Source organism: Leucopleurus acutus (assembly GCF_964270905.1).
Source record: "Leucopleurus acutus genome assembly, contig: HAP1_SCAFFOLD_833, whole genome shotgun sequence".
NCBI lineage: Eukaryota > Metazoa > Chordata > Mammalia > Artiodactyla > Delphinidae > Leucopleurus > Leucopleurus acutus.
Genome location: NW_028138597.1, coordinates 1 through 50,553, shown reverse-complemented (window position 1 = coordinate 50,553; position 50,553 = coordinate 1). Strand labels below are relative to the sequence as shown.

The 50,553-nt window shown below is 38.0% G+C and overlaps 1 long non-coding RNA gene across 1 annotated transcript; it reads left to right on the top strand.

The window, feature by feature from the left end:
* The first annotated feature begins 2,003 nt into the window (after positions 1-2,003).
* Positions 2,004-48,348, top strand: LOC309979014. Its single transcript, XR_014327185.1, has 4 exons — positions 2,004-2,067; positions 6,835-6,916; positions 8,878-8,968; positions 48,085-48,348. It is a non-coding gene; the product is annotated as an uncharacterized lncRNA (long non-coding RNA).
* The last annotated feature ends 2,205 nt before the right edge of the window (positions 48,349-50,553 follow it).

Genomic DNA, 50,553 nt, shown 5'->3' with positions numbered 1-50,553 from the left:
AAAATTTATGGTGAGGTAAGCTTCTAGGCTGGGGGAAGGAAGACTTAGTGACTGAAATGGGGGATGCTAAGCACTGGGGGGCAGGAAGGAACAAGGAGCTAGTAATGGATGTAACAAATGCTGCAGCTGCCAGCAAAGCCTGGATTGAAGTTCCTTCCTGAAAATGAGGACCCGGGCAAGAATGACCACTCAGATGTAAACAGTGTCTCTGACGGGGAATTCTCATCTGCCTGCCGGTGGGCCAGAGCTGAGCAAGTCCTTTCTCTCCTCTGCATGCACACTGAGTTGGTTAGTAAGTGACATGTCAGAGGACAGGAATCCTATTCAGTGGATCTTTCAAATCCAGGAGTTTGAGGCTAATGAAATTAGTGTGTGGCCAGGGCTCTGCCAACTAGAATTAAGTCACTGCAGCCACCCTGCAATGCATTTTCAGCCTGAAGGGAGCATCAGGGAGGAATTTCGGGAGATTTGTTTCGGAGCCTGTACAAAATAATACTCTCCTAATGCTAAGAAAGATTAAATGTAAATTAATATTGACTATGAGTAACATATTTAAAAAATAATCGCCGAGTGGGGGATGGCTTAAAGTGGAGAGATTATATAATATGGTGTCCAAAGAATAAATCTCCTCTGACCGCTGTTTCATGGGCTATAAGTAAGATATATTACAATGGAAAGTAATGGGAACGTTTTTATTCAAGGCTTCTCTGCTATTGACGAGAGCAAACACTCTGAGAGTATAAATTACTCTTGCTATGTGCTGACTCTGAATGAACAATATTTCATGTGCAGTGACATGGTCTAAGCTATAGACTTGGAATTGAATGGCATCTGTTTCAATTGTTTCGTTCTCTCAAGAGCAACTAGATAGAAAAAAGTGGTCAATTTGACCCTTGTGGGAGCGTGTTGCAAATCTAAACCTGTGTCCCTCATACCATAAATGAAATACATTTGTAAATTTGTAAGTGTTTTCCTTCTGTTCATTGATGCTTGAGTATAATCTCAAACTTTGGGAGCAACATTTTATACATAAGTACTTGGTTTTCTTCCTTTCTTCTTTCTCTTTCTCCTCTCTCTCTCTCTCTCTCTCTCTGTTTCTATCTCTCTCTCTCTCTTTCTCCATCTTATGTAATTGGATAGAACTGGGCACCTAGGATGATGTGGTGTTACTATAGTGGGATTTTTTTTTTTTTTAAAAAAACTCTAACTTACCCTTTTAAAAATTTCATAAATACAGGTGTCAGTGCCATTTGGTATAGTCTCTATAACAATTTCTGTCTCCACATTTACTGTGTTTCAGCAAATTTACCTAACAGATGGTGAGTGGGCAATTTTTAAAGGGGCATTTTTTAAAAGAGCGGAGAGGGAAGGAATAGAGACAGGCACATTCTATATTTGAAGTTACCTCCACGTGTATTTTATGTATGTATACCCATACAATTAAGAAGTCTTTGGATGTTTTATCTTCAAGAATAATTCAGATAATGGATTACTTGAATTATCATAAACATTTAGGGTTTAACAGATTTGTTACATATAGACGTTGTATCATGGATTTAAAAGACCATAGCCAGCGGGCAGCGGCGGGCGGAGAGACCGAGGGGCGGCTGGGCGGCGGGCGCGGGGGTCCGTGCTTCCTCGCGGTGGAGGGCTGGGGTTCGCCGGATACGCCGGGTTGCTCCGCGTTGCCAGGTTACCGAGCGCGTGCCCCGCGCCCGCTCTTCCGCCCGGGCCGCCCTCGGCGCCGCCTGAGCCGCGGTGCGGGCTGCGCGGGGCGCCGGTTCCGCGTAAGCCTGGGTCGGGCGCTGCGTGCGGGACTCTCGTCGCGCGTGGACAGGGAGCGAGCGTGCGGGGGACGTAGGGCGCCGACCTGAGGCTCCCCGGCGCTCCGGCTCCGCTCAGGGCGCCCGCTCAGGGGCCTCCGGCGCGAGGCCCCCTTTGTGGTCAAGATGGCGGCGCCCAGGCGGGCCGCGCCGAGGTGAGCTGGAGCCGGGCCCGGAGAGGGCGAGTCTGCCACGCCCAGGACTTGGACCCCGGGCTGGTCTCCCGTCTCCCGGGGAGCGGCGGGTGAGTGGGCGCGGCCGCGCGTAGGTCCCTCTCGTGGGGTGGTCAGCTCTCCGTGCGTCCGCAGACTTCTGTCGTCTGATAGATCTGGGGTGGCCCAGGCTGGAGGCGAGGGTGCTTGATTGTGGAAACCTGAGGGGTTTAAGGACTCTCTTGGGATCGTTTCAGACCCCAGCAAGAAGCTGAGAAAGTTTCCTCCTGACTCTCTTCCCGGCTAAGTTTTCTCGCTTCTCTGAAGGTGCCAGGTTTTCTGAATCACCTTGTTACCCGCGGGGATACAGTTGGTGGTTCTGACCGTGGAACGTAGGACCCGGCGCGGGGAAGCCTGAGCTGGTTCTAGTTACTTTGTTTTCAAAGCACTTGTCTTGTCTTTGGAATCTTTGTGTATGTAACCAATGTTGGGAAGAGCCAGCGTTTTCTCCTCCAAAACACTGCGAGGGGTAACTTTATACGTAAGAAACAAGTGGGCGTTCACATCCATCTCTTTTCCAGCCACTGAGTTTTGGTTGTGTTTCCTTTCTTTAAGTTTGTCTCGTTCTGAAGTGATAACAAAAAAAAAAAAAAAAAAAAAAAAAAAAAAAAAACCATAGCCAATTACACAAAGTATACTCTAGTCTCAGTCCTGCCATTAATTAGCTTAAGTCATTTAATTTTTCTAGGCCTCGTTTTTCTCATGTGATGTTTTTTCTTTGAAAAAGTATAGTTTCTAAAAGTCTCTAATCTCTGTGTCATAGTTCAGCTTGGAGAAAACCTGTTCTTATCCAAACTCCATGACATTGTATTTCCAGCTCCAACTTTGGACTTTGAGTGAGTTGGGGGCAACTTTTTAAGGATATTTTCACACAGCTTTTTTAGTTAATATCAGTCTAGCTGACTTGTCATACTCAGACTTTCTCCCATATTCTTTTACCAGTGTGTTCCTTAGTCATATATATAAAGACTGTTGTGGGAAAAATGACCTCCTGGGTCAGCTTACTGCATGGTCATCGACACAGGGCAGGGAGTAAGATTCTGTGGATTTTACAGAAGCAGATACAGGTTTCATTATCCATGGCCTCTCCCCTTTCATCTTACAAAAACAGCAGGCTTTTCTTGGAGAATGGCCAGATAATGCTATCCTGCCTCCTCACTGGCCCCGGGGATGAGTCGCCCAGGGACTGAACTCCAGTAAAGCAGGTGATTGGCTCATGGGTAGGCATCTGACCTTGGCTAAGTCTATCAGACTCCTCCCCAGGACTTTTCTCTCAGAGAAAAATGGAAGAATTGTCTTTTCTCTCTGGAATTTCTAAGCTGGGGAGATATGACTCTGGGACTCACAGTGACCATCCAGCACAAGAAGAGACTTTCTGTAAAATAAAGTCTTGCAGAGGTAAGCAGGGCTGAGCGATGGAGAGAGAGCTGGAACCCTGCTGATACTCTGGAACTTCCAGATCCAACTGTATCTGAATATGGCTGCATCCCTGAATTTCTAGTACTTGTTTGTTGAGGTTGTTGTTATTGTTTGGTTTTTGTTTTTAAATTTCCTTTGACTATTTTGAACTTGTTTTCAGCTATGTGCATTTGAAAGCATCATAGCTAAAAGAGCTAATTTCCTACATTAATGTCAGGTTTGCTGATTGGCATTCCTTAAGTGAAAAATAATATCCGCTATTTTCTTTAAATAAAATCCTTCTAGCTCAGGTTTGAGATATTCAAAACTCTGCCTCCTACCCCCCTCTTTCCAACATTTACTATATCACCTTGAAGCATTTGTGACCACATCTTTCCCATCTAGACGCAGTTGAGAGAGAGAGCAAATACTTCTGATATAAACCGCAACCTATACGCCTCCTACCTGGAAGCTTTAGAACACACTTGATTCTTGTCATTAAAGCAAATCTTTTGTTGTTGTCTCCAGGGCACAGAAGCATTTTCATGGCATAATGGAGTACAAAGTACATTAAGCCTAACTCTACTTCTCACCCTCTTTTACTTTAAATAGGCAGAAAAGAACAATCTCAAACACATTTTCCCAACAAATAAAATACATATACAATTATGTTTAGAAGACATTTATGCAACATATAGTTAGACTGATTAATTAATGGACCTTTCGCCAATTGGCACAGTAAATATATATGTTCAATGTGCTTAATTAAAAAGAAGACAATAGGGCTTCCCTGGTGGCGCAGTGGTTGAGAGTCCGCCTGCCGATGCAGGGGACACGGGTTCGTGCCCCGGTCTGGGAGGATCCCACATGCCGCGGAGCAGCTGGGCCCGTGAGCCACGGCCGCCGAGCCTGTGCGTCCAGAGCCTGTGCTCCACAAGGGGAGAGGCCACAACAGTGAGAGGCCCACGTACCGCAAAAAAAAAAAAAAAAAAAAAAAAAAAGAAAGAAGACAATAACATATCTTTACAGGTTAATTATCTGAGAAGAGTATTGTGCCAGCACACTTGATACTACAGTATTTCATGTTTGACAAGTAATCTTCTTTCAATTATATTTACTGCTAAATAGTTCTTGGATCAAGCTATTAAATTATAAGGTCAAAAATAAAATGATATGAAATTACAATGATAAAGGGACACATATCCCACTTTATGAGAATAGAAGTTCTAATTTCTTTTCAATACTACTAGTAGTGACCACAGTACTAATTTGAGCCCTTACTATGAGCCACTGTGCCCATATACATTTAGTTCTTACAGTAGTTCTGCAAAGGGCATATAATAATCCACACTGTAAAGCTGAAGAAAGTGATTCTCATAGCTGAAAGTCACATAGCTGGTGAGTGGCAAAGTCTAGATTCAAACTTAGAGTCATCTGACAATGCCCAGGTTGTTGACCACTATGTACACTGCTCAATTGTTGCACCAATAAAGAAGTGCTTGAAATAATTATAGATTTGCCTACCCTGAAACTGCAGTGATTTAAAGACATCAAAGTTGCCAGTTGCTTAACCACATCTACTTACAGTAAGAAATTACATTTTATTTCATTTCTAAAACAAGATTAATTCTGCAGGCCCATCGAAACTTGAGCACACAAATCCTACCTCCAAATGAAAGATGCTGCTTTTCCATTATTCAACAGATGGCCTTGTACAGAGGCAATAAATATATAGTAGAATTTTCATTCAAATAAATGAGAAGAGAGGTTTCTTCTTGTCCTGATTCAGTGCCCATCATTATGGATTATGATGGCTCTTCCCAAACTTTACTTCATTCACTCCACTCTTTCTACAAAACTCCAGTAATGGAATCCATCATTCAGATATATGTGCAAAGCGAAAGGACTGTATTAATACAGTTGCTGAAAGTCAAGTTGATAGAGCACAGGAAATAGATCCTAATACATGCAACATTAATGTTTGTGTGGGCCTTGGAGTGAGGGGTAGAAGAATTTTCAGTTTAATGGAATATTTTGCCTCTTGCTATGAAAGTGTGGCTTAATAGTCTTGTAATTGGTCATTTACAGAATCCTCCATCTCTGGGTTTCATGCTTTCTTTACTCTGCAGCTGTTGATTCCTTCTGTTGTTCTGGATGGAGGATAGCAACGAAGCCACTTCAAAGGGCTCAGCCTCCCTTTTTGTGTTATTGTTTAGATGAAGATATTTCCATTTATTAAAGCACACTGTTTAAACATTTTTATCATGTTTTAAACTTGACTGTGTTCTGAAGGTATGAGCACAGGCAGACATAATGGGGGATGTTTTCCAGGAGAAAACATACTCTTATCAAAGGAATTATCAAAATTTTCATGTATGGAGTGAGAATCAAATTCTGGAGTTAGACCTGAATTTAAATTCATACTCACAACTTACTACCAGTCTCATCTTGATCAAACGGTTACCACACTTCTCATCAATTTCCTTATCTTTGAAAGCGGAATAAGAGAAGTATGCCTGGTGGAGTTACACATAAAGCTCATCTGATAGAATATTCATAAGGATTTTGCACAAAATACACATGGAAATATTTTAGCACCGAGTTTAGTGTGCGATTCGTCTTCAATAAAGAGCTATTATTTTGTTATTATTATGCTATCAGTAAATATCACTATTACTTAAATGTCATTATTGCTAAAATTGCTGTAAAATTACCGCAATAACCCATGATGAATTCCCCTCTTCTGGTTCCTTTGTTTAAATGGAAAATATATATATAAATCTAGACAGAGAACACTTTAGTGATCCTATTCAGTGGAGTGAGAATTTCCATGGCACTGATTAAAACAAATCCTGAATTGCATGGACTTAAGATAGCAGAGAGGGGCTTCCCTGGTGGTGCAGTGGTTGAGAGTCCGCCTGCCGATGCAGGGGACACGGGTTCGTGACCCGATCCGGGAAGATCCCACATGCTGCGGAGTGGCTGGGCCTGTGAGCCATGGCTGCTGAGCCTGCGCGTCCGGTGCCTGTGCTCCGCAACGGGAGAGGCCGCAACAGTGAGAGGCCCGCGTACCGCAAAGAAAAAAAAAAAAAAAAAAGATAGCAGAGAGGCTAAGAGGTTTGAAGTTAGACATCCCCAAGTGTGAATTCTACTGTGACCCTCTTCTAGCTCTAGAACCTTGAGGAAGTTGCTTAAACTTTCTGAGCTTCACTACTAGTTTCCTCATCTGTATCTTTTTCAGGACTATTTATCAAGCATCTTCCTGTTCTCTATGCTTGGACGTATCAATGAATAAATTAGACAAGAGCCTTTGCCTGCGTGCTCCTTCTTGCATGCTTTCTCCCTCCTTACATACTCGTGTGGAAACGGATGTTATAAATAAATTCTATGCTTTGTCACAGGTTGATGGGCGCTACGGGATAAGGAAAAGGATGTGAAGCTCACTGAAGAGGCTTGGGTTGGGAGTGCTGGAGGAGTGTACAGGTAGGTTCTGATTTTAAATAGGGTAGTCAGGGTGGATTTTATAAGTTGACATTTGAGCAAAGACTTGAAGTGAGGGAGTTGTCAGAATGTATGAGGGGGAGACCACTCCCTGGGAGCAAGAATAACCAGTCCCAAAACTCTAAGGCAGAAATATGCCGGGCAGCTTGGAGGAATATCAAGGAGGCCACCCTGGCTGACTTAGTCAGTGGGGAGGAAGAGACAGCAGGACGGCTGTAGGTCGGAGATGTGATGGGATGGATTGGGTAAGTCCTGGGAGGCCATCACATGCATTGTGTCTTTTACTCTAAATGTAGGCAGCCAGGGGCAGGATTTCAGCCGAGGTGTGGCATGAACTGTCCCTTGTTTGAAAAGCATAACTCTATCTGTGGTCTTGAGGATGTGGGGAGAGAGTGGAGTCAGGGAGAATCTCGGGAGGTGACTACAGGATCCTCGAGGTCTATGTTGGTGGCCTGCACCAGGCTGCTAGCGGCTGGTAATTCTCAGAAGTGGCACATTGGGAAGGTTGTGACAGCATTTCGTGGTAGATTGAATGCAAGAATGGAAAGGAAGAGGGGGTCAAGGGTGAATTCGAGATTTAGGGCCTGGGGAACTGGAAAGGTGTGGTTACTGTCACCTAAGATGGAAAAAGTTTGGGGTAGAGCATGTTTGGGGGATTAAAGACCAGTTTTGGAGGTATAAGATTTGAGATGTTTTCGTGACGTCCAAGTAGAGATGCTGAGTACACAGTTGGATACACAAGTCTGCAGTTCTGAAGAAAGGTCTAAACTAGAGATACACTTTAATACAATGGAGATATTAAGAATAATTACATGGAAGCGCTATTTTAAAGATAAAATGAAGTAATGCAATTAGCACTCTGTCTTCTCAAAACATTTAATAACTGTTAGCTAAAATAATTACCTGAAATGAAAAAATACCTATAGTTTCTTTTGTTGTTCGCAGTAAAAGTGAATAAAACGTCACAATTATTTTAATAGTATTTGTGACACAGTAGTTTTAGTTAAGACACCATGACTACAAACATTTACAATAAACCTTTCAATCTCCTACTTTTCACTCTGATAGGGTACTTGGAACCATATTTTGTAAGGTTTAAGTTAGTTGTTATAGGGTACCTCTTTAATTAGAAGTAATTCTGAACTGTCTAGTTCCATGCAGTTTTATATACATATATGTATAATTACTATTTTATGATTTATCAAACTCAGTTGAAAATTTGCATCACTGATATACATTAGAATTTAAGCATTTACCCAGGTATTCAAGGAAAAAAATGTACTTGTCTTGTAATTTCCATAGGGGTACTTACTTTCACATCTTCCCTTCACTTTGCAATTGAAAACATGGCAGGGGAAATATTATCTTACTGGTCTTTGAGTTCCCCTTAGCTATCTGCAAGTCCTTAAACAGCCTTTGTGGCTTAACCAAAATTCTCTTCCATCTTCATTCCGCTAACAGATATTGGTCTAAGCATGTACTTATACTAAAAAATGCATGACCATGTTGTCTCTACACATCTATAATTTTATGTTAACACTATCATTATGTAAGCTATACTTTAATTGTAATTATAACAGATTTTATGTCAACACACATCCATTTCTAGTGTTCATCTGGTGTTCAAGGGGAGAGCAGCATGTCGTAAATTTTATCAAAATATAACATCTGAAGAATAGAACAGAGGGTAATTGTGTAATTCTGTATTCACTCTAATTAAGTTCAGTGGAGTTGGCATAATAGAATTAAGATGAAAAAAAAAAGACATTGAGGTACCATGGCTCCCTCTCCTAACACACCCTGTTTGTATCCGAGAGCAGAGACTCGGCACCTTTCTGTACAGAAATGGAGACAGGAAGAGGCCAGAGGATGAATGACAGGCACGAATGAGGTGGAACTTGAAGAGCAACATGGAAATGAAATACTTCTTTTGTATTTGGTAGGTGGGGAAAATGTACCAGTGTGTATGCCTACTGGGACCACGTTTTCCAGAACAGTTAAGCCCAGTGTCAACTGTGCTGTCCCACCTTCCTCGTAAGTAGGAACATACTGTTACTTGAATCTTTGCTTCCTGTTTCTTGATACCTGGTTGAGAAGATTATCACAGGAACTGCATCTTGTTAGCAAATACACTGTTTTGAAATGATTGACACTCACTGAAAAGTGGCAACTCCAAGTTTGCTCTCTCTTGATCTTGGACTATTTAAGTCTGGAGTGCAGGAGTGGGTTATGGGGAAAGACCATTGGAATTCTTATGTCTTCAGCATAATGGTTATAGCATAATGGTTAGGAGTGTAGGTGCTGGTTCAAATCTCTGCTTTCCACTTGCTAACCATATGAGCTTGGGCAATTTACCTGATTACCTGAACCTCAATACTCCTGCCTATAAAATGATGTTAATAATATTTCATCCTCATAGACTTGTTTTCAATGTTGAAATGAAGTCACTTACACCAAGCACTTAATACAATGCCTAGAGCATAGTAAAGTCTATTATTATTACTATTACTACTACTACTACTACTATTATTATTATTACTATCACGATGCCAGGTGCTATTTTTCCTATTCCTTATTCCATTATCTTCTGCCCTGTCCCCCCATTTCTGTCTTGTTTCTGTACAAGGGTAGGTTTGTCACAGAGCATTTTCTTTCCCTAGTGTCTGACTCATAGTCATCAAGGTGACTGGTCCACGACCCGGCATTCATTGCTGCTCGTTGAAGCAACCCATTTTGAGAAGGGGAGTTGGATATTGATGCCAAGTTGGGTCAAGGAGAGAGAATTTTCTCTCTTTTGCACTCAGAGAGCTAAGTGAAATATTCAGGCCTCAGAAGGAGAATCAGGCAAAGGGCAACATGCTTCATTTCATACCTTGGTGATTAAGAACAAGTCAGACAGGCTGGATTTGAACTCATTTCCGTCATGTACTGACAACGGGATCTTAGGTTCATTTGTAACCCCTCTGAGGCTCAGTCAACATCTGAAAGAGACGAATAACATTATCAGGACCTAGCGTATAGCCTCGTTGTAATAAGTGAGTAAATCCTTTTAAAGCGTTCAGCACGTTGTTTGGCATATAAACACTTAATAAAATTTAGCTTCTTTGACTACTACCGCTGCTAATATTATTAAGTAGCTGAGCAAATCTGAGGCCCATTTTTTTCTTAGATTGCACATAATCGTTTGGACAACCAGCTCACATTGATCAACCGTTGCTTATATATAAACCCCCATGAACGCAAAGGTGCTTTAACTCTCTCGCAGTCAGAGCCTGTTCTGGGGGCAGAAGCAACACCGGCACTACCCCCGTCATCTTTGCCTTTATTGTCACTACACTCGCCTGCCGTACTGAGCACTTTCTGTGTGCCAGGCACCAAATTTAGCCCTGCGTATGCACTATATCATGTAGTTCTCACACTCAGGTGGGAGACATTATCATCATCCCCAATTTTCAGATAAAGACGCTGAGGTGTTGGAAAGGTAAGAAACTTGACCCACAGCAAGAGATGGAGCCGGAGTATTCAAACCCTTCTCTCTGACCTCAAGAACCCTTAAATATTAGCATACTACTACATCCTGGTAAGAAAATCTGCTTCCAGCCACTCTGGTGAGAGTAGAAATGATTCTCAATCCCCACATTCGTCTATTGCCCATGCCATCCTAGCCTCAGGACCAGGGGGGAAAGGAAGTGATCTCTTCAAAGAGCAGCCAAAGGGAGCCTTCTCCCTTCTGCCTTTTCATAATCAACTAACCAATATTTTACTTCCGTCTTAAGAGTCCCCACATGTTCCTTTTGGTACTTAGCTTGGCCTTTTAGGATTCTGACATTCTGTACGTGACTCATCCACTGTATTTCATGTTAATTTATTGAGGTCAAGTATAGGGTCTTACTCATCCTGAAGTCCAGTTATCCCCTGTCGCATCTAACTCTGTTCTTTTCTTCTCGTAGGACATCTGCAGGTATTTATTTGAATTTTGTTGAATTGTTCTCATCAATAGTACATTAAAAGTTATACAGAAAGTGCTTTCTTATAAGGAAAACCATCTAAATAGATTTCTAGCTGTTTACTTTTTATAGCACTATTATAGAGATTATAGATCTCCAGGTAATATTTTTTAGATTGAGTTCTTCATATCATCTTATTTTTACATATAATGATAAATCTGAATTTTCTCTATCAAACCTCCGAGACTTCACTGGCTTGTAACTTAGCTTGTTCCTTATGTGTTGTTGACTTTTCCATTTACAATGATATTTGATCCTCATAAGGATGGGGCTGGGTGGGAAGGTACATCTTAGGGCCATAAATTGGTTTTGTAGAGAACTAACATAAAGATCTAAAGTCTCATCATATTTCTGCAGAACTCATGAATCATTTTATTATAATTCCATTCATTCAGGGAGTATAAAACCATTTTCAAATTGTTATTCCTAATTTGTTCATCTTCTCTTCCTTAGTCTCAGTGAGAAGAGAGCAGGCTGAATGGAAGAAAGTCATTACGACCACTGGGGCCACTAGGGTAGGCATCAGTCCCAGAGTTTTGTTTTCATCTCTCCGCTATTAATATTGGCTAATGTCTTGAGTGCTTACTTGGTGCAAATTACTTAGCCGACCATGGCAAATGGATTGTGTCATTTCATCCCCTGATAGTCATACAATTAATGTATGTATTATTATGATATCCCATAATGCATACATGGAACAGAGCCTCAGAAGTAGTTATTTGCTCATGAAAATATGGTAGATGTGGAATTTGGACTCAGGTCTGATAGACTCCTAAATCACTCCTAGTGATTTTTACCACTAAATTAAAGTTGTATACCTCTGGAGAGTAGATAGTTTCTAAAATTTCCTCAGCTCTAACGTTTTATAATTAAATTTTTGTCTGATTGCAAGCTTAACAATTAAGATGGGTAGGAAGGAATGCCAGCCTGTTGAATGGAATTTCCCTGAAATAAGCCTGTTTTGTGACACCAGTTCACTCATTCATTCACTCAGCATGTATTGAATGTTTGCTCTGTGCAAAGGCATTTTAGGCATCACAGTGGAGTGAGCGCCCCTTCCATAGACTCTCCTGCAGCACTCAGAGAAGTCTTGGACTGGTTTGCCTGTTATGGAATGGGGCTTGGTGATAGAAGCCTGGTTTGTCCTCCACTGATAAAACTAAGACATACTCATATGAGTTTATAGGCATCTTGAAGCCGTGGGATAGTAACACACATGAATCTTACCATTTTTGCCTGGGATTAATGATATAAAGGCTTTGGATTTGGGTATGGAAAATGGGTGCAATTATGGGCGTGTTGGTTCTACATATATATGGACATCACATGTCATCAGCCTGCAGCTACCTGCCATTCCTCACTACTCCTTTTCACAAACCAAACAAGTACCTTCTTACCTCTCCTGTGGATAAGCTCTTGACAGTGGCACTAGGGCCTCCCTCAATAAGTACATCATTGGCTAAACCAGTGGTTTCTCAGATATGCTCATTGAACAACCCTTAAGGTGGATTGACATTCCACTGCCTAGAATAGAATATGGTGTTCTTTAGAAATCGGGGGGAAAAAATAGGCCACCAGATGTACTTTCTTTAATTTAAATTGTATATATATATATATATATATATATATATATATATATATATGAATGAACAATTGTTATATATGTGTATGTATACTTGTTCATATATATGAATGATTTAAAATTGAAGATATATATGTATATATGTACATATATTTGTGTATAAATATATATAAATATACACAAATATATGTATATAAATATACACACATATATATATATGTATATTTAAATTTTGGCTTCTGTTAGCAAGTAGTAAATTAAATTATTAGCAGATCCATACTGCAGGGAAATAACCAATCAGATTTCATTCAATAGCTTGCTTTTTTGTAGATTTATGGTTGTGATTTTATATCTGCAGGTCTGTTTGCTGAAGAAAATATTTCTACCACTTTACACAAAATTAAATTCATTTAATACCAATGCAGCATGTCTCAAATGTCTTAATACAGTTTTAATCTTGAATCGCATCAGAAGTATGAAATTAGAAACATACCCCAAAATCATTTGAAGATACAATTACTTTCATTTCCCTTATACTTTTGAGACTTTTGAAAAATAAGTATTTAGTTGTACTTATCTGTTTCTGTCTCTCTAAGGATAGCAAACACTGAAACACAATTCTTTTTAAAAGTCAATATTAAAAATATATTGTCCAAGATGATCAAAACTAAGGAAGTGGCAAAGAAATTCAAAAATTTAAACTTTCAAAGGATGCTTTTTCTGTGAATGTGTAGTACTTGTTCTTCTGAAGGAATTAATCTTTTTTAAAATTTAATTAACTTATTTTTTATTGATGTATATATACTTGGTTTACAGCATTGTGTTAATTACTGCTGTACAGCACAGTGACTCTGTTATACATAGGTATATACATTCTTTTTCATATTCTTTTCCATTATGGTTTATCACAGGATATTGAATATAGTTCCCTGTGCTATATAGTAGGACCTTGTTGTTTAGCCAATCTATATATACCAGTTTGCATCTGCTAATCCCAAACTCCCAGTTCATCCCTCTCCCACCTGCTTCCCCCTTGGCAGCCACCAGTCTATTCTCTATGTCTCTGATTCTGTTTCTGGTTCATAGATAGGTTCATTTATGTCATATTTTAGATTCCACATATAAGTGGTATCATGGTATTTGTCTTTCTCTTTCTGACTTACTTTGCTTAGTATGATAATCTCTAGTTGCATCCATGTTGCTGCTGCAAATGGCATTATTTCATTCTTTTTTTTATGGCTGAGTAGTATTTCATTGTATATATGTACCACATCATCTTTATCCATTCATCTGTTGATGGACATTTAGGTTGTTTCCATGTCTTGGCTATTGTGAATATTGCTGCTGTGAAGATCAGGGTGAATGTGTCTTTTTGAGTTATAGTTTGGTCTGGATATACGCCCAGGAGTGGGATTGCTGGATCATATGGTAGGTCTGTTTTTAGTTTTCTGAGGAACCTCCATACTGTTTTCCACAGTGGCTGCACCAACTTACATTCCCACCAACAGTGTTGTAGGAGGGTTCCCTTTTCTCCACACCCTCTCCAGCATATGTTATTTGTAGACTTTTTAATGATGGCCATTCTGACTGGTGTGAGGTGGTACCTCATGGTAGTTTTGATTTGCATTTCTTTAATAATTGGCAGTGTTGAGCATCTTTTCATGTGCCTATTGGCCATCTGTATTTCTTCTTTGGAGAAATGTCTCTTTAAGTCTTCTGCCTATTTTTTTGATTGGGTTGTTTGCTTTTATTGTCATCAAGTTGTATGAGCTGTTTGTATATTTTGGAAATTAAGCCCTTGCTGGTCGCATCATTTGCAAATATTTTCTCCCATTCTGTAGGTTGTCTTTTCATTTTGTTTATGGTTTCCTTTGCTGTGCAAAAGCTTGTAAGTGTGATTCGGTCCCCTTTGTTTATTTTCATTTTTATTTCTATTGTCTTGGGAGACTGACCTAAGAAAACATTGGTATGATTTATGTCAGAGAATATTTTGCCTGTGTTCTCTTCTAGAAGTTTATGGTGTCATGTCTTATGTTTAAGTCTTTAAGACATTTTGAGTTTATTTTCGTGTATGGTGAAAGGATGTGTTCTAACTTCACTTGTTTATATAAGGCTGTCCAACTTTACCAACACCACTTGCGGAAGAGACTGTCTCTTTCCCATTATATATTCTTGCCTCCTTTGTCAAAGATTAATTGTCAAAGATTAACTGAGGTGTGTGGGTTTATTTCTGGGCTCTGTATTCTGTTCCATTGATCCATATGTCTGTTTTTGTGCCAATACCACGCTGTTTTGATTACTGTGACTTTGGAGTACTGTCTGAGTCTGGGGTGGCTATGCCTCCAACGTTGTTCTTTTTCTTCAGGATTGCTTTGGCAATTCTGGGTCTTTTATGGTTCTGTATGAATTTTAGGATTATTTGTTCTAATTGTGTGAAAAATGTCATGGGTAATTTGATAGGGATCGCATTAAATCTGTAGATTGCTTTGGGTAGTTATGAGCATTTTAACAATATTAATTCCTCCAACCCAAGAACATGAGATGTCTTTCCATTTCTTTGAATCATCTTCACTTTCCTTTATTAATGTTTTACAGTTCTCAGCATATAAGTCTTTTGCCTTCTTGGTGAGGTTTATTCCTAAGTATTTTATTTTTGGGGTTGTGATTTTAAAAGGCATTGTTTTTTTACATTCCCTTTCCGATATTTCATTGTTGGTATAAAGAAATGCAACCAATTTCTGTATGTTAATCTTGTATTCTGCTACCTTGCTGAATTCGTTTATCAGTTGTAGTAGTTTTCATGTAGAGTCTTTAGGGTTTTCTATATCTAGTATCATATCATCTGCATATAATGACAATTTTACCTCTTCCTGAAGGAATTAATCTTGAAGTTCTACTAAGACGTTTGGGATACCTGTTTTAATGAGCCACTACTTCCTGCCTGAGATTGCACTATGCACCAGAGATTCTAGAATTAGCATAATAAAACTAATAATGCAAACAACAACAACAAATCTTCACAAACCTTCCTTGCAAGGAAGTAAAGTCCACTGGAAAAGCAGACAAGTGAAACACACATTCAAAATGGCAGTGATTCTCAAACATTTATGTGCTGAAAAATCATGACAAGCATGATAACCAGGGCAATTACTAGACCCCTTCGCCAGCTGGTCAGGTGTAAGGTCCTGTAACTCTATTTTTGGTGAATGCCTCCAGGAGAGTCTGAGACAGATGTTCTCAGTTGTCGTCGACCTTTAGTGTGCATCAGATTTGCCTGAGAATATCGTTAAAACACAGATTGCTGGGCTCCAGTGCCAGAGTTCTAACCAGTTCCCAGGTGTGGCTGATATTGCTGGCCCAGGGACCACATTTTGAGAACCACCTTTCAAAACTCTGCAGTATGCGGTTGTGTGTGTTGTGAATGAGACGGGCCCAGAGAACCAAAGGAGGGCAAAGGGACTCTGCCCTAAATTAGCCAGAGGTAACAATAGCAGCTAGAATTGATTGACCCAAGAAAAAATTATAAGAACTTTACCTGCATTTGCTCATTTAATCCTTTCAGTGAGGTACATAGGTGCTGCTTAGTGTTCCTCTTTTACAGGGGTGTCCAGAGAAGGTAACTACTTTACCCACGTCCTAAACTGGTAAGTAACAGATTAAGAATTCAAGTCTAGGAAGTCTGATTCCAGAGCCCACACCTCTACCCTTTCTGTATGTAGAGAGGAGTAAAGGGTTGTCAGTGAAGCCTTCCTGGGGGCCCTGGCTTCTGAGTGTAGATAGAAGGATGAGTGGACATAAAGATCATTATTTGTGTGTGGTGGGGGTAGGGGGGAAGTATCAGGGCTTCCAGAAGAGCCCACCCTCCCCATACATCTGCTATAAGCAAGTCTGATGATCAGGAGTCTGGAACATGAGTATGACTATGGGATACTGAGAAGGGTTCTAGAACCCTGAGGTTAGAGTTCTGGATCAGTTAGTAGGTAACAGAAAGTGAATGAGTGATTTACCTTACTTTCCACGGGTAGCAGGAAGTTTGGAGTTAGTCCCTCTAGCGTTAGTCCAGCAGCTGAAGGGCATCACCAGGGGACTGGGTTGCTTAGCTCTTCCAGCTTCCACATCTCTAGCACATCCACATAGCTTCAAAGTGACCCCAGAATCCCAATAGTGTTCCAGCAATTTGGGCAGGAAGAAAGAAAAGGAAAAAAAAAAAGAAATTAAGTAAGAAAGAAAAAGCAGTGTGTAAATCAGAGAGCAAATTTTTTACCACAGATTGTCAGCAGACTTGCACTTAGATTTCATCAGCTCGGATTTTAAACTGGCCACCTTAGCCTTAAGGATAATGGGGTCTCCTAAACCAGGGCTCTGATAGTAAGGAATAAGGAGAGAGTGGTACTGATTAGCAGTGCCTGCTGTCCCAAACAAATATTATCCCCAAACTATTTTTTTTATCCTATATTTTACTTTAAAGAATGGAGGGGAAACATTATGTATCTGTAAATAGCCTTTTAGAAAGGGTACAATTATATAGTTATACAACCCCCTGGAGGGCTCCTTTCTTCTAAAATCTCTTTAAAAACTGTTCAAGGTTAAGGACATTTTTATCTTAATTTAGTAACTTGCAGTCGATTATCTTGGAATGACATCCTCTCTCTGCAGATGTTCTGTCAGGCTTTAGAAAATTCTAGAAGTGGACAGAGAAGTGTTATGGTACATGTATTTGCAATATGCACGTCTTTGAAATGAAATCCATTTAGGGACCAAAAGTCATTTTATGTCTTTGTTATACATTTTCACATATTTTCCTTTCCAGAATTCCTTTGAGCAAATCTGTTAGATGTAACCCATCCGTTTCTCCCATCTGAATTCTTTATTACTAAACATTCTTAAGTATGCTCTCACTCCCCTCTGTCAAAGGCGTTTCTCTGGGTCCTCACCCTTCTCATCTCATATGTGAATGTGTATCTTAAACTGAAGCAACAGTCTGCTATGACTTCTCCATAACTTGAAGAACCCGTCTTTGTGGAAAAAAAAGTAGACTTACTAACTTAAAATGCGTGCAATGTTTCTGAGAATTAAAAACTAAGATAAAAACATAAGCAATGGAAAAAACTTACAGTTGATCCTTTTCAAATACTTTATTTTACAGAGAAGGCAACTGAGGTTTAAAGAAAAAATGCGTTAGTTAAACACTAAATAATAAACCTTAAACCTCAGTGGAGCAACACATGGACGGTTCATTTCTCACTCACTCAGGAGTGTAGTATGGACTTTGGTGGTCTGAGGGTCAGTTTTCTGCTCAGTTATTCAGGGACCCACCACCTTCATCAAGTGGCTCTACGTTTGTCCTAAAAAGGAAAGGAGAGAGGTAGCTGCAAGCTACAATTATCAACTCGTTTTTCTTCAGACATAAACTCTTCAGGTCACCTCTGGTCACATTCTTTGGGATAGAACCATACCCAGATGCAAGTGGAGATGGAGAATGTTGTTCCTGTCTTGGTCCTAGTGAGGCCTCTACAGGCTGGAGGAGCTAATTAAAGTGTAGTCAACAGCTCGTTGTTTCTGCCACAATGAGTGATTAGCCTAAGACTGTGGATTAATTATGTGTGTGTGTCACATATACATATAATACACACAAACATATATATATATGTGTGTATATATGCATTTTTTAGCATGAGTTGACACATGGGGCTTCTGCCATATCAAAAGAGTACAAACTGCCTCTTGGTGCTTTTTCTTAATTGAAGTTGACTACTACTATCTATTTCCCTTCATTTTGCTACCTCCCCCCCGCCTTTCAGTACTATATGAAAATTCTGAAAGAAATAATTTCAAAGTTTCCAGTGCTTTTAAAGGTAATAGAATACTCAGACCTTACAATTTTCCTGTGTGAAACTTTTGCTAGACTAAAATAATTAACTTATGAAAAGTAAATTTAGATTGATACAAAAGAGAAAATAAGCTGATTTTTTTTTTTTTACACAAATACCCTGAGCCAGGGTGGAAAATAAATGGAAAATTGGAGGAATTTAGATCCTTTTGTTGTAAATTTAAATATTTTTAATTGTAAAAATAATACAGGCTCATTGCAGAAACTCCAAAATTGAAAGGATTTAAAGAAAAAAGGAAAAATAACTCAAAGTCCCATTTCTGATAAATCATCTCTGTAACATTTTTGAGGGTATCTTTTGAAACTTTTTTGTGATGGGGTGCATATAAATACAATGCAAGTATAAAATACCTTTAATTATTATATCAAACTACAAAACAGTTCTATAAGATTTTTATTTAGTAATATAAGTATGATTACTCATCACCTAATAAAAATCTGCAGCATCATTTTTAATGGTTGAACAGCATTCTATTATTTATTTAACCAGTCCCTACTGTTCAACATTTAGATTATTCCTGTTTTGCTTTGCTAAACAATGAGACAAGCATCCTTGTTCATATGTCTTTGAGCATTTGTTTATTTCCTTAGAGTGGACTTCTAGAACTTGAATGGCTGGTTGTCAGTTCTGGTACATACTGACATATTGTCTTCCAGAAAGGTTACCGTGCTTTTTATTTCTACCAAGAATTTAACATCCAGTGTGGTTTCTTACACACACTCATCAGTACCAGTATTATCAATATCAATACCAGTAGTATCAAGTTTTTTAAAACTTTGTCATTCTAGTCAGTAAATATGACACCTGAATTATTTTATTTGTATTTCTTTGATTAATAATAGCAAGGTTGAACATATTTTCATATCTTTATTGGCTGTTAATACTTTTTAGTTTGTGACTTTATGACATCCATTTTTCATCTATGTATAACAACCTTTTCTATATCAATGTGTTTATTTTGTTGTAAATGCAATTTTTTTCTCTTCATTTATTAATTTTTATTTTGTGTGTGTTGAACTTCTTTAATACTGTCAAGTTTATTCAAAAACCCTTTAATGAACACAACAAATGTGGAAAATCAGTCATTCTCCTGCATTTTGTAATCAATTTATTTCCTTTTGGACAGTATGGAAATGTAAGTTCTTATTTCATCTTATGGTTAGAAAGAATCTATTCCCTCGGAAAGGGATTATAGTCTCCATGATGCAGTAATGGGAGATTTTATAGGGTAGGCAGGGTCTACAGAAGAAAAAACCCTAAATCACACTCCATTGGTGGTTGCCTTATTTATAAAAATGGTATTTGAGGTTGTGTGACTGCCATCAGGTAAGCAAAATTAATTTTTAGCATGAAATACTCCTATCAGCAAGAACAGCCTAGGATAGGCTAGCAGTAAGAAGTGAGGGGTTATGGGATTGGGGCATAGCCTCTGTTTCCTCCAATGCAGCTGGAAATTTAAACTCTGGGGCTCCTGCTTGATCCAGTCAGCCCAGCTAGTATGTGTTGCCAGGTAGGGTGAATAGACTCAGAGGTACAAGAGCTCATCCTTGGTCCCCTCTGGAAATGAGCAGAGAATACTGTGTCAAGCAGAGGTGATCAGTCCATGGTCTGGAGACTTGGATCTCCTCACATAGTCCTTAAAGTCAGGGTGAGACAAAATGCCAATACAAATCATACTGATGACAGTATCAATGAGGTGACATTGAGTCCTTTGACCCAACGTGTGTCTGCAGTGTGCCATCCGTTAGTAAATGGGCAAAGCCATTTGACAGATCTATCTGATACAATGAATGAATCTGACACTCGTATTTTGAAAAACTGAAACTGTATCCATTTGTCAAGAACAGTGGCTACTTGTTCTGCTTTATTCCCCCTGGTAGAACTAGATAGCATTGCAGACAGTAAGACATTCCGGCATTTCACCCTGGAGTAGCCCCAAAACTGAAGAAGCTGTCTTATCAGTAGTTAGCTCCTTGTCACCAAGAATATTAAAGTAGATTTGTATGATTAGCAAATTAAAGAGACTATAGTGCCTACCACTACTGTATTCACTAAGGCACCCAAGTTATTCTAAAGAAATCCTAATAATACATTAGGACCGTTTTGAATATTTTTATTTGATTAGCCATAATCTTCTAGTTATAACATCCATCACCATCTTGACCACTGAAACTTGGCCTTCTTTTCTTACAGCCTAGCCCTGTGGTCTTGGGCTAATCACTAACCTGCTTAGATACAATTTTCTTCTCTATGAAATAGAAACACTATTATATGCTTTGAAGGACTGCAGGAAGATGAGCTGTAATGTTTATCAAGTGCCTAGTAAGTAGCCTGGCCCATAATAAATACTTGGCTAATTGTAGATGTTAGTTTCATTTTTAGTTTTATTTCCAAACATTGCTCTTTACTTTTGGAACTCTAAAATTTGTTTTGAGAGTGGAGGACTTGTTTGGATTCCTCCAACACTCTCTGTATATTCTGTACTTCTATCCCTAGATCATTTATATTAATGGAATAAATGATCTTTGGTCTGGTGATTCCAAGGTGACGAGGAGCTAAGTGGAGGTTCAGTATACACCTGGAAGTATGGATTTTCATGCCCAGTGCAAATGTGGGAAAGACATTATTCCCACATTATAAAGGGGGTAAAGACCTCCAACTTGAGGAGACTCTGGGTTGAGAGATGAGAGATTTACAGGTACTGTGTTTATCCTACAGGGTACCACAGGGGCTTTTATGTTCTGTAGCAAGAATTTGCACCTTATACCCTTGTAGTTAGAAGTAAAGCGTACCACATAACTAATATCTAGTAAGCATTAGAGTTAGAATAAATACCATTTATTTAACGTTTCCTTTGTGTTAAGCATTTTACAGTTACAACATATGGATGGATACTATATTGTAATGGTTAAGAGTGTAGTTTTTTTGAGCTAGATAATCCTGGATTGGAATCTCATCTTTATTACCTCTTTTTTTTGTTTTATTGAGGTATAATTGACAAAATTGTAAGATAGTCAAAGAGTATATCATGATGATTTGATATACATATGCGTGGCAAAAGGATCCTTCCCATCACGTTAATTAATACATCTAACAGCTCATGACACCTTTTTCCTTTTTTTCTTTTTGTGGTGAGAACACTTAAGTTCTATTCTCTCAGAAAATGTTAGTTATACAATACAGGATTATTGACTGTAGTAACTATGTTATACAGTAGATCCTCAGACCTTATTCATCCTGCAGCTGAAAGTTTGTACCCTTTTACCAATCTTCCCCTCTTTTCCCCACCCACACCCCAGCCTCTGGCAACCAGTTTTCTACTCTCTCTTTCTATGAGTGTGGCTTTTTTTCTTTTTAGATTCCATATATAAATGATATCATTCGTATTTATCTTGTCTGGCTTATTTCATCAGTATAATGCACTCCTGTTTCATCTATATTGTCACAAATGAAAGGATCTCCTTCATTTTTTAAGGCTGAATAATATTCCATTACCTCTTAAATGAGTGACTTTTGGTACATTGTTTATACTTTCTAAGCCTCAGGGTTTCTTTTCTTCTGTAAAAAAAAAATATGTATATATATATATATATATATATATATATATATATACACTAACAGGTTATTTTCTGATATGTGGAATGTTTGTTGAATCAACAAATAATTAGTTGAGATCATAAATGTGACACTTAGCACTGTATTAACATTTATTAATACTCTTCCTGTTAATTTCTACAATAAATTGTATAATAAGTAACAATAATAATAGTACTAGTAGTAGTTTTAGAAAATGCATAGGATGTGCCAGGCATCATATACTGTACTACCCTCCTTCATGTGTACCACAAGTTACATGTGGATATCATCTTCCACGTTGTTTCCTTTAAAGAAAATTGAAGCTCAGCAAGATTGAGTAGCTTGCTCCAGATATGAACTCAGGTCTGAATCACTCCACATATAGGTTCTTAATTACTCCATGTCTTTAATTCCACATCTGCATTTGTTTGTTGTTGTTGTTTTTAACTTTTCAAGCATCTGAAATTCCTTTCTCTTTGGGGAATTTTCCACTTTGTGGGTCTTGATGAGAAACAGAGCCTTCCTCTCGTTATACAAGCTGAACATGTCAGATACACTGTTTACTCACATGCTCAGTCTCCCTTACAGATGGAAAACAGTCGGGCGACCTCGGGTTGGCCAACTGCACTCCTCTCTTGGATTTTGAATTACAAATAAATGATGTAAAGAAGCAAGGCCAGCAGTGCTGGGTCAACCTCCTGTTTCCTGTTCCTGCTTGGTAGCAAGGCCAGCTAGGACTTATAACATCACTTTGGCCTGATCCTATAATTGCAATAGCATAGCCTTGGCTTTCGGTTGTTTAGTCTGCTTCTAGTTACTGAGACCTAACTATAAACTACCAAAAGTTTCCTTTTCTGCTCAAATTAGCCATATATGGTTCCTGATGATTACAAATAAGACCTTTCCTGATATACAATGGTGACCTACTTATCCAGGCAGATGTAACATCGTCCTGACAGGGACAGAGGGCAGGCAAGTTCCTTGAACAGCTGAACAAGAAGGAAAAGACCTAAGAAGGAAGAATTGAAGCCAGTTCTGCTTGTGTTATAATTCTACCCGCAGCTGCCTCTGTTTCACAGACCACATGCTAAGGACCATGTCCCTTCCCCTGTAACAGACAAGCAAAGTAGACCCAGGCCTTCCAACCCAGAGACCAGCTGAGCTGTACCGTGGACAGTCTAGGATGTGAAAGACTTCACTCAATGTCTTTGTCACTTGACACATTGTTCCTCTCTTTGGGAAGTAGTTTCTTTGTGTGACAAGAATATGCTAAACCAACACTTAAGTGGACAGAGGTGAAAGATGCCAAAATTAGCTACAGAAAAAAAGGCTAAAGACTTGTATTTTCTGTTATTTGAAGGTGTTAAGACCCCACATAGAATATGAGTCCTTTAAAGGAAAGTTGTGAATGGCCCAGGGAATGTTGGAATTTCCATGTGGCAATATGTTCTTGATCGGTCATGATGATGATGATGGTAGCATCAGTAGCATTTATCAGTGTTTCCTGGGTGAGAGGCACTTTATCCTAATGACCTTTTATCCCCATGACGACCCTGTGAAGTAGGAAATACTGTTTCAGCATCTTCAGGGTTTTTCTTCTTTTTTTTTTTTAATCAGGAATTTATCCTACATCACAGTTGGGTGGTAGAACGACCAGAACTGGACACTAGCCTTTCCTGAATTCCCAGAGTGTGATCTTAGCAGTTGTATTGCCTGATGCAGAGCCATGTAAATGTTGCCAAAGCAATGAAACGTGTACCTATTTCTAACAGATTCTAACTCAGAAGCTCTGGGGTTAAGTGCAGAGCAGTTGAGTGTGATTGTCTTTACAGACAGTAGATAACTTAAGAGAAGTTGTTTAAAAGTATATTTGCATATTGCACTACACTGTCATATCTGTGATTGGTTAGCTGTTGAGTTACTAACACAAATCCCAATACCATCTCTAATCTCATTCATCTCTTGTATGATATTTGACCTAATAGAGGCAGGTTTTTTTTTTGTTCTTTCCCACAAACACACATCGAACATCCAAAACATGCTTACCATTTGTGAGCATATTCTCTTAGTTATTTAGGAGTTGAGTAAGAGTGAGAGGGAAGGGCTCCCCTGGTGGCGCAGTGGTTGAGTGTTCTGCCTGCCGATGCAGGGGACGCGGGTTTGTGCCCCGGTCCGGGAAGATCCTACATGCCGCGGAGTGGCTGGGCCCGTGAGCCATGGCCGCTGAGCCTGCGCATCCGGAGCCTGTGCTCCGCAACGGGAGAGGCCACAACAGTGAGAGGCCCGCATACCGCAAAAAAAGAAAAAAAAAAAGAGTAAGAGAGAAAAAGACACATAAATATGAAATACGGTCATCATTTTTTTAATATCCTTTATGTTGTTAATCCCTCTTAGCATTTACTGCCATTCACTCATTTGTATTATTTGGGGTATAGCAGTTTATTCACACAGCATTTTTACATATGGCTTATCATTTGTATTCTATTTTAATAACACTAATAATTATAGACTATCGACAAACTCATCAGACCCTACATATTCATTTCAAAATCATGAAAATAAGGTGGAAAATGAGGTGTAAAGTGGAAAATCTATGTGTATGTTTTCATTGGTGGAATGAGGAGCTACCTGAATATCACTCCTTTAGCTTTTCCTTCAAATGGTGCACTTTTTCCTCCATGCATAGGAGTCACTTCCATTAGGTAAACAGTAGTCTTGAGGGCAAACCTCAGAAGTAGAAACAGGAGAACTTTTCAATTATGGTAAAATCAAACATATTTTTCTTCAGTAGTGAAAAAAAAATTCTTCATGAGAAGTTCAACCACCGTGAGTTCCATGGTGAAAAACTTTCCACTTATAGATGCAACTTCCCCCAGAATTCTGAGAAATGTCGGTAGTAGAGAGGGGTGTTGCATACACCTGTTTCATTTCCCTCTGACTTTTCCTTCTCCTTTCTCTATTGACATTAAAATCTATAGTGAAAGCACGTAGTAAGCAGTCTAGGACAATTGATATGACATTTGATCTAAATCTCCAAAGTCTATTTTAGATGGGGATGCTATGAGAGTCACAGGAGGGAAAAAAATCTAGAATTATTCTTATGTGATCAAATGTACTAAAATAACAAAAGCAAATCTTATTTCTAGCTAATGAAATAGCATTCCTTATATGATGTCATATTATGGCAGAAAAGAAATATATGTGTCTATTTTCTTCTATATTAAAACTGCTAAGGAGTGGGGACCGATGAACTAAATCAATTGTTTTGGGTTCAAGTTGTAGTTTTTAGTAGCCATGCTTCTTAGCAAGTTTTCAGAAGCAAATGTAGTTCGTTTACTATCACCACTAAATGTGCAATTGTGTAGATTTGTGGAAAAAAGTATTATCAAATATATATACTTTAAAATGATTTATGTAAATTTATCTATTCATATGATTATTCTCCCCAAGTAAATCAAAATCTACTATATACTATGTTTTTCTTCTATAGCTTAAAAGGGGAATGTATGTTGAAACTTATTCAAATATTTATTAAGTGTCTACTAAGTGCCAGGCACTCTACTAGGCAGTAGAGATGTTGTATTAGAGGTGGAAAATGTCCTTGACCTCCAGAACTGATACTCTTGTAAGAGAAATACTGGGTCAAACTAAGTCAACAGTTTCTTTGGCTACAGAGCTTTTTACGAGTCTTGTGAATTATGAGTCTCTGATAAGGAGATGTAGTGGACAACAGATCCCAAATTTACTTGAAATCTTTTCCTTCATGGACTGTCTCATAGGATTTATGATCCACTGAACACACCTTGAGAGACACTAGTATTCTGCAGTGGTTAGTTGTTTTCTATTAAACAACTATATACTGAATCCATGATATTATTATCTGGATGTTTTGGAGGATACAATGATGTACATGGCCACTGTGATGATAAGGGGGTCCAGTTTAGTTAAGAAGAGAAACCACAGGAGTTATAACTTAATGTAACAAAGAAATACACACACATATACATATATTTATATGTAAATTACTATTTATATAGTATACAATGTCTTCTGAAGAAGATAGAGTTGTTTGTAACTTGGGATCTCACAGGAGGTTTCACAGAGAAGGTAGACCCTGAGCTGGGCAGAATTTCAGTAAGTTAATTTGGTTCTGACCGTACGATAAAATCAGGTATTTGCATTGGTCAATCTGACCTTGATGGAACAGCATTCCATTTGCAGGGAATAGTGTGATCAAACATGCAGTGGTGGAGATTGCCAGATGGTAATATTCCAGTACCTGGAAAGTGTTGAAACATCTGCCTTCTCCACGGTCTAGAAAAGTGAATCTCAAGTGAAATGCAAGTATAATGGAGGCCAGTGCTCTTTGCTTTGTACACTGCTTTGATTCTACAACATGCAACAATGTAGTGATCTGTTTCAGATTGTCATTATTCGAGAGGGTTCTTAGTAACAGGAGTGGAAAAGGAAGACCTCTCTTCCTGTGTTTCTGCCCTATGCTCTTAAGCCAGAAAAGGTACCAACATCACTGACCTGACCTTGTCTCAGGTATCTATCAGAATCTACTAGAATCATTCTAGTGAAAGGTAACTAGACGTCCAAAGGACTTAAAAGGTACACTATAACCTTTGTATACTTTATCTACCTGGTGAAACAAAAATGTTACCTGTGTGGTCCCCTTCCCTAGAAATACCAGTATGTTTTTCCAGTGCATGGCAGAACTTTGCAGGTAAAACTGGGATAAAGGTGAAGAATAGTCTTCAAATTCTAGTCCTTGAACAGCACCTAACACACAACAGGTTTTCAATAATCTTAGCAACAGTATTCACAAATAATGACCATCAGCGTAACTGCTCTTTTGTGCCAAAATACATTACCATATTACTTTTTTTCCTTCAGCTTTACAACTTGGGTTCTATTATTGTTTCCATTTTACAGATTAGGAAAGTGAGGCTCAGAGATGCTAAGTCACTTGGGCAAGGTCACAGAGCTTGTAGGAGATAAACCTGCACCCTTACTGTTGGATCCTACAAAACAGACCATAATTTAAGTCCTTCAAAATATACCTCAGAACATTTGAGTAAATTAATGAATAAATCCTCCTAGTCAGACTGACCAGATCATTATATTAGGTTCAGCTGTAAGTGGAGGAAAGTCATAATCAGTTAATACAGTTAATACAGTAATTTACTTGCTTTGAATTTTCTAAATGATGTTTAGCTAGTAGTTTCATGATGATAACCATCGAATAAAAACAGGCATATTTTTGGTATTTGGAATAAGATCTCATATTGAGTAAAATACATATTGATTCCTAGACCTATATGATGTGAGTAACAGATGACATTGAGATGCCATCTAGAAGTACTCCTGTGCAGTTCATCATGTCAACCCAGCTAATAATTTTAGAATGTTCAGAGTGAATAATATATGCAGCCATAAAGCATATTTCTAATCAATGCAAATAATATTTTTCCTATGCTAAACCCAGAGTTAAGTTATAACACGCATCATAAGATTAATGGGCCATTTTTTCTTCATCACTTTGCTAAATTACTTAGTCTGGAAACCATTCAGAAGGTTGCGAATTGGGGCTGAGCAGTAGTAGTGAGACTGTGCCTCTGATGATGCAACTATTTCCACCCCGACCCCTACCGCTCCCTTCTTGGGAAAGAAGGCAACATTTCTCCTAGAAAAAGTCACAGGTTCATAAGCTGGCTTGTATAATACGTTTGGAGGAATAGTGTGTCTTTTAAGCAGAGCCTATCTCGGCATGTAAAATAATTTTTACCTACCATTTAATGAAATTAACACTCACTTTGAGGCTAGGTCTTTTGCCATTTGACTCCTGGATCACGTCTATGGATATATGTTTTTCTTGAGACGAAGTGTGAACCCAATATAGTATCCATCATTCAGTCTATCTAGCTGATGTACATCATCTGAAGCACAAGCTCCCTGAGGCCAGGCACTTTATCTGCTCTATCAGTGTAGCCCTGATGCCTAGTGTCTAGCTTTTGGAGATTCTTAATAAACATTTGTACTGAATAAGGTATGTATATGGTGAGCAAAAGTTGGCTTCCCATTTTACCGTCAAGAGTACCCCACTCATGTTCTGTGAACACTGGATAGCAGAATCTTACTATGTTATTTTTCTGTTCCCTTTGCAAGTTTCCTGAAAGGGCATTCCTGTCCTTAGAATGTCCATCTCCTCCCATCTTCCTGGAGAATAACTCTTCTTTCTTAAATACTTAGCCCCATTATTGACTCTTTAAGATTGAATGTATTACCTCCTTACAAACAGAAAAATGCAGTGCTTTTTTTTTTTTTGGACATTTATCACCAGAAAATTATTCTAACACCTGAAATTCTGGACCTAAAATGCTTGGACTAGTGGTTCTCAAAGTCTGGTACCCAGACCAGCACATCAGCTGCACGTAGGAATTTTTAGAAATGAAAGTCTTGGGCCCTTCTCCAGACCTACAGACTTGGACACTCTGGGGGTGGGGCCCACTACCTGTTTCAGCAAGCTCTCTTGGTGATGCTGATGCATACTCAAGTTGGAGAGCCACTGCTTAGACCTAGAACTTAAGGTTTAGGCTTTGGACAGATCTGAGTCCTAAACACTACAGAGACACTGGAGTGACCACGAGCAAGTTACTTCTGGGAACCTCTTAGCATCTGTGTGCCTTGCTTAGCTAATAGTGATTTTAATTAATTAGAATAATGCACACAGTGTACTCAAGAGAGTAACCAAAGCATACTTTATGTTCCATAAGTTCTAGCTGTTTACCATTATCATCAATCAGAGCTTACTGACACGTCCTGAAGACATTCTTCTAATAAATGTAATAATGTGGTTTGTAAAATTAACAGCTTAGAAGAGCATATTACGAAGTTCATCAGACAGGGTCTCAGCAGCAGATCAGGGGTACATCAGTAAGGATAAATTGAGCCCAATGTAGAGAATCAAGAGATAGTGTAGTGCCCTGGGTTCAGTAAAAGTGTGGCTACTTTATAGGAGATGAAAGAGAAAGGAAGCCTTGCTGGAGAGAGAGTCCTCCCCAAAGATGCTGTGACGCCCCACAGAGAAGCACTATACGTTAGTTGGGGGATGCGGCCAACTCCCAGCAATTTGGCAAGAATTAATACCCTAACTTCACTCCCCTCCTTCATTCCCTACAATCTTCTATTGGTACTCTTCATTGGTGAGCCAAACAGAAGCCAGAGCAAGGACACTTACTAAGCTAGGCCATGCAAGCCATCCATATAGAGTTGGGTGGAGAAAGGATGTGGAAGGGCAAATAGGACATATTTCCCGCAGGTGGTGAGCGAGCTGTAAAATCACTCGCCCTTCTAACATCATTGCCATTGCAGGAGCACGGAGGAGCAAGTGGTCAGTTCTGACTTGGCAGATGCAGGAGACTGCAGGACAGAACTGGTATATGAGTTGGGCTTTAAAGGTAGATTTGAATTTTAATGGAGAGTATGGAGTAAGAAATGGTGAAGAACCAAGGGAAAGGGAGATTCATTGCAAATGGAGAAAAGAAAAGTGGCATAAAGACAAGGAAAGTCAAGACTTATGGAAGAGATAGCAAATACTCTGCGTGTGACTGGAGCAGAGAATGGGTAGACGAAGGCTGGAAGTTAAGATGAAGTCATCCTTGAATAACATTAAAGTTTCCTCCTTTAACCTCAATTTCCACCTTCTACTCGCCTCATTAACATTGGAAAATTAAAAGTGAATTTGAGTGGGCTGGTGACAATGGCAGTATGAAGCAAAGAGAAGAGAATAAGAGTAAAAAATTTAGTAGTACCTTGGTGAAGCTGGGTAAATGATGGGCGGTGGTGTCACATCAAAGCATGGGCAAGTGATTGTGACAAATACAGGCTTATTTCTTGACTATATGACTTCAGTTAAGGTAATTAAGCCCTCTAGGCTGCAGTCTCCCAACCTGTAAAATGGGGATAAAACCTCGCTTCCTCCAAGGTTTCTGTGAGGATCTAATGATCAATGGAAGTAAGAGTTGAGTCCAGTAATCAGTTTTTAATACATATAAACTAATGTGAGGATAAGGGTAAGAATACTTGCTATCATTTATTGAATACTTATTATGTGTCCAATATTGTGCTAGTCTATTTACATATCTTTTCTCACTTAGCTTTCTTTTCTCTTATCTGCCTTTCTATAGGCAAGAGATAACTGATGGCTCAGTTATGAGGAAACGCAGTTGTGAGGAAAATGTCAGAGGGAAAATGTACCAGAAAGTTAATTCCTAATGGATCTGTCAGCCTTAAACAGAGCATGTCTGTGCTAAAATGTGTAAAATATCTGTGCTAAAACTACTTAATTGGACAAGTTTTGATAAAGTATTAACTTAATGAATAGGCATAAACAGCTTGGAGCTTTTTGGAGGGTATGTGGTACTATTAGTATTGGTGTGATGACTTTTGAAAGTTCTATGGCGTATAGAAGTCAAAAAGAAGACCCGGAAAGGGGGAAAACTCTCTCTGAAAGTTATTGGGGAAGTCTGGCTAGTAAGACTCCAAAAGGGAGAATCAGTAAGAGGCCAGGTTATTCATAGGCCTTCTGAGAATGTGTCCATGAGAAATATTTACAATGATTGGATGCCGGAATAAAGGAGAACACTGGCTCCATAAATGGTAACTTATTTTATACAAACAGGCTAATGATAAAAATAATGAAAATCTGATGGATTTTTGAGAGTTTCACTGACCAAACTGAGACAAAAGTGCATAACAGCTAGATGCTCATAGTTTTAATCAGTTCACTTTGGAGTCAAGTAAAGATAGCACCTGAAATGGTAAGGGACGTTTATGCAAGGTCACAAAGATTTTTGGTGGTGCATTTGGGATATAAACCCATTTCCATAAGAATTCTTTCAGAAGTCAAATGTTTGCTTGTCAAAAATAGCATGAACTTACTTCCAGGAAAAGTTCCTAAGAAAAAATAATTTGAGTAATGAAGCACACTGATGTAACAGTTAATTTAAGAACCCAGAAATAGAGGTAAAGAGTAAAGCAATTATGGGTTAAGAGTCTGCATAAATTCCCCTGGAAGGGGGATATGGTCAGAGATGGCAGTTTGAAAACAGTGAGTCACCAAAAGTAAAAGTTTAAATTACAGGCTGCTTTGGGGGTCTTCAAGAGAGATTTTATAGATTGAACAACAACCGCAGCAAGGATAAGGTATAACGCTGTCATGTAGACTGCAGCCTGAAAAGAAAGCATTGCAGAGAAGCCACATCATCCTGAATTTATATTTCCGTGCATTTGAACAGATTGGAGAGCAGTAAAGTTGTTTTAAGAGCGAGTGATTTAAGTCAGCCAGCTTGTGAATAATACGAGATATTTTTGCATTTACATTAACTTATGTCCATAAATAACGAACTTTAACAATGAACAAAATCCATAATCCTGATAATGCTAAGAAAACTGGAAAGGTGCCTTTACCTTGAAAAGACAGGATAAAGAAGACAGCATAGAAATTTAGGGAGATTGCAGTTTTGGAAAAATTATATTAACATTTATTAGCTGCTACAGCTTTGAAATGTGATGATTTAAAGAAAGAAGTAGACTGTTGATTTCTAAAAGGTAATGTGTTGGCTGAAAGAGAAGAGAATCTTGTTGAGACCTAAAGTGTTCTTTTAAGGATATATTTCAATGTCATTTCAAAAAATAAACACATTTCCCATAACAAAACAGTGAGGTTAATGGAGTAATGCAGGTGAAAGCTTTTTGGCCCAAAGGAGTTCCATCCTTTGGAACAAAGTTTTATTGTTAAACACACCATGACCCAGGCCTGTGAGTGCCAGCACAGTGGCTGTTTTTTACAAGATCTGGTACAATATTCACAGTAGTTCTGGCCTTAGCACTAGGCAAGGATCATTCTTTTTGTATCTTCCTGATTGCTTCCTCTACAGAAATGGGATAATCCCTCCTCTTCTAAACTGGAAAGTAGTTTCTTCCCTCAATAAAACTAGTTTCTTCTCCAGGTTGAGCTTTTCCAACTCTTAGAGGTCTAAAATGAATGATATGAAACATACTATATTTGCATCTATTTTTATTTAAGAGTTATCTAAGGAGATTTATCTAATTAAATAGGAATTTCCTAACAGATGCCAAAATAAACAATCAACAAGTTTTCTTTAAAGATCATATATATTATATAACAAATCCACCTAAGAGTTAAAATATAAGTAGGTATACAATTTAACTATTTGAAGATAATTTTTCTTCTTACCACTGAAGCAATAAGCAGGTAGTAGTACAATTTGGGGAAAACAATATTTCTGACTTTTGTTTGTTTTATTTTAATTTGTGATATTCATGAGATCTTTTGTGAAGCCTTTGGGTATATAGTAAAATTAATGGGTTTTTAACTTTGTATTGACTCGTATTTTTGTAGGTTTTAAATTTTTCTTCTGGCTTCAATTTATACTATCTCCTTTTACTTCTTCATTTAGAAATAATGTATTTTTCTCAGGATTGCAATCTCAGTGCAGTCCTCTACTTTTCTGTTTGTTGGACGTTCTCTTAGACATCTACATTTTTGTCTAGTTAGTACATTTCTAGTTTTTTATACAATTGATAAGAACTGTTTAATCTTATGAATTCTTTATATTTTCTCTTTGGTGACAAGATTTATAGGGATTTCCTTGGGCTTAAACTAGAAAGAAAAAAGAATTTGCATATGAAATGTTGAAGGCTTTGTTACAAAGTGGGTTAACATTATATGTATGTTTGAAATAAACTACTTCAACCAGAGCACCTAGCTGTTAACCTCCAGATTAATATCTATCATAAAATATGTGCATGCTTCCAACACATGGCATTGCCTCCTATTACTGCATGTCCAGGAGAAATTGTTTTGTCTTGTAGCAAAAGGCATTAGCTCTTTGCACATTTTTTTTTTTTTTAATGACAGCTATCCAAAAATCAAGCTGAACCCTTTTATGTGAGGGCAGAAAAGGACAATTTTTAGACGGGTCTAATATCCAGTTGTACCTTTCAGTCACTTAGAGAGAAGGCTTAGACCCCTGAAGCCCAAAGTCACAGGTTTTTTAGGATTATGGTGGTATATACTTCCAGTTTATAGAAAAAAAATGCGTTGTAGAAAATCCAAGTTAAATTAGGACTAAAATCCAAGTTAAATCTAGAACTAAAGTTTTACTGCCCCAAATACTTGTAAACTCTAGGTTACTGCTCTGTTGTCCATTTCATCAATTGCAGAGTATTCAAGTTAGTCTTTCAGTGCTAACAAGAACATAAAAATGCATTATGTCTAAAAGCAGAACATGATTGCCAAGCCAGATCTGCGCATTACCTGAGAGTTTGGGGGGCCACCTAAGCGGCATCTACTTGTCTGCTACTGACCTTCAGTTAGACTTGCTCAAGAATTGTTACAATGTAATAACATACACCGTTATGTACTCTTGAGTTTATTGAAAACACACAGCAAATGTGCACACACACATACATACACACCAGCACACCAGCACGCACCTACTCTAGAGCCTAGAATTTTAAGAGTCAGAACTTTTTATTTGCTTCTGGATTAAGATGGACCCTGTATTTCCTCAGCATGCTAATTAGAAACTCTATAAACAATTCAAAACCAGCTTCTTAAAATTCTGTTTTACAAAAATTGATGTTAAATATTGTCCTCAGAGAGTTCTACTCTGACTTTTCAAATTGTTTTTTTCTCCCTTCATGGGATAAACAGTTAGGGTTTCTTTTTCTTTGTTTTTTTATCTTTCATTGTAAAAAATTCTATCTTAAAAGCTGATTTATTATTTCTTCCTTTGCAAGGATGACATGGGAACAAAGATGATATTTCATCAGTCTTGTTTTTATTTAAGTTGAAAGGTTATATATTTCTACTATCTACTGCAATAATGCTAAATATTTTTATAGTGCTTGTAAATCTTATGACATTATTTTTTTAGTTTGTATTTAAGGCATGTACTCAAAAGGGACCATATGCCTCAGTTCATGTCACTCTATCATCAGTGTGTATGGTCACTCTATTTTCTAATACTTTTAAGATTGGTTTTGGCCCCGATGTTCCTCTGCCAGATTTATTTCCTTTATTTTCCCCTATATAGCACCATTTGGGCCATTTAATATGTAATTTCCCAACTCACCTTTCATAGTTATTTTAAACATATGTATATATTTGAAATACCGAATTGTTTTGTATTTTCTAATTTTTGCAAAAGTAGTATCGACTAAAAATCACATCCTATTCTTTTATTTTTTCTACACAAAATTATTGTTTTAAAATTTGTCTATGTTGCTTCATAGAAATTATTGCTTCTGGCCACTGTCTAATATTCCACCATATGTTAATACCATGTTTTGCTTATCCATTACCCTGGTGATACATACTTAGGCTATTTTCAACACTTTATGTCCACCATAAAGCATTAATACACTCTTTCCACATGTCCCCTTGAGTAACAGTGCAGCCGTGGAATGGCTGAGGTAGAAGTCATATATATGCCTTATTTCACAGATTCCTCCCCAGAATAGCTGTACCATTTTCCCCTCACCAGCAATACTTGGAATTTTTCTCTTGCCATATCCTTTGTCACCACATGCTGTTAATCTGCATTTTTAAAAAGTAATCAATTTATTTATTTTTGGCTGCATTGGGTCTTCGTTGCTACACTCAGGCTCTCTCTAGTTGCAGCGAGAGGGGTCTACTCTTCGTTGCGGTGCGCAGGCTTCTCATTGCAGTGGCTTCTCTTGTTGCGGAGCACAGGCTCTAGGCGCGCGGGCTCAGTAGTTGTGGCTCCCAGGCTCTAGAGCGCAGGCTCAGTAGTTGTGGTGCGCAGGTGTAGTTGCTCCACAGCATAATTTGCATTTTAACTTCTGGAAATTTGGCATGTGTGGATTCATATGAAGTAAGGTGTTTTAATTCTGCATTGCTCTGATTCTAGAAAAGTTAGGTCTTCATATACTTTCTTGCTATTCATGTTTTCCATTCTATGAATTGCCTATCATGACCTTTGCTCACTTTTCTATTGAGTATTCTGTGTCTTTAGAGATGTAGAAGTTTTTGTATTCAGATTTTGAGTCCTTTATTGGGTTTTAGATAATGTATATGTCTTCTACCCATCAACTGTTTTTCAGTCTGACTTTGGTATCCTTTATTGTACATAAAATTCTAATTTTTTATTAAAGTATAATTGATTTACAATATTATGTTAATTTCAGGTGTACAACATGGTGATTCAATATTTTTATAGATTATGCTCCATTGAAAGTTACTATAAAATATTGGCTATATTCCCCATGCCCTACAATATATCCTTGTATCTCATTTATTTTATACATAGTTGTCTGCACTTCCTAATTCCCAGTCTGTATCTTGCCCCTCTCGCTTCCCTCTCCCCACTGGTAACCACTAGATTGTTTTCTATATCTGTGAATCTGTTTCTGTTTTGTTGTATTCATTCATTTGTCTTATTTTTTAGATTCTACTTATAAGTGATATCATTACAGTATTTGTCTTTGTCTGACTTATTTCATTAAGCATAATACCCTCCAGGTCCATCTATGTTGTTGCAAATGGCACAATTTAATCATTTTTTATGGCTGAGCAGTGTTCCATTGTGTATATATGGCATGCATTCTTTATTCATTCATCTGTTGATGGACACTTAGGTTGCTTCCATATCTTGGCTATTGTAAACAATGCTGTTATAAACACTGGATGTGGGTGCATGCATCTTTTCAAATCAGTGTTTCTGTTTTCTTCAGATATATACCCAGGAGTGGAATTACTGGATTATATGGTTGTTCTGTTTTGTTTCTGTTTTTATTAACATCTTTATTGGAGTATAGTTGCTTTACAATGGTGTGTTAGTTTCTGCTTTATAACAAAGTGAGTCAGCTATACATATACATATGTCCCCATATCTTCTTCCTCTTGTGTCTCCCTCCCACCCTCCCTATCCCACCCCTCTAGTGGCTACATCAGTTAACATTCCCACCAACAGTGTACCAGGGTTCCCTTTTCTCCACATCCTCGCCAAGGCTTGTTCGTTTTGTTCTTTTTTATGATAGCCATTCTGACATGTGTGAGGTGATCTCTCATTGTGGTTTTGATTTGCATTTCCCTGATGGCTAGTGATGTTGAGCATCTTTTCATGTGCCTGTTGGCCATCTGTATGTTTTCTTTGGAAAAATGTCTCTTCAGCTCTTCTGCCCATTTTTTTAAATCAGATTTTTTATATTAATAAATTTATAATTTTAATATAGTTAAATTCATCACTTTTGCTTCATACAATGTATGCTTCTTTATTTTTCAAAGATGTATTTTATCTCTTACCCTGAAATCACAAATAAATTACCTTGCAATTTCTTTTATTCTCTCTAGATTTTATTTTTCACATTTAGATATTAAAACTATTGTATTTTAGTTTTGTACATTAGGTGGAATTATATAACATAATGGTTAATAGAATGATTTCTGTGGGGTTTAAGTTCCAGCTCCACCATGTACTTCTTAGGCTAGTCATTTTATCTCTCATACCTCAGTTTTTCCACCTGTGAAAAGAGGATAATAGTTTATGCCTTGTGGATTTTTTTGTGAAGATTAGGTGAGCTATATAGGACTGGGTACAACATAAGTGATATCACTAGGTTAAGATCCAGCCTCATATCTCTTTTTAAAATGAGACTGTTTCCCCAAAAGCTGTAATTCAGCTTCCTCCATTGGAGTATGATTCCATCTCTTTCATGTGCCAACTTCCTATCTGTATATAGCTCTATTTCTAGGCCACCTGTTTGTTTTCTTGTTTGCCGTTTCTTCCAAGGGCATCACACAGTTCTTATCTATCATGACTTCCCAATATATCTTAATGTATAGGGCACATTCTCCATTTTGAGCTTATTTTTCAAAACTACCTTAGCTGTATGGAGAACTTTATTCTTCCAGATACATTTTATTTTATTTTATTTTAATTTTTTTATAGGAGATAGAACAATCTGCTCTTTTTTTTTCTTTTCTTTTTTTTTTTTGGCTGCATTAGGTCTTCATTGCTGCGTGCGAGCTTTGTCTAGTTGCAGCGAGGGGTGGGGCAGGAGGCTACTCTTTGTTGTGGTGCACAGGCTTCTCATTGCAGTGGCTTCCCTTATTGCGGAGCACAGGCTCCAGGCTCGTGGGCTTCAGTAGTTGTGGTTCGTGGGCTCTAGAGTGCAGGCTCAGCAGTTGTGGTGCACCAGCTTAGTTGCTCCGTGGCATGTGGGATCTTCCTGGACCGGGGATTGAACCCATGTTCCCTCCATTGGCAGGCGGATTCTCAACCACTACGCCACCAGGGAAGTCCCCCAGATACATTTTAGAATCACTTTTTTATGCTGTCCCTCAAAAAAAAAAAAAAAAAAACAGCTTGGCCTTTTATTACAGTTGCATTTAATTTTATAGATTAATATAAGGACATTTATATTTTTATAGCAAGTCATCTCATCCGTACCTGTGATATATATTTCTTTTACTCATGTGTCCTCTAATAAAGTTTTCATTATGAAGATTTTCTGCATAATTTATTAGGTGAAACCCCATACTCTCTATAGGTTTTGTTACTATGGTAAATTCATCTTGTATTGTATCTAGATATTGATGCTATGGAGGAACACAATTGATTTTGGTGTATTAATTTTTTTCCAGCCCCTATGTTGAGCTCTTTTCTTAGATTTAATAGCTTATTGATTTTCCTGTGTTTCCAATGAAATACATAATCAAAACAATCTATAAATATGACATTTTTATCTATATTCTTCTAAACCTTCTCTCTCTTTCTATTTCTCTCAATACACAGCTCCAAAAAGTTCAGTTCCAATAGACCAGTAATGTTAGAAATCTTTATCTCAATTCTCTCCTTAAAGGAAATGCTAATTTTTTAAAAAAATTAGTAGTATAATAATTTTTGTTAGTGTATACATGTGCCATGTATTTTTGGTATATAGCCTTTATCAAGGAAAGATAGTTATTATTTGGATCTAGTTTTATAAAATTTACCCTACCCAATAGATTTTGAACCTCATGGGATGTTTTTTATCTCCTGTATCTAAAAAGAATGATGATATGATTTTCTCCTTTTTTTTAACTAATACAGTGAATCACATGAATTGATTGGCTGATACTGAACCAACCTTGCATTCTCAAGGATAAACCCACTTGACCAAATCGTATTAGAGTATAGATTAGCTTTTGCTGTATTACAAACCACCTCACAACTTAGTGGCTTAGGGAGATCAGCTTGGTGCTTTGTGACCACCTAGAGGGGTGGGATAGGGAGGGTGGGAGGGAGGGAGACACAAGAGGGAAGAGATATGGGAACATATGTATATGTATAACTGATTCACTTTGTTATAAAGCAGAAACTAACACACCATTGTAAAGAAATTATACTCCAATAAAGATATAAAAAACAAAACAACAAAAGACTTAGTGGCTTAAAATAGCAATTACTTGGCAATTTGGGACTGGATTCATCTGGGTAGTGTTTACTTTTGGTTTTATCTGGGCTCCTTCGTGCAGTTTTAGTCAACTGATGGATCAGCTGAGTGAGAGCTGGTCTGAGACAGCCTCACTCACAGGTTTGGTGGTTGGCATGGACCGTGGGAGCACCTGGTCCACTTGTCTTCAGAACCTAGTGGTCTAGTCCTCGGCAACTGAGCCATCAAGCTCTTTTGCTATTGTCTCATCATGTGGGTTGAGTATGCCAAAGCCCAGTCCTGCTGAAGTGGTGACTCAGGAATGAGGGTGTCAGAAGGGGATTGTACCATAATTTTTGAAACATCCTATCACAATGTTTTTAATATACCTTAAAACTCCGTGGAATAATAGTGTATTTAGGTTTTTGACTTATATTTTTAATAAGGAAAATTTGATTGTAATGTTTTTTTATATTGCCCCTGTTTGGTATAATATTCTTCTTGCACCTCTAGCCCCATTATTCTAGCTTGGGGTACTTAAAATGTATTGAAGGGGATAGAAATGAGTATTGCATCTTAAATAAAATAGTCGTGGACAAGTGGTTCCCACTTATCACTGAGGTTGTTCAAAAGGCTGCATTCTCACAGTGGACTATTGAACCCTTATGCACACCAAGCATTACATCTCACTTACACCTTACTAGCATTCTTGTGCTGGTTCCTTGATTTTAATTTAAAAAGTAGTAAGTACTTGAAAAAATACAAAGTAAGAAGCAAAAACCCTCCATCACCCTAGTCTCTTTCCCTCACAGGGGAAGCAACTATAAAGTTAAGATGTCAATTTAAAAATATTTACAAGATGAAAATGATTCTTAAAAGTCCTTGGGGGCATTTAATCATTGAAGGGTATGCTGAAGAAGGTAAGTAACAGTTTGACCTCCAATCCAGAGACTATTGGCAATAAGTGTAAACAGTGCTCTAACAACATGGCCTAATAGAACTATAGAACTAAAGAAAAAGCTAGGATTAGGATTATTGGGTCCAAATTCACATTGTTCATAATGAAGAACCTTAAAATCATGAAATATTGACTGATCTCTAATTCTAAGTCATTCCAGAATGCTATTTTCTATGTCAGAGAGTGGAGTTTGAGAGAGAAATAAGAAGGAATAAAGTCCAATTTGGTTTTAAAGAATCATGGAGAAATGAAGATTATTTCTTTCATAATTTCCCTGTAGATAGAGCTCTTCTATGAGTGACTGTTTCACTAAAGCAGGGAAATACAGGATGTTATCCAGAAAATCATATCAGTTTCCTTCAAGTCAGTCCTCTTCTGGGCAAACACATCTTTAACTTCATTTGTATTATATAGTATTTTAAATTATGAATTGTTTTGTCTTCTCAGGTCAGTTTCTTCTAGCCACGTGGGTTTGTTCTCTATTTATTCCTTCCGTCTTCCCTCTCTTCCTTCTTCTCTCCTGTACTCCCTTTTTTATTAGTGAATTGGAAAGACAATTTCCTTATATATGCTAAACTATGCAATAGCAAAACCCCAAAATATAACTAACATTTTATGAAGAAGACAATAACAAAAAAAATTATAGTGGAAAAATCTTAGGAAACTGGAAGGAATTTGGGGGTCTTTCTGTCTCGAAGTAGATTTGGAATGTGCATTTCAGGTTCTCTTTTATAATGCAGGGTTGCTAGTTGAGCCTTTATTTTGTTTCCAGAAAAACAATCAGCTTACATATTGTTTTTAAACAAGGTTTTCTTCACCTTTGGAAATTAGTAATGATTAAAAAGAATATTATACAGTTAAGTGATGTCTAATTTTTTTCCTCATGAGTTCACTGTACTTCAGGTTATAGCCCTGATCTGTTTAATCCTCCAACAATCCTGAGAGGGAGCAAAGGGGCAGATGTTCTTTCCTCATTTCACAGATAAGAAAACTGAGGTTCAAAGATTCAAAGTGAGCTTAAGTGCTTCTGCCAAGGTCATTCTCTGAGGTGAAGCTGGAGCCAGGAATAGCACCTCATCCTCTTGTTTTCTCTCATGTGATTCTCCATCCGCTGACCCACTCTGACTATAAAAACGCACAGTACCAGGCCTCACACAGTCCCTGAAACGTCCTTTTAGTAGGACACTATGGTAGTGACAAGATTGAACAGATATAAAGAATGCTGTAAAAAAGGACCTGTCTTTTTTGTTGACTCCATCCCATAAAATTCCACAGCCACACTGCATGAGAAACATGAGACATCCATTAAGATCATGTTCCCATTAGTTCCCCAAATCTAGCTAGAACTAGATTTTGCAGAAATTGAAGACACATCTTGTGGCCTGACTGCTGAAAATGAGTGTCTCGGGAGTCAGAGAGGCATTGCTGCTCAACGAAGTCAAGAATGCCCTTTGCTAATTGTTTCTCCTCCATTTCTGAGGGAATTTAAATTCATGATCGGCACCATATATTATACTTCAATACTATTCATCATCCATCTTGTACGTATTTGCAGGAAAGAATGTTGCCCAAGTCATTATATCCCGCCATGATTCACAGTCATATGACCTCAGGTGGCAGCTCAGCAGGAGCTTACCGGTGCCTTAAATCATCCCTGTTGTGGACATACAAGAGCGTGACCTCTGACTTCCCAAGCTGTCTCTTCATGAAATGAAAATGGAACTGAGAGTTTAGGGGAAAGTTTTGAAAGTGTCTGGCTCTTGTAGTCATCTAATGAGGTCCTCATTTCTAGCTGCTAAGCATGCCCTTTAATTGGTGGTCACTCGAAAATCAATGATAATATAACTGTCCAACTCTTTGGAGCTATTTTTCTCTCTGATTTCTATCCTGCAAGTACACGATAAAAGCAACCACCCATTCAGCCGTTATCTTGTGTCACTTACTATTCAGAGATCAGTCTTCCTTTATGTGCTCCTTCAGGAAAGACCTGGGTTGTACTTTTCACTTGCCTTTCAGGCAGAGAGTAGAGTCCTTGGCACAGATTAAGTCCTCAAAAATGTTAGATGGGTGGATGGGTGGGCAGTGGATTGCAGCACATGAGCAACTACAGTAGCATTGTGATACATGACAAGGAAATGACCTCAGTTGGCGAAATAAATGCCTAGCACATATGCCACCACTTTCCCCTTCCATCTTCATTACAGTCCTTACTAATCTATTATGACATTTTTCCCCATTGGGTCTAGACATGACCTCAGGATGCTTGTAGAATATAAACAGTCCTGTGCAATGTAAACCTTGTATAATGTAAACAATGCTTTACTGTTTGATTTGAGTTGGGACACAAGAAGAATCCTATTTTCCGTCCATAACATAGACGTTGGGAATAATAACTAATGCTCATGTAAACATATAGATTCATAGGATAGAAAAAATAATTTTTAAGAAATGACCTAGTACAGACTCAGGGGGAAAATATATGTTAACTTGATTATAGAAATTTGGTTCAGCCACTCAGCTTCAACCTTCAAAAATCATGTCACTTTTTATTTTAAATCAACATATGAATCCAAGGTATAGCAAAATAAACCATTAACCTTGTAGAACAGGGCCCTTCTAGATACGATCTCGTTAGGACCTGATCCTCCATGGTTGTATCTACACAGAGGGGTAATGCCAGTCCCCTACTGGGAAGTTGAATTGGAGGAAGAGATAGACAGAGATACTATGGATAATTCTAGACTGACATGGTCATCAAGAAGTCCTATGAAAAATAATTTCTGGTGAGTATAGAGTAAATCATCAATGAGAAATGGAGAGGATTGGAATTAAGTAGACTCATCACTAGTCCGTGGTTATTACCAGTGTACCAGTTTAGCAATGAATTACTCAAGGTAATTGATGCTAGGTGGTATAACAAACACTCCTGAAAGCCAAGTGTCTTAACTTAATAAATGTTTATTTCTCTTGTCAGAGACCCATGTGAATTAGGTGGTTCATTCTTAGCAGATTGCTTTCAAGTAGTGAATCAGGAACCCATGCCCCCTCCACCTTGAAGTGTTGTCTTAAATGCATGACTACCTAAACTACAGCAGAAGGGAACATGGGCAATCATGCATAATATCTCCTGGCCAGGCCTGAAAGTGGTAGACCCATACCCTTTCAACAAGAATGCAAAAACTTGACCTCTGCCTGGCTCCAAGGGAGGTTAGAAAAGGTCATTGTTCTGTGTGTCCAGGAAGAGGAGAATGAAATGCATCTCACTGTCTCATCCATAGCTGAAGGCAGGTAATCTGTGACAGAGAGCAATGTTTGCAGATGGTGATACATGAAGATTGAGGAAGATTGATTTCTCAGTCATTGAGGAGTACTGTTCCATCTAACTGAGTTCTGAATGGTAATAAAGTCATCCACTGAAAACTTACCAATCTAGTTTGTGTGCAAGGTATTATGAATTATAGTCTTACCATTAATTTAGCAGACCCACAAATATTTACATCTACCAAGCACCGTGCTGGCAACTGCAGCTTACCAGTACTTCTTTCCTGGGCCCTGGATAATTTCCAGTAGTTGGTATCAGGATCTAAGCTATCCACTTGATGTGGACACTAGTCCCCTTGTAGCCCTCTCACAGGAGCCTTTAACCATTCGTGGCCAAAAACAAAGGAAATGGGCAAGAGTTACTGCTCTGCTTATCAGAAAGTGTCTCCTAAAGTCTTGTCTCCTAAATCATTTTTCCGGCCCCTTTATAGTAATTCTTTCTTTATTCACATTTCTTGGCCTACTGAACACTATAATCAAATCCGCCCTCAATTTTCTTTTTCCTGAAGTATATAAAACTACATTTTCTTCAGCCTTTTTTTTTAAAAAAAGATAATTATCTTGTTTATTTGTATTTGGAAAATCTAATGAGATCACATATTTAAAAATCACATACTATCACAAGATAGATAGTAGTAGTAATTCCTTCTGGAATATTTTTCCCCCTCATCCAACCAATGTTAGGTCCCTTACCCCCTTTCTTAGCAACTTTTATTAATTTCTTATGTGTCTATCAGAAGTTTTTTGTGGCAAAGGTACATGTGTATGTTTCAGAGGTTACTGTTGTCATGAATTCACAGAAGCCAGAGCCTGGAAAGCATTAAGTGGTCCTGAGCACCCCATTTCCAATGAGAGAGCATAGCAGTGCTCAAACGGCTGGGTGTCCTATAATTCAACTCAATTCTGGCACTATCTACCTGTAGATAGCATCAGATCTCACATGTTAAGGGCTCAGTCCAGCAGGAATGCACACACACACTTCAGGTGCCAGTCACCAAGTATATGTTGTCACCTGTGCTTCTGACCCTTGTACCACAGATCAGAGGTTCCAACGACCCCCTTCTAAGCTTTAATTAATTTGCCCAAGTGACTCATAGAACTCACAGAAATATTCTATTAACTAGATTAACCGGTGTATTATAAAATGATAAAACTCAGCAACAGCCAGATAGAAAACATGTATAGGACGAGGTATGGGGAGAAAGCATGGAGCCCACTCTCCCCAAATCTCCATGTGCTCACCAACTGGGAAGCTCCCTGAACCCTGTCCTTGGGGGTTTATGGAGGCTTCAGTACACAGGCGTGACTGAATAACTCATTGGCCATGGGCAATTGAGCTCAGTCTTGAGTGGCTCTTCCCTGCCCTGAGGGCAAGGGGGTGGGACTGAAAGTTCCAACCTCTAATCACAAGGTTGGCTCCACAGGCTGCCTGCTCCCATCCTTAGGTGCTTTCCAAAGATCACCTTGTTAACATAACAAAAGACACCATTATCATCTCATCACTTAGGAAATACCAAGGGTGTTAGAAACTCTGTGGCAGAAACTGGGACAGAGACCAAAAATATAATTCTTATTACTCCTAAAGCACAGTTATCTAGGTAAATGTTTGTATCACCCCAAACAGGCAGTAGTCACCAGGGAAAATAAGTTAATTGCCAGTCTTTTCTATTCATTTTTAAAAATCAGATTTAAGAAGAGAATTTTTTTAATGGCCAGTGAAAATGTCTCTTACTTTAGCTCTTGCCCTTTTCTACTTATTATTTATTTTTTCAATTTTTAGTTTAGTTTTGAAAAGTGTCTTTAAGTTATTTTAAGGTTAGAACCGAACCTTCCAGGGTTAAAAAAATATTGCGTCTCTTGAAAGAGATTATTTTAGACTTAGTGAAATGGATTTGACGCTAGAGAACATGTGACATCATACATTTGACCTTTTTGAAATGATTTATGTTATATCAGCTACACTTTAAGTCCAGCAACTGTAACCAAAAAAAAAAAAGAAAAAAAACCCCTACTAATTAAGGCAACTTTGCAGATTGATGGCATTAGATTATCAATTAAGATCTCAGTTTTAAACCAGATTTTTCCTCTAAATAGTGATCCAAAGAACACTAGTTTTAGGGTCAGTCTAATTAGTCAGACAGCTTCCTGATTGTTTAGCGCCTTCACTTGAAGTTTGTTAAATATTTTGAATATCACCTATGCTCCCATGGGACATTAGTGAATGTGAAGTCAACAAAAAAGAAAAGTAAGAAAAAGGATTTTGTAGTAAAATAAACTTGAGAAATCCTGGGTTCAGTAAATTTAAACATGTTTCGTGACTGCAGGACTTTTGAAATGTGGAATGAGCTATAATGTGCTCTGTGAATTTCATTGTTAAGTAGAGTTTGGTCTGAAGTGTTTTTAAACTTTATTTGGCTCTACAACCCTTTGTCAGTGGAACATTTTAAAGGACTCTTTGTTTCCAGCAACTTTGGAAAATGCTGTTCTGGTCTCAGTTAAGCCCTTGAAATCTTAGCATTTGGAAGGAGATCCACACACAAGCTCATCCAATTTCTGGTACAGAAATCTACCATGTATCCATGCTATAGGCTCACTCAGCTGTGGATGAGTATTTTGATAACAAAATGCTCACTACCCATAAATCAGCTGATTCTATAGTCGGAATGCTGGTCTGTTAGGAGGTTTTAACCTTTTAAGTGCCTTTTACTATTAGAAAATTTTAAGTTTTAAAATTTTGTCTATTGGACCTAGATCTGATCTCTGGATTAAGATAAGTCCTACTCAAGTAAAAGAATCCTTATTTTTCAAGGATGATTTGTACATGAAAAAAAAAAATCCATGTACTTAAAATCATCTGTAGTGACTGAAGAGTAATTGAAAATACATTTGAAAATAATTTTCATTTGAAATTTATGTCAAAATATGTTGTTATATAAACGAATCCAGTATATTTTCTGTTATAGCCAGTAAAATTTAGGTTAAATTTTAATTAAGCACAAGTGCCACAATTAAAAAAAAAGAATTACATTTTGTTTTGAGTGATTATTTCAGCAAAACTGGTTTATGGGACAGTAAACTGTCCTTCACTGCATGTTCAATGTTAGCAGCTCAAACAGGCTAATTCTGGTAAAAATTCAACAGTTTTCCGAGGCCTTCTCTTAATTATTTGATACTCAATTGTTTTTTCTTTTACTTCTATTGTATCTCTTTTTTAAATTGTTAACTACACATCCTCATTTATCAATGGCTTTGTATGTTTAACCCAGCAGATCTCTGGTATTATTTACAATGGCTTCATGATATTATATCTTTAAAATTCAGAATTTCACTTTAAAGTTGATTTGAATTTTATTTCTATTATATGGTATTATGTTTATGTTATGAATCCATCAGTGAGTAATTTGCTGAAACAGGATGATCAGTTTGCTGACTTAGAAGGGCTGGAATCTATAGACACCTTAAAATTAGGATGTAGATAACGAATAGTTGGATGACAAGAAATCCTGTTATATGAAAACAGGGATAATGAGTGTTCCAAATCTTATCTTTTCTGTTCTTACTTTTCTCCAAAGGTTAGCTCTAGAGTCCTTAATTCTCCATTCAGTATTAAATTATTGACTATTTTGCCACAACTACTGAGCCTGCGCTGTAGAGCCTGCGAGTCACAGCTACTGAAGCCTGTGTGCCACAACTACTGAACTCCATGCACCTAGAGCCCATGCTCTGCAACAAGAGAAGCCACCAAAATGAGAAGCCTGCACACCGCATAGACGAGTAGCCCCCGCTCACCGCAACTACAGAAAGCCCGTGTGTAGCAATGGAGACCCAACACAGCCAAAAATAAAATAAATACATTTATTTTTTAAAAAGTGGATGTATTTAAAAAAACCCCAAAAGGTCCTACTGTATAGCACAGGGAACTATATTCAATATCCTGTGATAAACCATAATGGAAAAGAATATGAAAAAGAATGTATATAAATGTATAAATGAGTCACTTTTCTGTGCAGCAGTAATTAACACAACACTGTAATTCTATACGTCAATAAAAAATAAAATTTAAAAAAACTGCCATAAAAATCACCACAGAAGGGGGACTTCCCTAGTGGTCCGGTGGTTAAGACTTCGCCTTCCAATGGAGGGGGTGAGGGTTCGATCCCTGGTTGGGGAGCTAAGATCCCACGTGCCTTGCGACCAAAAAACCAAAACATAAAACAGAAGCAATACTGTAACAAATTCCATAAAGACTTTAAAAATAGTCGACATCAAAAAAAATCTTTAAAAAAATCACATAAATCAGAAACAAATGAAACATAATAAAGTCCATACATTAAAAAAAAAGAGCATGGGTTCTGGTCACATCCCAGCTTCCCACTTACTTACAGCTGTGTAATTCTGGGCAACTCACATAATGTCTCCTCAGACTCCTCATCTATAAATGGGGATGGTAATAGTTCCCTACCTCATAGTGTTGCTGTAATCCATAAACACGGTTAAGTGCCTTGGTAAATTGTTTGATGCTCTCTGGTTATTGTGAATTAAAATATGTCAATGGCTTCTGGCCATACGATTTATAATAGTTTGACAGTTAACCAAATGGTAAAACTATGCCATTTATTATTCCCATCTCTTTTTACCCCTTACCCTGTTTTGTTGTTTATGTTTTCTCCCACCACAGAGTGTTAGTTCCAGGAGAGCAAAAGCTTTATTTTGTTCACTGCTGAAAGCAATAGCACCCAGAAAAGTACTGTACATATGAAACCCTCAGTAAACACTAGCTGAATGAATGGTGCAAACTGTCACAAGGAAAAATACACCAAAACTTTCATTATAATAAAAAAGTATAGATAAATCTTTCTCTAATGGCTTCCAGTCAAGTATTTTAAAACACCATATGCTATAATAAAAACATAAATAATTTATTAAAATTTGAAGGCAAAAACATAATTTTAAAAGATTTTAAAAGATTTAGACCTATGTTAGGCGTGATGGAATATGGATGCTTTCTGGAAATTCACAATCAGATCCAAGAGTATCACTTTCAGAATGTTCTAGTAGACTGAGTTTACTTTTAGTTGTCTTTGAAGAAACAGTCACTATTGTACTCTCTTTCTTAACAGAAATGTGTTTTTTCGAAGACTCACTTCTAATTGGTTCATTAAGCAAAGAATTATTTTGCCCAATTCCTTTGCTTTTCTGCTTTACAGGTGAGTCAGAGCAGGAATGCAGGTCCTTCCCAGGTTGTTTCTTAGCAGAGTAGTTTTTGGTATATTATGCTCTGGTCATTTTCTCTGAAGAAGACCTGCTATATCTAGGTAATTCCTCTTCTTTTCTTTGACTTCCAGTTCCAGAAATGACGTCTGCTGAAGGAGAACATGTTCTAGCAATGAAATCTTCAAAAGACTCCTGCTGCTGCTCTGTGACTGCGACCCCCAGGTTGTCTTTGGAAGTTTCTAAGGCCTCCTGAGTAGAGACTGGGACATGGAAGGAGTTGACAGGCAAAGGAATCCCAGCATCACCTGTAATTTTCTGAAACTGGAGGGAAAGACAAAAGACAAGACAAAAATTCAGTGATGAACAAAGCCAACCATTAAAAAGTAGAGTTCAAAACTTCAGTGTTACTCTGTGATCTTATTATTAACACAGTCAATTGATTATTCAGAAGATTTCAGAGCCAGTTTTTCTCTTAATTATATCCTGCCAAGTGATTCTCAGCTTAACCTAGCTATATCCAAGGCTATGTCCGCTACATTTTCAGACTTTGGTGACTGGGGTAGTTATTACCCATTTCCTTCCCCTCACTAAAAATAAAACCCTACTCTGTAAGAAAATTAATTTCTTTGCTATCCTCCAGGCACATGTGAACAGTATATAATATGGTTTGTGACCAGACTGTCAGTTCCCAAGACCAGTCAGTTCCCAAGACCAGTCTGAGATTGGCTGAGCTGGGCGAAGGGGGCTCCAAGTGAGGCTGGAGGAAAAGCTGACAGGTTTCCCCTCCGATTCCCATGACCAGGTGAGTCACTGTAATATCTTACGTATCAGCTATGTCAAGATTACTTATTTTAAAAATTATATCAGTACGTGTACCTCCATTAGTGTTCCTTCATTGTTAAGCTGACTGCATACAAATAGAAACCTAGATAAAATATGAATAGAACAGACATTTATACAACTTAAAATTTGGAATATTTTCTGTAATGTTTTCTTTCTTCATTAAGGAGAGTTTGCTTTAACTCATACACTTTCTAAAGAACTTCCAGTTTTCTTATGTACAACAATACAGTATCATGAAACAGGCCCACATTTACTAATCTCAGATTTGGGGAGGACTCCAGAGTCTTCTAGCTCCCGAGCATGTGAACTATTAGAGACTGACCATTATTATTTTCTCTCTGACTTGGTCATTTCCTTTTTGCTAATCACTCTTAGAATCCTTAAGTGCTGTCCTCTCCACTTACTTGGAGATTTTGCGTTGGTCCTGGGGCACTCTGCTTTGACTCTGATTTTTCTTCTTCAAGTGCCTTCTTTTCTTCTTTAGGTGGACTACTAACAGTAGAATTCATCTGGGGATGACCTAGTAAATGAAAATCTGACTGATCTATACCAGCCATTGTGGCCAGCTGCCCAAGCCTGGACCAGAGGAGGAAAGGAGAAAAGATAAAGGTTATTATAATCACAGAAGAGCAGTTTAGATTTCCCCAGACCTACAATCATGAAATACTTCTAAAATCTTAAAAGCCAACATCCTACTCCATACTACAAGCCTCTCTCTCCCCCAAATTCTCAGCCCTTTCCAGATTCATCCTCTAGGAGACATCCCACTGTCTCACTAGCAGCTTCAACATGTACCATGCACCCCGTCCACTGCCAGTCACACCTCCATTCCCACACTTCTTTACCACCTTTCCTCCAGTTTCCAAGAATGTGTTTGTTCCTTCCTTCCCAACACTCAACTCATTTCACTGACAAAACACCACTCCATCACCTATCAATCTCCACTTCCCTCTTTCAGCAAAATTGCTCACGGTTGAGAACCACTGACCTATATCTTCCCTGCAGATTAATAATAATTTTTATGCCTAAGACAAAAATAATTTTAATTCAAACTTATCAAACAAGCAAAGTAAATGAAAGATAGGAAAATTCTTATCCATTCCCGAATATTTTCAATGAAAACTGCTTTCAATTTAGTCTTTACAAAAAACTGTACCTACTAATTACTCTCTACAGGTTACTCTTTTATAATGGGCTCCCCACTCTACCAAAGCAGGCTCCCCTATTGGCATTTCTTAAAAAATTTAATTCCTCCTTTTAAAACGTCAACTATATTACTTATAATTACACTAAATTTGGCTAAATATGGCCACGTAAGTGATGAAAATTGCTCCAGTTCCTCAGCAAACTACCATTACAGTCGCAAAGAGAAGAACGCCATGAAGAGAAATGAACTAACCCAGCATCTTTAAGGAGATCCAAGAAAGCATGGAACTTCTGAAAAGAATTCTCAGTGCTGCCCAAAACACCTTCATCATCCAGGATCATGCTTGTGGACATGAAGGGCTTCAGACAAAGAGAAAGTTACATTTCTTAACTGGGCATTTTCATGTTCTAGCTATAAAAGAAGACGGAAAATGTCTGACATGATTTTTTTCTCATTGTCATCAAAAGTAGTCTTGCCTAGTTTCAAGGAACAAAACTAAAACACTCAAAATGTAATTAATCTGTAATTAACCTAACTCTCCACCAGTAAAGACAGAGACCATTATCACATAATAACCAAAACCCCCAGGCACCCAACAAAGTTTCCTATA